The 66978-nt window shown below is 46.4% G+C and overlaps 1 protein-coding gene, 1 non-coding gene and 1 pseudogene across 2 annotated transcripts; 1 reads left to right on the top strand and 2 right to left on the bottom strand.

Annotated features, from left to right (window-relative positions):
* Nucleotides 1–12447: 12447 nt before the first annotated feature.
* On the bottom strand, nucleotides 12448–13836 carry LOC126011161 (dnaJ homolog subfamily A member 1-like; annotated as a pseudogene).
* Nucleotides 13837–29687: 15851 nt separating this feature from the next.
* On the top strand, nucleotides 29688–58053 carry SESN2 (sestrin 2). The gene is made up of 10 exons (XM_049774814.1): nucleotides 29688–30103; nucleotides 39163–39222; nucleotides 43653–43850; nucleotides 44228–44410; nucleotides 44494–44706; nucleotides 46484–46634; nucleotides 47505–47623; nucleotides 48374–48564; nucleotides 55449–55593; nucleotides 56307–58053. The coding sequence occupies exons 1-10, from the start codon at nucleotides 30011–30013 to the stop codon at nucleotides 56391–56393; spliced, it is 1440 nt and encodes a 479-aa protein (XP_049630771.1). The 5' UTR covers nucleotides 29688–30010; the 3' UTR covers nucleotides 56394–58053.
* Nucleotides 56001–56107, bottom strand: LOC126012363 (U6 spliceosomal RNA). The gene has a single exon (XR_007496868.1). It is a non-coding gene; the product is annotated as a U6 spliceosomal RNA (small nuclear RNA).
* Nucleotides 58054–66978: the final 8925 nt, after the last annotated feature.

Here is a 66978-nt window from a genome sequence, read left to right as displayed (position 1 = left end):
GAAGAACAAGAAAGGGTCTACCGTGGGAGGAAGGGGTGAAGACCAGGGTAATGAGACGGTGGGAAATGAACACATGAAGGGCTAGTTGTTGAAACATTGTACAAACAACTTAAACTGTCTCCCGTGATTTAATGAAAAACAAAAGAGTTCAGGGGTCAGAAAGATAATATAGTGAGCAGGGAGCTTACCTTGCGATGTGACTGACCAGAGTTCAATCCTTAACACGCCACATTGTACCCTGAGTCTTGCCAGGAGTGAGTCCTGAGGACACGCTACAGGAAGCCAGGGTTCAATCTATAGTACTGCATGTTCCTCCAGGAGAAACCCCTACACCCTGCCACGTTTGTACAACAAACCACCCCCACCCACCCAGCCACCCCCAAAAATGCAAGGCAATTCAAGGACAGAAATGGCTCAAGATTTTGAGAATATTTGCAGTTTGATCCCCAACGCCACATAGTACTTTAAGTGCTGCAGGGTGCAAATTCAGGATTCAAAAAGAGCGGGGATACGGATCAAATGGAGTATTTGCCTAGTGCACGCATGCTCACATACACACACAGTTTAGTGCTTGCTTTGCACATGTAAGTCGGGTCAATCCCTAGCACCACACGTGGTCCCCTGAACACCACCACATGTGATCCAAAACAACAGAAAAGCAAGTTATCATCACCTATATACTATCTGCATTTGTAAAATGGATTTGAGAACTACATATTAACCAATTCTACAGGTTGAAAGAACTAAAATTAGAAATTACCATCTGGGGGCCCGGAGAGATAGCACAGTGGCGTTTCCTTGCCAAGCAGCCGATCCAGGACCAAGGATGGTTGGAACGAATCCCCTGAATCCCCGCGTCCCATTTGGTCCCCCGTGCCTGCCAGGAGCTATTTCTGAGCAGACAGCCAGAGTAACCCCTGAGCACCGCCGGGTGTGGCCAAAAAAAAAAAAAGAAAAGAAAAGAAAAAAGAAATTGCCATCTGGGGCCAGAGAGATAGCATGGAGGTAAGGTGTTTGCCTTGCATGCTGAAAATCTATGGTTCAAATCCTGGCATCCCATATGGTCCCCCGAGCCTTCTAGGAGCGATTTCTGAGCATAGAGCCAGGAGTAACCCCTGAGCGCTGCCGGGTGTGACCCCAAAAAAACACAAAAATAAATAAATAAAAACTAAAAGAAATTACCATCTACAGTCACTTTGTATGTTGGAGTTGACACTTGGAATCCAGTTGGGTATTTTTGTTTGTTTTTTGTATTGTTTTTGGGCCATACCAGGCAGCGCGCAGGGGTTACTCCTCGGTCTATGCTCAGAAATCGCTCCTGGCAGGCCCAGGGAACCAGATGGGATGCTGGGGGTCTAACCTAGGTCAGTCCAGCTTCAGCTGTGTGTGTGCAAGGCAAACACCCTAGGGCTGTGCTATCACTCTGGCCCCATTTTTTTTTTTTAGTTTATAATCCCAAATTATTAACAAATCTTCTTAGGTTTTCTTTATTTTCTATTTTTTTTTTGGGGGGGGGGGGCACACCCAGTGACGTTCAATGTTACTTTTGGCTATGCACTCAGAAATCGCTCCTGACTTGGAGGACCGTATGGGATGCTAGGGGATCCAACTGCAATCCTAGGTTAGCATGTGCAAGGCTGACGCCCTACCACTTGCACCACCACTCTGGCATTTTTCACTTTGTCAGCTGTGTTGTTAGTCAAATTAAACATTGAGGGCTTTGTTTTGAATATGTAAACTAGTTATGTAACTTTTAAGCAAAAAAAAATTTCAAGTGACTTCTTTAAAAGATTAAATTGAATGAGTCAGGGAGAAAGTACAAGCAAGTAGGGAACTTGTCCTGGCTCATGCCTGACCCAGGTTCGTGGTCCTGAGGGCCCCACCAGGAGGGACCCATAGGCTCAGATCTAGGAGTCAATCCAGAGCACTGCCTGATGTGGCCCCAAAATAAAAACATTAGGTGTTTTTTGGAAGCAGCCTAGTATATGACAACTTGAACTGTGTAGAAATAACAACTCATGGTCTTGTCTTGTTGATAACATAATGAGGCAAACATTTCTTTTATGTTGTAATAAAAGAAATATTGGGGGCCAGAGATAGTACAGCAGGTAGGGTGTTCGCCTTGCATGTAACCAGCCTAATTTAATCCCCAACATTTCCCAAGTACACAGAAGTAATTCCTGAGTGCAGAGTCAGGAGTAAGCCCTGAGCATCACTGTGTGCCTCCCCCCAAAAAAGAAGAGTAGAAATATTGTCTGGGTCATTAGCATCACATTTTAGTTCACTAGTTATGTGGATTATTTTCTGATGAGTCATTTCTTAGAAGGCCATATTGTAACTAGAAGCCTTTAGGTCCTTGAGTGATAAATGCCTGGTCATGTCCTTGACTCTCTCCTTACAGACAAGATATTCAGGGCTGTGTCTGATACTCTGCTCCTGGATGCTGCTGATAGAAAGTTTATGGACACTTCTAAGTTGTGAGTGCTGAGACTATAAGTATTAGAAATGAAAAGACCTCAAAGGATGTGCAGGAGATTATTAAATGGAGTCTGAAGTCATGGGCTTTCCTTGTTATAGGAATCACACACAGCAGACCCAGGGTTCAGTGCCCCTCTGAATGATGCTTGACCCTGTCAGGACTTAATCCTGCCTCTGCACTTAGAGGCCACTCCTGGCACGGGATCATACGGGATGCTAGGGATTGAACCAGGGTCGGCCATGTGCAAGGTAAGCACCCTATCCACTGTTCTATAGCTCCAACCCTCGAAAATTTTTATATTAGTTGATGAACAAGCAAAAAAACATCCTTGACTTTGCATTTTGACTAGGAATTCAAATCTCATTTAGGTATAACATAGTGGTGACGGAGCTTGCCTCACGCACAGCCAACCCACATTTGATCTCAAGCATCTGCCAGGGTTCATCCCTGAATATAGAGAGAGGAGAAAGTCCTGAGCACCCCCGTGTGTGCCCCCCCAAAAAAAAAACAATACTGTTCAGGGGATCAGGTAGTACTGGGGATCTAAAACTGACATCCTGCATATAAAATATTTACTTGGCCCATTGAGCTGTTTCTCAAGCACAAAAACCTATGAGAACAGAGCTTAGTATAGCCCCTAGAGCATTTACTTTGTACTCAGTTTGATTCCTGGCATCCCAGATGTCCCCTGAGCACCACCAGGTATGACCCCTGAGCACAGACTGGTGTGACCCAAAAATAAACCAAAAAAGCCAACCCTGTTATATAATAGTGTTTATGCAACTCGTAATAAACAATTGTCATAGTAGAATAATCCTAAATTGATTCTTTACTAGGAGTGTACCATCTATTCATCATTTGGGGGACGGGAAGGGGCTTTTCAAGCAGTTCTCAGGAGGTCTTTGTGCCCCATCAGCAGTTCTTGCTCGATGAGGTCAGTGCTGCTCTGATTACGTGATGCTAGGGATTCCGAAGGCCATTCCAGTAGAGCTTAGGTGGCATCAATGTCACACCCCAGAAGGCTTAGGAAACTTGGGAATCTCCAGGGATGCACCTAGTGATGCTCATGATGCCACAAATCCAAATGGGGTCAGTCACCTACATGGTATGTGCCTTAACCTCTGTACTAGCTTCTCTAGCTTCTCATCATTTATTTAATTAATTAATTTATTTATAATAAATAAACAAATTTCTGGCACTTCTGGCAGGCTCAGGGACCATGTGGAGTGCCTGGGATCGAACCTGGGTCCATCCAGGATCAGCAGCATGCAAGGCAAATGCCCTACTGCTGTGCTATCACTTCGGCCCCTCATAATTTATTTTCAATAAAAATGAGTTTCAAAAGTCTGACCATGGGGCCGGAGTGGTGGTGCAGGGCATAAGGCATCTTCTGCCTTGCCTGCACTAGCCTAGGACGGACTGCGGTTTGATCCCCAGGTGTCCTATATGGTCCCCCAAGCTAGGAGCAATTTCTGAGTTCATAACTAGAAGTAACCCCTGAGCATCACCAGGTGTGGCCCAAAAATGAAAAAAGAAAAAAGTCTGAGCATATACATTGCATGAATGCAGAAGGCTCAGCATTGATCCTTAGCACCATATGGTCCCACAAGCACTACCAGGAGTGATCCCAAGAAGAATCAGAAGCAGATGCTGAGTAAAATCTAATCACAAAATTAAAAGGGAGATAGCTCAAAGTAAAGAAAATATGGTTAGCATATGCCAGGACCTGAATTCAATTCCCAGCACTGTAAACCTCCACCTCCAGTACCATTTAGTATGACCTTGGTAGCCCCCAAGCACCAAGCAGCCTGAATTAACACCATTGGAGAGACGCCTGTTTAAAAAGAGAAAAAGGGGGGATGGAAAGATAGCACGGAGGTAGGGTGTTTACCTTGCACGCAGAAGGACGGTGGTTCAAATCCCGGCATCCCATATGGTCCCCTGAGCCTGCCAGGAGCGATTTCTGAATGTAGAGCTAGGAATAACCCCTGAGTGGTGCCAGGTTTGACCCAAAAACCAAAAGAGAGACAGAGACAGAGACAGAGAGAGGAGAGAGAGGAGAGAGAGAGAGAGAGAGAGGAGAGAGAGATGAGAGAGAGAGAGAGAGAGAGGGAGAGAGAGAGAGAGAGAGAGAGAGAGAGAGAGAGAGAGAGAGAGGGCCAGAGTGATAGTACAGTGGGTAAGGGGGTCTTTTTTTTTTTTTTTGGTTTTTGGTTTTTGGGCCACACCCAGCGGTGCTCAGGGGTTACTCCTGGCTGTCTGCTCAGAAATAGCTCCTGGCAGGCACGGGGAACCATATGGGACACTGGATTCAAACCAACCACCTTTGGTCCTGGATCGGCTGCTTGCAAGGCAAACGCCGCTGTGCTATCTCTCCGGGCCCGGGTAAGGGGGTCTTGTCTGCACACAGACAAACTCTGTTCAATCCTTGGCATCCTATACGGTTCCCCAAACCCACCATAAGTGATCCCTGAGTGCAAAGCCAGGAGTAAATCTTGAACACCACCAATAAAACAAAAAAAGAAAAAGAAGAAAAAATATGTCTGTATCCTGGAGGTAGTACTAGATCTAAGGCACTTGATTTGTATGCTGCTAACCCCACTTCTTTTTTTTTTTCCTTTTGGTTTTTGGGTCACACCTGGCAGCGCTCAGGGGTTACTCCTGGCTCTATCCTCAGAAATTGCTCCTGGCAGGCTCAGGGGACCATATGGGATGCCGGGACTCGAACCGCTGACCTTCTGCATGCAAGGCAAACACCCTACCTCCGTGCTATCTCTCTGTCTCCCCCCCCCCTTTTCTCTTTTTATTTTTTTATTTATTTTTTATTTTTTTTGGTTTTTGGGCCACACCCGTTTGACGCTCAGGGGTTACTCCTGGCTATGTGCTCAGAAATCGCCCCTGGCTTGGGGGGACCATATGGGACGCCGGGGGATCGAACCGCGGTCCGTTCCTTGGTAGCGCTTACAAGGCAGACACCTTATCTCCAGCGCCACCTTCCCGGCCCCCTTTTCTCTTTTTAAACAGGAGTCTCTCCAGTGGTGTTGATTCAGGCTTCTTGGTGCTTGGGGGCTACCAAGGTCATACTAAATGGTACTGGAGGTGGAGGTTTACAGTGTTGTCTCTCTGGCCCCAAACCCACTTTTTTTTTTCCAGAGACTTCTAAATTTTATTATTTTATTCCCCCCATTTTAAAATTGTTTTATTAATATCTTCATTTAAACACCTTGATTACAAATACGGTTGTAGTTACTAACCCCACTTCTAATCCCAGCACTGAATATGATTGTCCAAACACTGTCAGGATTGACAGCAGGTGTGGCCCAAATACATATATTATTATATATAATAAATATATTTATGTATTTAATATATGATTATATGTGTTTTTTGGTTTTTGGTTTTTGGGCCACACTCGATGGTGCTCAGGGGTTACTCCTGGCTGTCTGCTCAGAAATAGCTCCTGGCAGGCACCGGGGACCATATGGGACACCAGGATTCGAACCAACCACCTTTGGTTCTGGATCTGCTGCTTGCAAGGCAAACGCCGCTGTGCTACCTCTCCGGGCCCAAGTGTTTTATGTTTAATATATTATGTAATATATGTGTTTTATATGCACATAAAACACTTATATAATTATATGTATTATACATTAAAAGTACTAAAATTTTCCAGGCTAGTAGGTAGAACACTAATTAGAATGCATGCTTAGGGCCCGGAGAGATAGCACAGCGGTGTTTGCCTTGCAAGCAGCTGATCCAGGACCAAAGGTGGTTGGTTCGAAGCCCGGTGTCCCATATGGTCCCCCGTGCCTGCCAGGAGCTATTTCTGAGCAGACAGCCAGGAGTAACCCCTGAGCACTGCTGGGTGTGGCCCAAAAACCAAAAAAAAAAAAAAAAAAAAAAAAAAGAATGCATGCTTAGCACGAACCCAATCTGGTTTAACTCCCTGAGCAGCTCGAGATTCTGCTCTGGAGACCCCTGAATATTGCTGAGTGTGGCCTTCGAGGCCCCCACCATGACCTGGGTAATCCTGGCACTGCAAGGGCCTGAGCAGCACTGCATCCTCTGACCCTTGCATTGAATCCTCAGCCCAGCTGGTTGTGAAGTGCTGGTAGGATCCTTGTTCTTCCTGGCCACCACTTAGGAATCCCGATCCTATTTATTTATTTATTTATTTATTTATTTATTTATTTATTTATGGTTTGGGGGCCACTCCTGGTGGCACTAAGGGGTTACTCCTGGCTCTGCACTCAGAAATTGCTCCTGGCAGGCTCAGGGGACCATATGGGATGCCATAGATCCTGGGCCAGCCTTGGGGAAGACAAACGCTCTACCGCTGTGTTATCACTCCAGCCACCCCCAAATTTAAAAGGAAAAAAATAAAGAATTTAAAATCTCAGGAGGGAGGTTGGGATATTACTCAGAAGACAAGCACTTGCCTCACATTTATGTAGCCATGGCACTGCTAAAAAAGAAAAGAAATGAAGTTTCAGGCTCCACCACAGACTACTAAAACTGTGATTAGGACATAGCATCTTGTTTAAATAATCCCCTCTAGGGGCCAACAATAAAGTGTTTGCTTTGCAAGAGGCAGGAGAGAGTACAACCATACAGAGTACTTGCTTTACAGGAGGCCAACCGGGTTTGATCCCCAGCACCCCATATATTCCCCCCCATACCAGAAGTGATCCTAGGGCAGAGTCAGGAATAAGCCCTGACCATTGCCAGGTGTGGCCCCACAACCAAACAAAATAAAGAGAAAATATGGGACATCAAGTGGCTAACTCAAAAGACAAGAATGCATGCTTTGAATGTAGGAACCATGCCACCCACCTAATGGGCTCCCTAGCACCAGCAAAAGTAACTGCTACTGAACACCACTGATGGAATAAATGAATCTTCTTTACAAAGTATATTACCACTTTATAATAAAGCATTCCATCAAATACAGTTTGGAAAATTCTATGTTACTTTTGGTATTAATTAAAACCCCTTTTGTTTACAAGTAGCTGAAGCCAAGAGTACTTGGTTGGAGGAGGAAATAAAAAGTCATTTACCAAAGGACAGAAAAAACAGGGCTATTGTCTCAGACTCTCAGGAAGAATTGAGCAGTCAGGAATAGATGATAGGAACCAAGAAATCTCTAAGACTGTGGGAAGTTTTTCTGGAAATCACATCTAGGATTTTTTTCTTTCGATTTTTTGGGAGCTACACTCTGGTATTCAGGGCTTACTGCTGGCTCTATGCTTTAGAGATCATTTCTGGCCAAGCTCAGAGAATTATATATGGTATTAGGGTCAGCAGCATGCAAAGAAAGGGCCTTCACCACTATACTACCTTCCCAACCTCTTAAGGTGTGTGTGTGTGTGTGTGTGTGTGTGTGTGTGTGTGTGTGTGTGTGTGTGTGTGTGTGCGCGCGCGCGCGCGCGCGCATGCCACGCGCTCAGAGGCCACTCCTGGCTCTGGAATCACTCTTAGCAGGCGGATGGATGGGGAACCATATAGGATGGTAAGAATTGAACCTTGATTGTTCGTTCTATACAAGGCAGGTGCCCTGTGCTTCACCTATTGTGCTATCTCTTTGGCCTAAGAGTTTTGGTTGATTGATTGGTTGGTTGGTTGATTGATTTTTGGTTTTGTTGAGTTGTTTTTTTTTCTTTTTTTGGCTACACCCAGTGGTGCTCAGGGATTATTCCTGATTCTGTGCCTAGAAATTACTCCTGGGGCCACTCTGATAGCACAGCGGGTAGGGTGTTTGCCTTGCACTCAGCCAACCTGGGTTCAGTCCCTGGCATCCCAAATGGTCCCTCAAGCATGCCAGGAATGATCATAAAATTTTACACAATGAAGGCATTTCATAATTGCACAATATTTTTTAAAAATAAAAAAATTGCACAATCAAGGGAGGGAGCACTTTGCCATCATTTTGCTCATTACCACTCATATTTCTAGAAAATAGATCCATATCATTGATAATGAAATTAACTGAAGCAGAAACTTGTTCAATGCCCGTCTGTAGGTCACACAACCAGATTAGTGCTGAGCAGGGACTCGACTTCCAACTCTTGCTCCACTGTCTCAAGTTGCATTGGAAGAAGAGTCTGGAACGTTGGGGGAGGGGCAGGCCTAGACATCCAATCAGGTGGGAAAAGCAAAGGCATATTGGTTGTTACTTGAACCTATCAACATGTCCAATCATGCCTATGGGATAAACACACCTTTGAATGTGAGCCCAGTGTAAGATTTTCTTTCTCTTTTTGGCTGTGCTCAGGGCTTACTCCTGGCTCTGCATTCCAGGATTACTCCTGGCAGTGTCAGGGGACTATATACGGTGCCAGGTATTTTGTTTTTTGGTTTTTTTTTTTTTTTTTTTTGGTTTTTGGGCCACACCCAGTGATGCTCAGGGGTTACTCCTGGCTATGCGCTCAGAAGTCGCTCCTGGCTTGGGGGACCATATGGGACACCGGGGGATCGAACCGCGGTCCGTCCAAGGCTAGTGCTGGCAAGGCAGGCACCTTACCTCTAGCGCCACCACCCGGCCCCGTATTTTGTTTTTTGTTTTTTGTTTTTGTTTGTTTTTGGTTTTGGTTTTTGGTGGCATTCCTGGCTCTGAGCTCAGAAATCGCTTCTGGCAGGCTCGGGGGACATTGTGGGATGCCAGGATCAAACCCGGGTCCATCTCAGGTCAGTCACGTACAAAGCAAACGCCCTACCTCTGTGCTATCTCTCCGGTCCCTGGTGCCAGGATTTGAACCTGGGTCAGCCATATGCAAAGCAAATGCCCCTTACATTTATACCATCACTCTTTACCCTAGTTTGAGATTTTCACATCAGTAAGTTTAAAAAGCCCAGGTTGACATTGAAATACCTCCACAGAGCTTTAAAATGAAGTCAGTGCTGTCAAGGAGATAGTTCAGTGGATTGAACTCATGCTTAGCATGCAGTAGGCCCAGCTTGAAGCATCTCCTGGAGGAATCTCTGAGCACAGAGCCAGAAATAGTCCCTAACTACTGCCACATGCTGCCCAAACTCCGAAGATAATAAAAAAGAGCAAAATAAATGAAATAGTAAAATAAAGCCAATGCTTCAGGACCAAATTTAAATCTGTGAGATGCAGGGGCCTGGGTATGAATATTTTTAAGCTCCAGCGTTCTTTTTCTTTTTCTTTTTTTTTTGGGGGGGGGAGTCACACCCAGAGGCACTCAGAGGTTACTCCTGGCTCTACACCCCGAAATCGCCCCTGGCAGGCTCGGGGGACCATATGGGATGCTGGGATTCGAACCACTGCCCTTCCACATACAAGGCAAATGCCTTACCTCCGTGCTATCTCTCCGGCCCCTCCAGCGGTTTTTTCAATCTGTGGTTAGAATTGAGACCCACTGGGGCCGGAGCGATAGCACAGTAGTAGGGCATTTGCCTTGCATGCAGCCTACCCAGGACAGACCTGGGTTTGATCCCTAGTGTCCCTTAGGGCCCCTGAGCCAGGAGTGATTTCTGAGCGCATAGCCAGGAATAACCCCTGAGAGTCACCAGGTGTGGCCCAACCCCCCCCCCCCAAATAATTGAGACCCACTGGTGTAAAGAAACCTCTCAAATCTGCCAGATGTATTCAGCACCTTGTTCATACTATAAGGTACCTAAGGGAAAGACTGAGACATTCTGGCCATGCTCTACTCATCAAGCAGCACCCGAGTGCAGGGACAGCTAAGATTCTGTGTGTGTGTGTGTGTGTGTGTGTGTGTGTTTTCTTTTTTAGCTTGGCTTGAGGGCCACATCCAGCAGTGTACTCAGGGGCTAGTCCCAACTCTGTGTTCAGGAGTGACCTTGGCAGTTCTTAGAAAAACTATATGTAGTGTTGAGATTTGAACCAGTGCTTCAGGATGCAATACAAAAGCTTAAACTCATGTACTATCTCTCCTACCCTTGTCTGAAAAAGACATCTCTTATCTCATTCCCATGAAGACCCTAGGTCATCGCATCATTTGAGAGTGAATAATTATACATATTACTATATATTCTATATATTACTGTATATATCTCATTTCCATAGTCTTTTTTTTTTTTTTTTTTGGTTTTTGGGTCACACCTGGCAGTGCTCAGGGGTTATTCCTGGCTCTATACTCAGAAATCCCCTCTGGCAGGCACAGGGGACCATATGGGATGCCGGGATTCGAACCATCGACCTTCTGCAGGAAAGGAAAACACCTTACCTCCATGCTATCTCTCAGGCCCCTCATTTCCATAGTCTTAAGATGTAGTCACAACTTGTATTTAGGTGATGAAAGAGATAGTACATGGATTAAGGCACTTGTCTTATATCCTACTACCTCAGTTCAAACACCAGAACCACTCAGCACTGCTAGGGGTCACTCCTGAACACAAAGCCGGGAATAGACCTTGAGAACTTCCAGGTGCGCCATCAACCCTCCCCAGCACCCACTCAGCCAGCAAACAAACAACAAACCTGTATTTAGGAGCTAGAGAGATGTCTCAAAGGAATGAAGCACTGCATGGGTGGGCCTTGGGTTCCATCCCCAACTTCATGTAGTTTCCCACACATCATGAGAGCAAACCACAAACACAGCCCAAAGAGACCCTAAGTATGACCAGATGTGCCCCCAAACATTTATATTACGGAGGTTGTTTTTGGAGAGGGATTTTGGACCACACCCAGTGGTGATGCTCAGGAGCTATGCCTAACTTTTTGCTGGGGTGGGGGGGGGTAGAAGAGTGGTCGTAGGGATCAAACCCCTGCCTCCTACCTGCAAAGCATATGCTCAACCTATTGTACAATAGTGCTGGCCTCACAAACATATTTAGTACCTATGACATTCTAAGGAACAAGAATACAACTATAAAATAATCATTACACTAATCCTGTCCTTCAGAAACCCACAGCTTGTTTGGAAAGACGAATGGAAACAACAACTGTACAAATTGTCCTAATAAGGGGTGAGTCCAGAATGCTGGGGGAGGACATTGGACAGGGTGTCCACCCAGACCTGGGGCTCAAAGGGACCTCCTGGTAGAAGAGACTTAGCAATAGCAACAACTAATAGGAGATAGCTCCACAGCTGGAGCATGGGCTTTGCATGCAGAAGATCAGGGTTCTATCCAGGCACCACCAAGAGTAATTTCTTTTTTTTTTTTTTTTTTTTTACTTTGTAATCAGTATATTAAGGAGACGTAAATACATTTCAATTGCTTAAATTCTGATCTCCAGATTTAAGCTTGTGAACATGACTTAAACATACAATTAAAGCTACTCAATCATAATTTGCTATATATACTACCAACATTACAGTAGTTATTTTGGAGCACATTTAAATGGTTTAAAGTAAGCCTGTAACAAATCTGAAAAATACCTTCCTATCTCATACATGCAATTACTTCTCCATATAAAGATCTTGTCACTCCAAGTTAATCCTGCACAAGTCACAAATGAGTCTTATCATGTAATAGAGGGGAAATGGAATGAGGTCTGCATTATATTGAAGAAAATAAAATGGCACAGCACAAGGGAATGCAATTCTACAAGTGCAGCCCTTAAGAAGCAGCACAGATGATAACCTCCTTCTTTAGAAAGGTATCTCTTCTGTCACTGATACCACAGGCTTAATTATGTATCATGCCATCAATTAACAGCTGAGGCAACAGGATAAATGCAGAGGCATCACAAGAATCCCATTTAACACAACTATACAATCCAACACTTTTCTACAAATTCTTTGTCTGATTGCCAGTTAAATACAGATTTTTTTTTTAAGTTTCATAGCTTAAACAAAAGGGTCATTATAGTGAGTCAATACATATACCCAGCTTTTCAATCTAAGCTACTCAATTTACACGGCTGAAATCATTACAATGTATGGCTGAACAAACTGCTTGGGCCATTTTTTTCTTTAGTTTTTACAGGTCTTAAACTTCATCTTGCACAGTTAAGTCATCATACATACAGGGCAAAGTCAGAGCTTTCATATTTGAGTTTATTCTTCATTTAACTTTTAAAACACTACTATAGTTGAATTTGAAAACAAAACAATTGCAAGTAGTGAGTATATCAGATAGTCCTTCACTCATTCACTACTGCACATAAAATGCCAGCAGTGTAACTCACTGGCCCCATTAAGAGGTCTGACACTGAACACCACCTCTGGGATGATGCTCATCATCTTCGTATGCTTCTCCATTGTAATGGCGCCGTCTTTCCTGATTTGGATCAAAGTCCACCAGTTCTACCTGGTCCATTTCATCAGTTTCTTCTACTTCCTTCCTTTCAGGAAGGAGTTTTTCCAGCAGAGAGAGTTTATCGGGAGAGAGAAAGCCATTCTCAGGAAAGTTTACCTTAAACTCAATGATTAGGCGACCCTTTTCATATGGTCTACGGTAAATTGGCATGCCTTCATTTAGCACACACTTGATATCTCCATGCTTCACAATCTGACCTGGATGAGAGGTGATTACTATAGTTCGGTTGTCAAGAGTAGATATTGGCTTCTGGAAGCCACACAATGCTTCAACCAACTGTATGTCCATGCACATGAAAAGGTCTTCTCCTCGCCTAGTAAAAACAGCATGATCCTTCTGATCTAAAACGATAATAATGTCTCCTGGCTCCAGTCCTGGTTCTTGGTCTCCTTCACCGTGGAATGTTATCTTCTGGCCATTTTTCATGCCTTTGTCAATATGAACTTCCAGAATCTTCTTCTCTCGGACTATCTTTCTTCCATTGCAGCTTTTACATCTGTCTTTAGGACTGATCCGTTCCCCGTGACCCTGGCATTCCATGCACACAGACTGAATTTGCTGAACCATCCCAGGTCCTATCTGATGAATTCTTATTTGCATTCCAGTACCTCGGCAATTGGGACAGCATTCTACTGCTCCTTTCTTACCACCTCGGCCTTCACATTTGTCACAGATCACATTCTTCTACAGAGCTAGCTTTCTTGTTGCACCATTACATAAATCTTCTAAGGTTACAGAGAGCTGATGCACAACATTTTTACCTCTTCTTTCTCTCTGCATCCTTCCTCCTCCTCCAAAAAACATATCAAAGATGTCCATGGGGGAGCCGAACCCGCCACCTGCTCCACCTTCTTTAATTGCCTGTTCGCCGCCTTTGTCATATAAATCCCTTTTCTTAGCATCAGAGAGCACTTCATAAGCTTGAGAAATCTGTTTAAACTTCTCTCCTTCATTTGGATTCTTATCCGGATGGTACTTCAAGGCTAGTTTCCGGTAAGCCTTTTTCAATTCTTCCTGGGTAGCATTGGGTTTGACCCCCAAAACATCTTAATAAGTGGTTTCTTTCACCATTTTCTACAGCCCGGGAGCCGGCGAGGCCGGTGCTGACGACCCACGGGCTCAGGAGCGGTGCGGCGTGGGCTGTGCGCAGCTCGAGCGAGCCGCTGCAGCTTCCCCTGAGCCTCTGAGGCGGGCGGGCGAGGCGGCGTTCTGGAAACTTCCCCGAGTAATTTCTTTAAACTCAGAGCCAAGCGTAGTCCCTGAGCACAATCAGGTCAGAACTTTATAGTGACAACTAATTTCAGACATTAATATGTTTAGATTCCTCCTTCCTTCCTTCCTTCCTTCCTTCCTTCCTTCCTTCCTTCCTTCCTTCCTTCCTTCCTTCCTTCCTTTCTTTCTTTCTTTCTTTCTTTCTTTCTTTCTTTCTTTCTTTCTTTCTTTCTTTCCTTCCTTCCTCTCTTTTATTTTTGGTTTTGAGCCACACCATTGCTGTTCAGGGGTTACTCCTTGCCCTACACTCAGAAATTACTCTTGACAGGCTCAGGAGACCATATGGAATAGCAAGGATTGAACCTGGGTTGACTGTCTGCAAGGCAAATACCCTCCTAGCTATGCTATCCCTCCAGCCCCCATATGTTCAGATTCTAACATCTAATTATTTTTTTATTTATACAATGTTAACTTCATACTGTAGAGTCATTCTGTTCTTCCTTATTTTGCAGGGGGTGATTATATAGCTCTATACACCTCTACCCAAAGCACAGTATCAGGCCTATTTTAAGCATGGTTATGAATGTGTTGAAACCCCTAACCCCCCAAAAATGATGATATATGGAGATGGTGGTCTCATTTAGGTCATATGCATGTTTGTAAGAGAAAATAAGAATTGGAGGCCTCGGAGCCGGAGAGATAGCACAGCGGTAAGGCGTTCGCCTTAGACACAAAAGGATGGTGACTTGAATCTCGGCATCCCATATGGTCCCCCGAGCCTGCCAGGAGTGATTTCTGAGCGTAGAGCCAGGAGGAACCCCTGAGCACTGCCAGGTGTGACCCCCCCCCCCAAAAATAATTGAAGGTTCGCAAGCTAGATGGCGTGCTTTGCATGATGGAGGCCCAGGTTCTATTTCTGACACCATATGGTCTTCAGAGCATTTTCAGGGGCAAACACTCAGCACAGAGACAGGAGTAGCTCCTTTGCACTGCTGGGCGTGGCTCCCCAAACAAATGAAAAAGAACAAATATCAAAGGGGCCCAGTAGGGAAGGTTTAGTAGTGTCTACCTTATATGTATAAGGCCTGGGAGGTTAAGAGTTCAATCCCTCCTTCCCTTCCTTCCCCCTCCTTCTCTTCTCCCTCCCTTTTCTCCCTTCCTTCTTCTCTCTCTCCCTCCCCTTTCCTCCTTCCATCCTCCTTTCCTTCATTCCCTCCTTCCACCATTCCTTCCCTCCCCTCCCTTTCTCTTTCTTTTCTCCCTCCATCCTTTCTTTCCTTCCCTCCCTCCTTTCTTCCTTCTTCCCTCCCTCCCTCCCTCTCCCCTTCCTTCCTTCCTTCTCCCTCCTTTCCACCCTTCCTTCCTTCCTTCCATAAAAAGAAAAAAAAAAAAGAAGAGTTCAATCCCTGAGGCCGGAGTGGTGGTGCAGCGGTAGGGCATTTGCCTTGCACACAGCTGACCTAGTACGGACTACGGTTCTATCCTCCTGCGTCCCATATGGTCCCCCAAGCCAGGAATGATATCTGAGCGCATAGCCAGGAGTAACCCCTGAGCATCACCGGGTGTGGCCCAAAAACCAAACAATAAAAAAAAAGTTCAATCTCCACCACCTCCCATGCACCCAAGCTCAAGTCTAGTAATTTTGCTGCTGGGATCCCAGCTTTATAACATAAAGTGTGCTATCTCCGGGTGCACTACCACCACATATGCAATCTCCACAAGTATTGTCACAAAGTTTGTGCAATCTGGGTCATGACAGATGCAAAACCAAAAACAAAGGGAAGAATAAAGTCAAGTTTAAAAAGAGAAGAGAGGGGCCGACGAGGTGGCTCTAGAGGTAAGGTGTCTGCCTTGCAAGCGCTAGCCAAGGAAGGACCGCGATTTGATCCCCCAGCGTCCCATATGGCCCCCCCCAAAGCCAGGGACGATTTCTGATTGCTTAGCCAGGAGTAACCCCTGAGCATCAAATGGGTGTGGCCCGAAAAACCAAAAAAAAAAATAAATAAATAAATAAATAAAATAAAATAAATATAAAGAGAAGAGAGACGGGGGCATGGAGGTAAGGTGTTTGTCTTGCATGCAGAAGGTTGATGGTTCAAATCCCAGCATCCCTTGTGGTCCCCCGAGCCTGCCAGGAGCGAATTCTGAGCGCAGAGCCAGGAGTAACCCCTGAGCGCTGCCAGGTGTGACCCAAAAAAACAAGAGAGAGAAAGAGAGAGACAGAGAGAGACAGAGAGAGAGACAAAGAGAGACAGAGAAGGGGGACTGGAGAGATAGTACAGAGGGAGGAGTGTTTGTCTTGCTTGCAGCCAACCATGATTTAATCCCCAGCATCTCATATAGTCCCCTGAGCATCCCCAGAAGTGATTCCTGAGTGCAGAATGAGGAGCAAGTACTGAATGCTGCTGGGTGTGCCTCTCCCCTCAAAGGGAAAAAACAAAAGAGGCACAGAGTGAGAAGAGGGGCTGAGGAGATGACTGACAAGCAGAGCACATATGTGAAACAGTGGGTTTGAACTTTGTCACCAGAAAAAGAAAAAAAGCAATAAAAAAAAACAAACCACAGTGAGCACCTACTTACTGCCAGTTAGCCTTGTGTGGGCACAGAAATAACAGAGTATCTGAAGGCAGCTAGGAAGACCCCCAGAACCTGACTGATTCGGGATCTTCCTCATAGTCTTCCAACCTCCAGGACTGTAACAATGCTTTGCATACTTAAGCTCCAGCACCTTATCTCAAGCAAATCTTTCAGCACCATTTGTCTAATCGTATAATGAATGTGTCTTTGTATCTGTGGGCCACATTCTGAAAATTCTCCTAATATTTCAAACCTTTTCATTATTACTCTGTTATGTGACCTTTTTCTTGATGGGATGCATTTTGGGCCACACCCAGCTGTGCTCAGGGCTTACTCCTGGCACTGTATAAAAAGCATGTACTCCGGGCTGGAGGAAGGAAGGGAGGGAGGAAGGGAGGAAGGAAGGAAAAAAGGGAGAAATTTAGGGAGGGAGGGAAGAGAGGGAGCGAGAGAGGGAGGGAGAAACAGGAATAATAGCACAGCAGGAAGGGCATTTGCCTTGCACAGCAGCTGAAGCTGACCCAGGGTTAGATCCCCAGCATCCCTTATGGTTCCCCAAGCCTGCCAGGAGTAATTTCTGACAGCAGAGCCAGGGATAGTTCCTGAGCACCACTGGGTGGCCCCACCCCCAAAAAAAGAAAAAAAAAAGCATATACATAGGACCGGAGTGATAATGCAATTGTAGGGCATTTGCCTTGCATGCAGCCAACCCAGGACGGACCTGGGTTCCATCCTCAGTGTCCCATATGGTCTCGCAAGCCAGGAGCGATTTTGGAGCACATAGCCAGGAGTAGCCCCTGGGCGTCAGTGAGTGTGAACCAACCCCCCAAAAAATCATATACTCAAACGAAGGGGGGGCGAGTGGTAGCACAAGCGTTAGGGCATTTGCCTTGCAAGCGCTGACCTAGGATGGACTGCGGTTCGATCCCCCAGCGTTCCATATGGTCCCCCAATCCAGGAGTGATTTCTGAGCGCATAGCCAGGAGTAACCCCTGAGCATCACCGAATGTACCCCAAAAACAAAAAACCACAAAAACAAACAAACAAAATAAAACAAAACAAAACACCATATACTCAACCTGTTACTTTAACTCAGATCTTTCTCTTTAAAGCCAAAGCTAAGGTGGCTGGAGCGACTTGCCAACACATGGCCAACACAAGACGGACACCTGTTTGAAACCCAGCATCCCATGTGACCCCTGGAGCCTGCCAGGAGCGACTTCTGAGCGTAGAGCCAGGAGTAACCCCTGAGCACCGCTGGGTGTGATCCAACCCCCCCCCCCCCCAAAATAAGATATGGGTCGTTTTGACAATGTAGTGGTGGTGGTGGGATGATAAAGGAGTTTTCTGACAGTGTTTCTTATGAGAAAAGTTATCAGTTAAGAATGAAGAACATTATGCCAAAGGCCTTCTTAATCAGGCCTGGGGGGGAGGTGCGGGACTTGGGTGATCCCAGCACCCCTCTACCGCCTGCCTTGCTCCAGATCTCCAGGGCTTCCCCTGGGCCACATGCCTGAGCAAGCCAGCGAGGTGGGTCCCTTGGAGGAGCTTGAAGGTTCCCCTTGGCTTTCCCCCATTCCCCACCCAGCTCCTTAGGGAGGGTGGGTGGGGGTTTTGAACTTTCGGCCTCCCAACTCTTGAAGGATCTCTTTCCTTCCGGGAGCCGGAGCCGGGAGTCTCTACCAGCATGGGGTTCGGCAGGCCTCTGCCATGCCAAAGGCCTTCTTAACCAGGCCTGGGGGGGAGGTGTGGGACTTGGGTGACCCCAGTACCCCTCTACCGCCTTGCTCCAGAACTTCTAGGTGTGGCCCCCAAACAGGCAAAATACTATTTCAGTGAACAGAATGATGAAAGGAGACAGAGTGATAGGGAGTTTGTCTGGCAAGTAGCCAACTCAGGTTCGACCCCTGGTATTCCATGTGGTTCCTCAATCCCAGCAGGAGTGATTCCTAAGCACAGAGCCAGGAATAACTCTTGAGCATGCTGGGTATGGCCCAGAAACAAAACAAACAAACAAACAAACAAAAAAACTAGAATGTTGAGAAAATTAAACAACCTTTTCGTGGACCTGGAGAAAGTTTTAGGTTTTAGTGGTTAGTAAGAAAGATCAAACCAGCCACATTTCCTTTCTTTTCATTTCTCTCTCTCTCTCTCTCTCTCTCTCTCTCTCTCTCTCTCTCTCTCTCTCTCTCTCTCTCTCTCTGTGTGTGTGTGTGTGTGTGTGTGTATGTGTGTGTGTGTGTGTGTGTGTGAGTGATACCCAGGTTCAAGGATCATGCTATGTTAGAATCAAACTTACATCTCTTACACATGAAGCATGTGCTCCAGGTTTTTAACCATCTCCCATTAACTTAAAAAATATGTTTTATGGGGCTGGAGAGATGCATAGAGGTAAGACGTTTGCCTTGCATGCAGAAGGATGGTGGTTCAAATCCCGGCATTCCATATGGTCCCCCGAGCCTGCCAGGAGTGATTTCTGAGCGTAGAGCCAAGAGGAACCCCAGAGTGCTGCTGGGTGTGACCCAAAAACCAATATATATATATATATATATATGTTTTATGTAAGGATATAGTGATTCATCAAGGGTTCTAAGCAAATTGCTCTGAAATACTGGAAGCCTTCAGCACTCCAGATGCAGTTGAGAATATTTGTGATTCAGGGGAGATGGTTAAATCATCGGCATTAACTGGAGTCTGGAAGTTAAGTACGATCTCCATGGATGAATCTTGAGGGATTCAAGATTCTGGGGAGGGGGTGGGGTGGGACTGGAGTAATAGTACAGCAGGAAAGGCACTTGTCTTGCATGTGGTTGACCTGAGTTCGATCCCCTGTATCCCTGGGCACCACAAGGTGTGGCCTCAAAACAAAAACAAAATGAAATAAGACTAGTGTATGGTCAGGGAAACAGTTCAAGAGTCTAGAGCACAAGCTTTAGGCTCTGGAGCCTGGGTTCACTGACCACACTACATGATCCCCAGCACCAAAGGGAGTGACTAGACCCCTGAGCACCTGCTGGAAATAGCCACGAGGGCACTAAGGAGTGTGGCCCTAAACAAAGGAAAGGCACACAGGAAGTATCTGCAGAAGTGATAAAAGTAGGAAGAGGGGGCCAGAGAGATAGCACAACTGCATTTGCCTTGCAAGCAGCTGACCCAGGACCTAAGGTGATTGGTTCAAATCCCTGCGTCCCATATGGTCCCCCGTGCCTGCCAGGAGCTATTTCTGAGCAGACAGCCAGGAGTAACCCCTGAGCACCGCCGGGTGTGGCCCAAAAACCAAAAAAAAAAAAAAAAAGGCCCGAGAGATAGCACAGAGGCGTTTGCCTTGCAAGCAGCCAATCCAGGACCGAAGGTGGTTGGTTCGAATCCCGGTGTCCCATATGGTCCTCCGTGCCTGCCAGGAGCTATTTCTGAGCAGACAGCCAGGAGTAACCCCTGAGCAATGCCAGGTGTGGCCCAAAAAAAAAAGTAGGAAGAGAATTAGACTTGAACTGCAGCCTTGGGCTAGAGAGCTCAAAGGGTCTTAACTATGAAGCACAAAAGCAAGAGTGTGCTTGCTTCAAAGGGCCAGCACCAGCAGCTGTGCCCCCAACACAAAAATAAGAGAGACAGACAGAAAGACACAGAGAGAGAGGAGTGGAACCTGAAGATGTACTGAACTACTCCACTCTCAGGATTAAGTTTGGTTTTGGGTTTTTGTTTGGGGCCATCTCTGGCAATGCTCAGGAGCTACTTCCAGCTAAGTGTTTACACCCTGCAGTGCTAAGGGAACTTTGTAGGTCTGGAGATCAAACACAGGGTTCCTACATGCGAAGCATATGCCTCAGCCCTTAGACCATGTTCCCTGTCTCCCACCACACACTTCTTACAGTTAAACAAAGAAAGTGGTTTTTTGAGATGGAATTTACTCCTCATGAAGTTACTAAGAACACTGTTGGAAGAAACACAAATGATTCAGAATACTGCATAAAGTTGGTTGGTAAAGCAAGCAGGAATAGGGTTTGTAAGAATTGACTCCATGGGGCTGGGCGGTGGCGCTAAAGGTAAGGTGCCTGCCTTGCCTGCGCTAGCCTTGGACGGACCGCGGTTCGATCCCCGGTGTCCCATATGGTCCCCCAAGCTAGGAGCAACTTCTGAGCACATAGCCAGGAGTAACCCCTGAGCATTACCGGGTGTGGCTCAAAAAAAAAAAAAAAAAAAGAATTGACTCCAGAAAAAGTTTGTGGGGTTAGAGAGATAGTAGAGTTTAAAGTGCTTGCCTTACACAAGATAAGTTGAATTTCCAGCATCCAATATAGTTCCCCGAGCCCCCCACTTCAATCCCCAGCACCACATATGGTCCTCAAGCATCACCATTAGGAAACCCTGAGCACAGAGTCAGGAATAATCCCTGAGCACAACCAGGTCTGGTGTGAAAAAACATTAAATAAATAAAAGAAAGTTCTACTGTGAACAAAATGCTATCAAACAGCATTATGCTACAAAAAAAAAAGTCTTTTGCAAAAGAAAGAAAAAGAGTCAATTGATACAGCATACATACTGTTGTTTTATTTTAAGAAATGACTTAGCCAGCCCAACCTTCAACCACACCCCTATCAGTCCGCAACTGATATTAGATTCCAGGCAAGAGCCTCCACAATTGGGAACGTTCAGTGTTAGTGATAAAATATTTTCCCTTTTATCCTCCCTCTAGTCACTAGTGTCTCTAGGGATGAACAGCGTTGTGCATAGGTAGCCGAGGTTCTTGCACATTCTGGCTGTAGAGGTCACAAGGGGGTTCTTGGATTGGTTACATATGTCCTTGTTGGAGGCCACACTCCTCTAGTTGGGGGTGTCAATATGTGACAACTGGAGTGCTGGCTTGCAGAGCTGCCTGAAACTGGTCCCTGCCTCACAGTGCAGGAGTTTTTAGCTAATTAACCATCATCTAAGGCCTCAGTTTTTGGGGTTTATTTTTTATTTTTATTTTGGTGGTGCAAGGCATCTTATACCTGGTTGGGCTGCATGCAAAGCAAGCTACCTCTACCCGCTGTGTGGCCCCAATTTTTATACAATTACTATGAATAAGTAAAGAAGGTAAAAAAATCTCTATTACCCCTACCCCAGAGGTAACTGGCAACTGTTGCATATTCTGTTGCCTCCACTTATTTAAGAAGTTACGGGCCGGAGAGATAGGGCGTTTGCCTTGCAAGCAGCCGATCCAGGACCAAAGGTGGTTGGTTCGAATCCCGGTGTCCCATATGGTCCCCCGTGCCTGCCAGGAGCTATTTCTGAGCAGACAACCAGGAGTAACCCCTGAGCACCGCCGGGTGTGGCCCAAAAACCAAAAAAAAAAAAAAAAAGAAGAAGTTACTTGTGACATCTTTCTAGATGGATCATTGTGCAGCTTCTGTTGTTATTTTACACTCCTATTAGATCCTGCGCTCCTTCTCATAAAGCCAGCAGGCCTACCCATTGAGCCTTTTTGCTACCTGGTGTTTCATTGTACAGAAGATCCTGTTTACTCCTTCAAAATCCGTTTCCTTGAAAGGATTTTTTTGGTCGCTTCGTTTTTCAAAAGCCTTTCCATCAAACGGAACAAGGAACCGGAGTTCCTTTAGTTCCCTTTAGCTCAGCTAAACAGAGGCAACCTGGAAAAAAAAAATGAAAACAAAACACGAGGCAGGGTGGGGTGTTTCACTTTATGGTTTTATTTTTTTTAATACACTTTTCGGGACTTTCCCCCAATTTCCACAATAAATAAAATAATAGTCATTGGGAAAGAAAAAAAAAGAAAAAAACCAAACCACTAAAAGGCAGGAAAGGAAAAGAGATTGGGGTGTGTGTAATAAACAGACGGATAGTGCCAACCCCAGTCGTGGAGGCGGGGGCAGAGGGTCTGTCGGCCACTCCTCCGGCCCGATGGGTTTTGCAGAGCCTGAAGAATTTGCAGACGGTCCCTGGCCCCGAAAATAGCCGCGGGGCTCAGCTTCCCGCCGCCGCCTGGAGACCGGCCTGGGCCTATCCTGCGAGCCGCTCCGGCCTGCCATTGGCTGCCCGGGAAGCCCGCCCCGCTCCCTGCTCGTTGGCTGCCCGAGGTTTACGTCAAAGTAGCCTGTTGCTGAGCGAAAACAAGTCAATGCTGCAGCTTGCGCTCCGGATAAGCGCTAGGCTGCGAACGTCCCCGGCGCCCTGGGGTCACAAAAGCAACCAGCCTAACCGCCGTTTGTTCCGTTCCTGCTCAATGCCAGTTTTTGTGTTCTGTTGCACCTCCTGATGATTAGTTTTCTTGAACACTCACTATCTGCTCCTTACTCTGGGCACTAGTTTAAAATAGCAGCGGTGCAAATAATTACAATGTACTGAGCACATCATCTGCATCCAGTCTTGTAAAGAAGGGTTTGTTTGCATGAGCTCTCATCCTCACACATTTCCTTCACTTTTGTTTATTATTATTGTTATTATTATTATTATTATTATTATTTTGCTTTTGGGCCACACCAGGATATGCTCAAAGCTTACTCCTGGCTCTGCACTTAGGGAACCACACCTGGCAGTGCTAAGGGGACCATATGAGGTGCCAAATTGGGCCCAATGGGTGCAAGGCAAGCATTCTAGCCGCTGTATTATCCAGATCACAGCCCCGTTTTGCACAACCAAAAATAGATTCAGTAAACAGTGAAATAATTTGGGCTTCATACACCTAGAAAGGCTTAAAATGGGAAAATCCCAGCCTGAGAGATAGTTTAATGTGCATGCTTTGTCTGCAAGAGACCGGGGTAGGAGGCCCTGGCTTCAATAGCTGGCACCCCATGGTCCCAGAACATTGCCAAGGAATGACCTGAAACTTATGGAAGCAGTTTGCTAGTGCCACTCCCCCCCCCCAAATGCCCCACTGAATTCATTGCCTTGGGGGTCCTTCCCTATCTGCCTGCCTGCCTGCCCATTTCAACCCTAAACTTGGAAACATAAACTCTTAATACTCTGCAAAGCCAACATTGATAGGGAGGGGTGTGTGTGTGTGTGTGTCTGTGTGTGTGTCTGTGTGTGATCATCCAGGAGGTGTGTGTGTGTGTGTGTGTGTGTGTGTGTGTGTGTGTGTGTGTGTGTGAGAGAGAGAGAGAGAGAGAGAGAGAGATCATCCAGGGGCAGAAGGGTAACACAGGTTGTTGACAAAAAGAGACATACACTATCTCTAGGAGTGGAGGCCCAGTGCCAAGGGAATGGAAATGTGGGGATCCTGGGACTTTCTGAAGGACTTAAGCTGATAACTGCTTTCTGGACCTCAGGTTTCCTGTCTGTAGATGAGAAATAAACCCAAGCAATGGGGGCTAGAAGGACTTTGGTGTGTCTTGCCCGTGTTAGCACATGATCTCTATGTAATTGTTGCCTGGTCTCTTCAGGAAATGACATGGGCTGTGGGCATGGAGGGAGTGCGTCAGGGAAGGGCACTGACAATTTCTGTCAACAATTCTAGGCGGTCCTCTCATCAGAACCCCTTTCTCCCCAGTCCATCCTGAGTTGGAGCAGGATTCTGCCTGCAGAGGGCGCCAAGGACTCACTTAGCCTATAAGGCCAACGCAGGATGACGACCCAACCAGCACCCATTAATGTTCCAGAATGTGTTTAAGAGGAAGGGGTGAGGTTTTCCGTACCTGAAGGTTTCCATGCTCCATACGTAATCGAAGATGCTTACCTACATCAACCCTTTCCACATTGCCCCCTCCTTATATCAATTCCTTTTTGTTACAAATAAGAAAACAAAAACTAAGCTTAAAGATTTCATTTGGGTTCATATTGTTAAAAATTATCCACATACCGTTTAGTTGCCCCATTTCTGTGAAAGAAGACGTCTTGGAGATAGCTGGCTCAGTTTCAGGGTGGCTCTAGCTAATCCTGACCTCTCTTGCACTTGTTTACCCTGGAAGACCTGGAGAACAATTTGTTTCTTTTGTTTGTCTGTCTGTTTGGTAATTTGTGTTTGGTCCACACCTGGCAATGCTAAGATGATACTCCTGGCTCTGCACTCAGGAATCACTTCCTCGTAGTACTGGAGGGACCATATGGGATGCCAGGGATAGAGCCCAGGACAGGAAATAGCAAGGCAAGGGCCTTACTCGCAGTACTATCTCTCCAACCCCAACCATTTCAGTTTTGACTGTATGGTGCTATACAGCTCCAGACTTGTCAGCAGCACGGACAGTGCTCACTTGCTGAACACGGTGATTAAATGAAAGGATGTGTGAAAGAGTCATCACCAAGAGTTAGCTCAGTCTTTATCAAACCAGTTGGAGTTGGTCTTCCTTCCGGGAAAGCTCCCCCAAGGCAGAACTTGTTTTTCTAAGATGGGAATGGAGAGTGGTTAGAACAATAGAGTTAGAGGAATTATAAGTGCAGTAAAAAATCACAGCTCTCCAAGTAGTGTCATGGCTACCATGATGAAATGGTTCCAGGCGCTGGGACTTTAAAATTCACTGAGAATGAAAAAGCTGATGAGAATCCCACTAGAGTTAAAAATTGTTGAAAGTATTTGAAGCTGATGAAACCTCAAGAAAACACTTCAAAGCCTATAGATCTAATCTAGATGTATCTTCAAGACTGGACCAGAATGTGATTGAGAAAGAAAAAAAAAAAAAAAAGCTTTGTCCAATCAGTGGCCTCGACATAGCTGATGCAAGAGTAGGGAGAGAATTGGCAACTGGAGGCGGAGAATTTAACTGAACTAAAATACTGAGTGTGGGGGGAGGGAGGTACTAACCCATCCAGTGTCACTGGGTCATGCCTCTCTGGACTTTGAAGCTTCACCTTTGTATTTCCAGAATCCAACAAAGTGCCTAATTCACATGAGATGGTCAGTAAGTGTTTACTGAGACAGGGAGGAAGCCAGGACCCTGACTAGCATGTTTGCTACATAGACACGGTTCAGTGATTCATATTTTCACTGGTTCTTGTCACTTTAATTTCAGCTGTCTTCGACCACTTTCAGATGCTTATGAGGCTTTGCACAGAGACCTTCCTATAAAAAGTGTGCTGGCCTATCATGATAGGTCACTTGACAATTATGTATCCTGTACTCAATTACTGTATTGGAATTCAGTTTATATATCAGTGCCTGTGCCAGCCTGCCTTTTTTTTTTTTTTTTTTTTTACATATTCAGGGCCTTTCTCATCAGTGGTACTGTGAAAATTCTGCTTTGGAATCATTTCTGTCTGGGTTTAAATCCTTATTAGACATATTATTAAGTTTTCTCACGTTGGCCAACACACCTCTCAAACCTCAGTTTCCTTTCCTTTGGGGGACACCTCAGCAGTGCTCAAGACTTACTCCTGGCTCTGTGCTCAGGGAGATAATATGGGGTTCTGAGGGTTGAACACAGGCCAGCCACATAAAAGGCAAGTGCCTTACCTTCTATGCTATAGTTCCAGCCTCTCAGTTTCTTTTTCTATCCAAAAGGCGCACAGGGCTGGGGATGTAGCTCAGTGGCAGAACACTTGTTTTGCATGTATAAAGTTCTGGGTTCAGATCTCCCAGATAGGGGTAATGGGGGTGTGAGGGAAAGGAATGATGAGCTCAATGCCTGCTTCACCAGGTTGTGGTGAGAATTACATGAGATGAGAGATGAAAACTGAATTGATGTTGGAAGTTGGAAAATGGCAGGACCTTTAACTCTTCCACTCCTTCTTTCCTTGGAGATTGAGTCCCAAACACACAATCTGCATAGCAAATTGAGTCCACTTTAGAATATCAGCATCTCTTCTGTTTCACAGAATTTCTTTCTTCTGTTTTACAAAATCAATAACAGTCGAGTCGAGCCTTGAGGAATGCTTTAGTTGCTTCCCTGAAGATTCTAAGGGTTATTTATAGAGTATCATTCCCCGATTCAAAAATGTTATCAAGTTGAATATAGGGACACATTAGACTAGTAGGCACAGTTCCTGCCTTAAAGGAGCTCTGACATAGCCTGGTGCCGTCAATAGAAGATATTGTACGACCTTGACATGAAGTTTTCCTTTTTTGAGCTCAAATTTCCTCATTTTGAAAAAGTTGTCATTAACATTTCTTTGTTAGTGGGAGTAAAGGAGTAAGATAGATGGACATGATAACAAGTTTGAAGACTCGTGATGTGAGAAACCAGAAATACGAGTAGAACCTTAAGGTTACTTTATTATTATTATTAATTTTTTTTATTTGGGGCCACATTCAGCAGTGCTCAGGACCTTTTCCTGGCTCTGTGCTCAGGGATCATTTCTCGGCATAGCTAAGGAGTCTCAAGAGTGCTATGAGATGCCAGGGATCAAACCTGTGTTAGTGGTGTCCTACCTGTTGGTATACTATCACTTTGGCCCCCTCAGGTTACTTTTAGATGAATTAAAGAAGTATTACTTTTTCTTTATGAAGTGGCATTTTGAAATCTTCAATAGTTCATAAATTCAATGAGGCACTGATTACTGGATTGCTTTTCAGAGGTCAAATGCTAAAGGGCTACTGTCAGAGGTTTTGGGGTGACCATGTGGTGCAGGGGGTCAACCCACCCACCCCTGTCTCTGTATGTAGTTCTTTGAGCTAGTACGCCATAGCTCTAGAGCAGGGGTATTTAAACTACAGCCCACAGGCCACACGTAGCCCACCAGGTATTTTTGCTCCTGTTGCCTGTCTTGCTCAGCAGCCAACTTGACAAAGCCCATAGTACACATGTGTGGAATATGCACTGCACTCTCCAACCTTCTTCCTTCTCTGTCTCTTGACTACTCCTCTCATTCTTGGGCAGGAGTCCTCAAACTATGGCCCACAGGCCACTATTGTTCATCTTCTTTTTTTAACTATAGTATGGCCCTCCAACGGTCCGAAGGACAGTAAACTGGACCCATGTTTAAAATTTTTGAGGACTCCTGCTTATAGTAAATGTCCTCCCACCCGTTTTGGGACAATTCCTGGTGGTGATCAGGGCTTACTCCTGGCTTTGTGCTCAGGGATCATTCTTGGTGGGGCTTGGGGGACCATATAGAGCTCAGAAGATTGATCTTAGGTTGGCTGTGTATAAGGCAAACTCCCTATCTGCTGTACTATCTCTCCAGCTACTCCCCCAGAAGTACTTTTTGTTTGTTTAGGGGCTACACCCAGAGATGCTCAGGGATTACTCCTGACTCTGCAATCAGAAATTATGCCTGGTGGTATTTGGGTGTCTATACAGAATGCCAGGAATTGAACATGGGTCAGCCTCATGCAAGGCAAGCACTCTACCAGCTATACTATTGCACTGACCACTTTAACAAACATTTTTGTTTTTGTTTTTGTTTTTGGGCCACACCCAGCGTTGCTTGGGGTTACTCCTGGCTGTCTGCTCAGAAATAGCTCCTGGCAGGCACGGGGGACCATATGGGACACCGGGATTCGAACCAACCACCTTTGGTCCTGGATCGGCTGCTTGCAAGGCAAACGCCACTGTGCTATCTCTCCGGGCCCTAACAAACATTTTTGTTTGGTTTTGGGGCCATTCCTGGCAATTCTCAGAAATTTCCTACTCTCAGAAATCATGTCTGATAGTGCTAGGGGGACCATATGAAATGCTGAAGCTTGAACCTGGATTGGCTACATGCAAGGCAAGCAACCTACATACTGTATTATTTCACTGTTCCCGGGCCCACATTTAAAAAATTTAACTAGATCTGATTTAAAGAGAGGAAATTTATTCAGAGGAAGTTTCAGTTACTAAGGACATATTATTGGCAGGACATTGTGTGCTAGATGGCATGGAGCTAAAAACAAGATGTCAAGATTGGACCCTGCCCTCAAGGAGCTTATAACCAAAAGAGGCAGATAAGACAAGTACACAGACAATTACAATACAAGGTAGAGTGTGATAATGTTATAATCCACTCTCAGCCCTATTGAGCCATGGAAATGTAGTAAAATGAAAGGGACTTTTAATCTCAGAAGGGGATTTTGGAGATCATCCTCAATCCAATCAGTATTCTCCAGCCAGAGAAAACAATGACTTTAAAACTGAAACTGTGCCAGAGAGATAGAGTAGGGGTTAAGGGGCTTGTCTTGCCAGAGGCTAACCCTTGCTTCCATTCCCAAAAAGGAATACAAGCATGGTCCTCAGAGAACCACCAAGAGCTGGCCAAGCACTGAGCCTGGAGTAGCAGGCCCCAGCACTGCAGGGTGTGTGGTCTGAAGACCCAAAATGACATAAATAAAATGTAAAAATTAATAATATTGGAACAAAAGTATTTGCAGATAAACTGGAAAGAAAGAGATGGAGAAGCTTGGGAAGGATAGAGAGAGAGGAATCCAGGTGCTGTTGGAAGTAAGTGGCTTTTATGTCCAAATGGAAGGTTGAAGGCCAGGAAATGGATGAGATCAGGGAGGTAGAGTACATGGTGAGGAATAAAAACAACTAGAAACCACTCCTCTGAAAAAGGACTCAAAGCAATGGTCAGAGAGGCGAGAAAAGACCAAGCAGAACACCTTGCCACCAAATTCCTAGAAGGGTGGCGACAGGATTAGGAGGACAACACGGGAGGCCCCATGGGAGCAAACGTGGAAAACTGCAGCCATAGGGACTGACGTTAGACCCGAGGTTACCAAGAACAGCCGTAGTCAAGAATGTTTCCAGAAACTCCTCCAATCAGGTGGATCCCTAGTATCTGCGGCGTTTAAAGGTGAACTCTTCCCGGAGGCCTGGAGAGAGTGGGGCTGTGCCCTTTCGATCCCACAGATCCGACCCTCTTCAATCAGCACCACCTCTCCAAACCCTCGCTCCAGGAACAGAAAAAAAAAAAAAAAAGGCTGGAGAACGTACGAGATTTTACACCTCTCTCTCTCTAGCCCAGCCCTGAGATGAAGTCCCGTTTCCTCACGTAGCTTTTAATGACTCTCTGGGCCGTCACACACCCCGGAGGGGGTGGATGTGCCAACCACCTCAAAACCCTTTTGCAAAAGTTTGCAGCATTCGTTCGCCTCCGGGACTACAACTCCCAGACTACAACTCCCAGACGCCCCGGAGGGAGCATCTCAAAGCTGATTGGCCGAGCCGCCGGCTCCGAAGGGAGGCGTTGTCCCCGCCCCCTCGAGAAACAAGCTTCTGATTGGCTGCGACGCTGGGGCTTTTGCGTCCCCGCCCTCCCCCGGGGAACCGCAGCGGGCTGAGCGGCGGCGGCGGTGTCAGAGCCGAGCGGACACGGGGCAGTGGCAGTTCCGCGCTGGGGATGCTGAGCGGCGTCGGGGGTGAAATCGAACCGGCCTCGCTTCGCCACTGCGGACTTGCGGGGTGCTTTGGGTGGTTAAGAACCCCTTAAGCCTGCTCCCGAAGCCGGACGCCGGGAGGAGAGACCGGCGCTCTTTGGAACCCAAGTGACAGCCCCGGAGCTCTAGAGCCTCCCCAGCGGGGTCCCCCGGTCTCGGCTGGTCCGTCTGTCTGTCCACTTGTCCGTCTGTCCGTCCGGACCCTTTTTTGGCTGCGCGGGTCTTCAGGGGAGCCGGGCTGGTTCCTTGCCCCCTTTTGCACCACCATGATCGTGGCGGATCCCGAGTGCCGCGCCGAGCTCCAGACCTACCTGCCCATCTCCCGTGGCGGCGGCGGCGGCGGCCCCCGGGCCGGAGAGGTAAGGCAAAGCCGGACGGAGCTCGCTCGCTGCTAGGGCTGTCCGCGCCCCCCGATTTCCACCCGGCTCGCCGAGGGGGTGCAGCCGTAATCCTTGGATGGGGTTGCATCAACTGGCAATCGCGCCTTGCTGCGCGCCCCCCCGCCCCCCTAGGACCCTGCGATCTCCCCCTCCCACCCCACCCCGGGCTCCGTCGGACTCCTGGCCAATGAGCGGGGCTCTCTCTTGGGGTTATCTGGGGTTCGGGCCCCAGTGGAGAGTCGTCATGTCCAGGCAAATCCCGGCCGCGGCTGCTCGGCGACCACTTCTCCCCGCCCCCTTCCGCACCGCAGAGTCCTTCGCTTGAGGCTGCTTGCTGGGCACTCACTGGACTCTTATGGGGGGGTCCGTCGCCCCTCTCCAGTTCCCCCCCAGTGTGGGCAGTGAGGCTCCTGGGACTGGGCCGGCCAAGCTGGGCTCGGATGCAGCCTCCACCTGCAACCCCGCATCCCCAGGGGTGCTGGCGATCGGGCCTGGGCCAGCTGCGGGGGGCCACGGCGGTCAGCAATTGGAGATGGGGGTAGGGGCGCGCGGGAACTGAGCCCTGGTGAAGGGGCGTGGGGTCCTGAAGTTTGTGGCTGCCGAATGTCCCGGTGCAGTGAGGCTGGGAGTGAGGCTCAGTCGGTCCTGTCCTTTGCTCGCTCCCTCCCTTCCTCCCCGTCCACCCGCTTGTCGCCGCCAGCCAGCCTTGTTTATCCGGCCTTTTGACTAAGCACCTACTAGACCCAGCTGAATCGGGAGCTTGCTCCAGGGCCTGGAAATGAAAGTAAGGAACCTATGGGAAACTTTGAAAATCTTAATGTAGAGATGAATTTCTTTATGGTTTTATTTCCCATAACTGTTTTGATTGTGGACTTGTTTTTATGACTACTTTTTGTTTGTTTGTTTTTGGGTCACATACGGCATTGCTCAGGGGTTACTCCTGTCTCCACGCTCAGAAATCACTCCTGGCAGGCTCGGGGGACCACATGGGATGCCCGGATTCGAACCACCCACCTTCAGCATGCAAGGCTGACGCCCTACCTCCATGCTATCTCTCCGGCCCCCTGGTTTTAAGACTACTTTTAAGGGTCCTTAGAGGCTACTCCAGCTCCCTTACTGGCTTTCCCATTGTAAAATAAGCATCTCTCCTACCCATTATACCTATATATATGCCTATGTACCTATATATACATATATATATATATATACACACACACACCTATATATATTATATCTATATATGCCCTGGATTGTTAACAATTTTTTTGTTTTGGGGCCACACCCAGTGGTACTCAGGGGGGGTTACTCCTGGCTCTCCGCTCAGAAATCACTCCTAGCAGGCTAAGGGACTATATGGGATGCCAGAAATCGAACCCTGGTCCACTCCGGGTCAGCCGCGTGCAAGGCAAACGCCCTTCCTCGGTGCTAAGCTCAGGCCCTGGCTAGCAATTTCTTGAGTGGAAGGGGGCCAGTTGTGGAAAACTTTGAAGAAACTTTGTTCTAATTAACTGGCTCTGGGTTTTGCCCTTTCTCTGAGACTTTTAGGACTAAGATTAAGATTAGCCTTTTCATTTGGTATGAATGTTGAGGTTCTGGAAGGTTTGTGAACTGACTTCCTCCTCCTACCCCTCAATCCCTGGGTAACACAGCTGGGATTTGGTTCATTATTTTAATTTCTAGGCCCTGGAGCAAGGTTGGGGGTTGTTGCATTGTTGGGGAAGGGAGTGAGACTAAGCTGTGTGACCCTGAGAAAACTGCTGTTTGAACTTCCCCTGGTTTCAGGAATCTTAACTCCCTTCCTTCATAGTTTGAGTTCCCTGGGTCCAAGATATTCTGTTGTTTACTCTTCCCACCATGGTTTAGGAGCCTCAGGTGGGGAGATGAAAACCCTTCTTTCAAAACCCTGTGTGACTTAAAAAAACAACTTTAATTGAATGCCTTTTTTTTTTTTTGGACCAAACACTGCCACCTGACAGGGCCCATCTATAACTTTCACCAAGAGACACTTACCCACCCGGTGTCTCAGAATCTATCAGCTTCTGAGTGGAGTAATGTTACAGAGAGGACTTGGGTACCAGAGCAGGTTGGCTGGGTGCCTGCCCACACCCTCCCACTCTCTGGTGGTGTCATTTTCACTGAGTGATCTCTTTTTTTGATCTGCAACTTCCTCCCCTGGGGATCTGATAGTATCTTTGAAGAGGGTAGTTTGGAGAATTAGCTGAGACCTATCAGAAGCTGAAGCCCCAGTGCCAGGGACAGATTCCCTAGGTCAGACCTGGAGAGTATGGTCATAACTCCTGTCTGTAACCCACACAGCCCCCCTGTATCTCACTAGAGGGGATCTGAGCCTTCTCACCTGCCAGAGGTGGTGAGAGTTGGCACCTCTCACTCTGGGACAGTGCCTGAGAAATGGTGTGGAGAGAAGAGTGTCTTTTTCTGGGTGTGCTTGGAGGGTGTGTCTTTTTAATGGAGGCCCCCTGTGGCAAGGAGCATAGATGATGTCCATAAAATCTCTCTTGAGAACCTTGGAATGATATTAGGCTTTAAGCAGAATCCTTGACAGTAGCATGGGCAACTTCTGGGGCCTGGTGCCCAAAATTGTAAGGGAGGGCTAGAGCCATAGTATAACAGGTAGGGGTTGCTTCCCTTGCATGTGACTGACCCTATTTGATCCATGGTATCCCCTTTTCTTTCAAGCACCACCTGGAATAATTTCAAAATGTTGAGCTAGGAGTGTAATCCCGGAACACTTCTGGGATATAATATATAATATAATAATAAATAAAGAAGGAAAGAAAGGGGGAGCAGAGTGGGTAGGGTGTTTGCCTTGTACACAGCTGATCCTGGCTCAATGATCACCAGCATCCATATGGTACCCCCAGCCTACAAGGAGTAACCCTTGAATGCCTGCTGGGTGTGGCCCCCCCAAAACAAAACAAAAAGAAACCGTAGGGGAGATCCAAAAGTCAAATGCTTCTCATTTCCCACTACTTCATATACATTTTCAGGGACTAGAGCCCTCAGAACTTTGCAATGATACTGGTAATAAGTTTTCCCAGCTCAGGACTTACAAAGTAAGTCACTTTCTCAAAAGTCACTTCCTCGGGGAGGTCCTTGCTAGCCTCTTCCAGGCCCCTGTCTCACCGTTGGGCTGGGACTTTTCCCCTATCATACAGGCAGCCCATGTGTAATTAGGTGTTTTTGTCTCTCCTTTGCTGGACTGGAAACACCCTGCAGGTCACATCCCCAGCATTGTTCTTAATGCCTAATGAGTGTTTGCTACCTGCTACATGTTGGCTTAGCTGACCCTGTGAACTGCAGGCTTTGAAGTCAGGTCTCAGCTAGAAAAGGAGTTCTCCTTTCCTCTCAGAAAGAGCCAAGATGACCTGTTTCCGAAGGAGAGATAATAACACCTATTTCCCTTGGGGTGATGGGGAGGGATTGGCCAGATCAGAAGTGTAAAGCTCAAGGTGAATGCTCACCCCTGCTTGGATTCCCCCCAGTTAGGAAACACTCATATCCCTTCCCCCTAAAGATTGTGGGGAGGAGAGTGGTGTGTCTGTTACTTATGCAGAGCTCCTTCTCAAGCTTAGACCCAAGCAAATATCTGAGGTCAGCAGACCACAGCTGACCTGGGGTGGGTGGGGGGAGGAGTCTGCCCTTTCAGCTGGCTGTGGGACTTGGCAGTTTCTAGGGAGAGCAAACTCGGGTTTGGGTACCAAGGATAAAGACTGGAGCTACTCCCAGAAGCTGATGTGGGTGGTGGGCAGAACCCTGGAGAACTGAAGGAGAGAATTCCAGGCTCAGGTTGACCCCGGTCAGCTGTGCTTAATGTTTGGAATCTTGATCTTTTCTTGTCTGCAAAATAGAGACACCCACCTCTCTAGAACAGTTTTGGGGTGAAATCACCTCAAAATTTATGATGAGATGGAAGCTATGTGCAAATGTTGAGCGAATATAAAAGCATTAGTGTTTCATAATCCTAAATTTGAGGCCAGGGAGATAGCTCAGAGGAGTTGCATGTTTTTTGCATATTTTTGTGGGAGGCCCTGAGTGATCCCCAGCACCCTGTTGTCACATGATAACTTCTCCCCCCCTTACACCATTTAGTTCCTCCAGTACTGCTGGGAGAGATTCCTTACCTGGGTAACCTCAGGAGTATCACTTTGTGTGATTTAACCCTCTCCCCAGCCCCCCATAAAGCTTTACAGTGTTTGTTCTCTTTTTACAACTTGCCTGAAGACTTCCTGTAGGATACCCAGCCTCAAGCCATCTGAGATCTGATCTCATTGTTCTTGCTGCCCATGTGACAAACCCCCCCCCTTTGGTGAAACTAGAGAAATGGCCACTTTTGGTATTCTGCCCCTTACTAGTTGTTTAACCTTGGTTAAGGTTACCTGTCCCTTCTGGATCTCCCTTCTTTATCTGTCCTGGGCATCTTGTCATTATCAGCCATGTCCTTACATGGTAGTCTCTAGCCACTTGTGTCAATTTTATTAAATTAAAACTTTAAATTTTGGGACTACACAAATGGCTCAAATGGTGTTTTCATTGTCCATCCCTAGAACCACCAGGAGTGACAGCCACAGTGATTAGAGACTGGACAGTTTTATCACTGCATATAGTTCTTTTTCTTTCATCAGGTCATACCCAGTGGGGCTCAGGATCATTTCTGGTAGTGCTTAGGGAATGAGGACCATGTGGTACCAGGAATTGAACCCAGGCCTCTTGCATGCTAAGCATGCACTCTAGACCCTTGTTTTATCTATATAGCCCATTCCATAGTTTTATCCTATGCTTTCTATCATAGGGGTTAGTTATATGTGTGTCCACAAGGGAAGAAACATCACAATATGGCAGGTATTGTGATTGAAGGTGGTAGAGCTTTTCATTTATAGTGAACTCTAGATGCAAAGCCTTGGCATGAAACCCATGTATTGCTTACTTCTCCTGAGTTCTGGGTGTCAGGGTCAGATTCATCTGGGATGTCAGCCCTGGATTTTATCCTGCTTGCTCTCTCAGGGCTATGTTTATACTTTCTGTTCCTTCTGTCTTGAATCTGTTCTCTAGTTCTCTCGTGGTCCTGCTGCCTTTCATAATTTAAGTGGCAACTCAAAGCTACTATATCTATATCTATATCTATCTATCTATCTATCTATCTATCTATCTATCTATCTATCTATCTATCTATCTATCTATAGGAGGCATAATGAGATAGTCTCATGGATTTGACTTTGTCTTTTTACTTCTGTCTGGGGTGGTGGGTGGTGGTTTGGGTCACATCTGGCTCACAGATCATTTCTTTTGGGGCTCAGGGCTTTTATGTGGGATGCCAGAGATCGAACCCAGGTTGGTCACATGCAAACCGAATGCCTTACTCACCAAAGTACCTCTCTGGTTATCTTTTTACTCTTACCTGCCAGGTCATCAATATCATCAGTATTATTTGAACAGATTAGTTTAATTCTCCCTGGACACACTTATCATTACCAGTGCTTTAGGTTTGAGAGACCAGTTACTATGCTGAACCATGGTCCATCTCCCTGCTGTACTTGTGCTGAGCCCACCTATCTCAATGGACTAATGTAGCACTATAGCTAGGAGACCTTGGCATTGGAATTCAATCGATTAGAACTTCACAACGGCATTCAGCCTAGGTAGAAAAGCCCTTGTTTGAAGTAACAATGAGGTAATGAGGGCTGTCTTTAGTGACAAGCTTGCTGCTGATAGAGGCTTTGCTAAGGTCAGTTCTGGAGGGACACTAGCTTATCAAATCCTTATGACCCCCTTGTGAAGTACCACACGAAGGTACCACCGTCACCATTATCTGGCGAGGAAACCCACATTGACATGCTTAGATAATTGGGGCCCAAGATACAGTACAGTGGTAGGGTGATGCCTTGTAAGCAGCTGGCTCTGGTTCAGTCCTGGGAACCTCATATGGGCCCTAGAGCCTCATCAGGAATGATCTCTGAGTACAAAGCCAGGAGTAAGTGGAGCACCAGTGGCTGTGATGCCAAAACTCAAAAAAGCATTCTTAGGTAGCAGCAGATGTCGGGCCTTCTTGGAGGCCTGGCAGTCTGGATTGTGTCTTTGATCCCTGCTGGTCTCTTGGGGTCAGCTCCCAGGGCTGACCTGAGAGTGGGGGCTCCTGGAGGTGGACTCAAGGATACCAGATCTCCCCAGCCCCCCACCCCCAGTTCACTCTGCCCATCCCCACCCCACCTGGTTGTGGTTTTCTCTTTATCCTCAGACGCCCTGAGGAGGAGCCCAGTTTGCAGAGTCAGCAATCGTTATCTCCAGACTGTGCTGTTAGCCTGCCTAGGGCAGCTGCCTGGGAGCACTTGGGGGTGCAGTGGTTTTTCTGCTAGATTCAACCAGGGACCAGCCTGGTGGCTCCAAGAGTGTGCAACCAGCACTTCGGAGGTCTGTTCACAACTAAGGCCCTAGAGTTCAGGTGACCTACTCCATTACAAATGGAGTTAGTGGCAGAAGTATGTGAGGGTTCCTGGAGTGCCGGCTTCCAGTGTCCTTGGCGTTCTTTTACTTAATGTGATTTTGGAGCTGTACTGGGTGGTGCTTAGGGACTACTTTTGGTTCAGTGAAGAGGGATTGAGCCAAGTCTCCCTGCATACAAAGCCTGGCCCCCATTGAACTCAAGCTCCTTGATGACTTGAGAGCCCCAGAGCACTGCCTCCCTGAAGGGTGGGGTGAGGACTCTTGGCCACCTGAGACCGAAGGTACCATTATAATCTAATCTCTACACGCCTGGGGAAAGGCGCCTGGATTTGAAGGAAGAATTGGGAAATGCTATGTTTCTGTCAAATAAGGTTTGGGTAAGGACAGTCCTGAGCCTTCCCTTTCCAAGAAATATAAAAATAAAAAAATAAAAAACAAAAAAAATCAAACCTTCTCTCTAAGCCCCTCTTATGGTCTAGAGTTGATTTGATGAGTAGGGGACTGTGGTTCCCCTGTACATAGTTGCAGCTGTTAGTCGTAAGCACCTGCCCCTGCCTCTGGGTGTTTTCACAGACCAAGATGAATGGCCCAGCCTACTCTGCAGCACAACAGAATCATCTGGCTGATGATATTTTTTGTATTTTTTTTTTTTTGGCTCCGTGATCAGAAGTTATTCCTGGCATCTCTCGTGACCATATGGAATGCCAGGGATCAAATCCGGTTGGCTTCATGCAAGGCAAAAACCCTACCCGCTGTGCTATATCACTCTGGCCCTCCAAGGCAGGCCTTTTGTGTCCATTTCCCTCCAGACCTCCTTTGGGCCACACCTGGCAGACCTCAAGGGCTACTCTCTGCACATTGCTTAAGGGAAATGGTCACTCAAAGGGGTCACACAAAGGTGTTCTTTGAGGACCGGGTAGTGCTAGGAATTGAATTCCTTCCTCCTACAAAGTGTGTCTAAGTCTGCTAGGCACTCTCCAGCCTTTGTCTGGTAACCACCAGTTAAGACTTACACCTCATCTTAATGGTAGGAGTCAGAGAGGATTTTAGATTTTATTGACTTAGTAGATGGCAAATGAGAGGATTCAGAGCTGTAGAGCAAGAAGGAGCCAGCCCATTGGTGCAGCAGTGGATAGGAGCCCAGATAAGGCACGATAGTAGTGTGAGGTGGTGACATAGGAGGGATGAAAAAATTTCTGTTAGAGAGATGCACCACAGGAATCTTGGGTCTTTGTCACTTGCTCTAGGATACACAAGGTAGGGGTTTCTGTACATGTTTTCCAGGGTGGCCAAAAAGGTAGCTCATGGATAGGTGACTGTATTGGTGCCTTTCTCCTTCCTGCTGCTCCTATCTCACTTATGCTGATGTTCTTTGGTCCTTCTGGGATCTGAAGAGAACTCAGCTTAGGATGGCAGGATGGCGGCCGGAGAGATAGCATGGAGGTAAGGCGTTTGCCTTTCATGCAGGAGGTCATCGGTTCGAATCCCGGCATCCCATATGGTCCCCCGTGCCTGCCAGGAGCAATTTCTGAGCCTGGAGCCAGGAATAACCCCTGAGCACTGCCGGGTGTGACCCAAAAACCACAAAAAAAAAAAAAAAAAAAAAAGGATGGCAGGATGGCACCTCCTTTCTCTGCCTACTGATACAGGTATATGTTATTCACCTGGCTCCTCCATGCAGGGTGAACAATTTTTTAAGTAACATGATCATATTTGGGTTACAGTCATAACCAGAACACCCCCCTTCATTATTTTTATTTTCTGAATACATTTTTTTTTAAAAAGGAATTACTGTGAGATACACAGTAACAAAGTTTGTTCATGATTGAGTTTCAGTCATACAATGTTCCAACAAAAACCTTAATGGTTTTAAAAGTTCTGCGGGAGTCCCGAGATAGCACAAAGAGCTGGGACAGGACCAGAGCCATAGGAAAGAAGCAGGCCTCTTGCTTTGCATGTGGCCAACTCCAGTTCAGATCCCCAGCACTGCATATGGTTCCTGAAATAATTCCAGAAGTAAACGCTGAGCACTTTTGGGTGTGTCCCAAAAATAAACCAAAAAACAACTAGTAAAAAAGTTTTGCATGCAGAGGGTTGATCCCCTCTGTTGGTTCCCCAGTGAATGATCCCCATAGCACATCTGGGTGATAAAAACAAACCAAAAAATATGGGGTTGGAAAGATAGTACAATAGGTAGTACACTTGCCATGTATGCAACCAACTTGAGTTTGATCCCTAACATCTGATATGATCCATTGAGCACCACCAGGAGAGGTTCCTGAGCCAAGAGTAAGCCTTTAAGCAACTGAGTATAGCACAAAAACAAACTAACAACAACAAAAAAACTCCAAAGCAGTAATGGTGGGAGCACATGCTTTTGCATGTAGTATGTCTGGATTCAGTCCTGGACACCACATGATCCCCAGGGCATATTCCTGAGAACAAGAGGGTTTGTCCCAAAACCAAGCAAACAAAAGTTCATGTTGTTCCTCCTGATAGGGAGGAGAAGCCTATTGAGTTACTGTTCTCCCTTCTTCCTTCTCCCTCTGATTAACCACAGTGTGTTTTCCTAGGAGCAGAGAGAGAGCCGTGCTCGTCGAGGCCCCCGGGGGCCTAGTGCCTTCATCCCTGTGGAGGAGGTAAGCTTGGAAGGGGACCTGACACATTGAGCAGTGGTGGGTAAAGGGCCTTTTCCTGACTCTTGAAGAAGTTCCTGAGAAATTAGCCTTTCCAGTTTTAGATTAATTTAATTCATGAAATGGCTGTTTGTTTTGGTTTTGTTTTTGGTGGTTCTCAAGGGTGACACCAGATTCTGCACTTAGGAGTCACTCCTGGTGGTGCTCATGGGACCATATGAGATGCTAGGGATGAACCTGCAAGGCAAGTGCCCTAGCTGCTCTACTATTGCTCCAGCCCCAATGAAACAGCTGTTTGAAGCAGATAGTTCAACCTCAATGCTTGGAAACAACTCAACGAGATTAAGTGATGTCAGAGCCAGGCAGTGAATCAATTTGATTCTTAGAATACTTCCTCTTTTATCTTAGAATGATAGAAATATCTGTGTTTCTCTTCTCACCTTGGATGATACAGTGCACATATTTTAAATATTTTTCCCCCTGGGATTGGAGAGATGACTCAAGGAGTTCTGGGGTGTACTTTTGAGTTCTTTCTTGGCACCATATGGTCTCCTGAACTCTTTTGAGTGTTGCCCTGGTGACCCCTAAGCACTTACCAAGTGTGAACTCTTAAAAAGTAAAGTTTTTAGGGGAGGGCAGAATGAAGGTAGGGCTCTTGCCTTGCATATGGCCAACTCAAGTTCAATCCCTATCATCACATGGTCTGCTGAGCCCCATCAGGAGTGATCCCTGAGTACAGATCCAGGAGTAAGTCTTGAGTACTGCTGGTCTAACCCCCAAACAAACAAAAATATCTTGGATCTGAGAGATAGTACAGCAGGGAAGGCACTTACCTTGCATGTGGCTGAACTGGGTCTGATATCTGACACCACATATGTCCTGAATCCCCCAACAAGTGATTCCTGAGCGCTGTTGGGTGTGGCCTCCCCCAAAAGAAGAGGTAAAAGTACATGCCTTATATGTGCAAGACCTTGGATTCACCCCCCCCCCCCCAGCATGGTTAAGAGTCTCTCCTCCATAAAAGAGTTCCAAAGTTGCAGGAAACTCTGCTCTCTTCTAATCCCAACACCCTTATCCAGTAGACATAATCACTGTTGCTTAACCATTTAATCCTGCTTTCCAGATGTTTTAATACAGAACTAAGGACATAGTTTATAATATCTTGGTGTTCTGGGATTCCCCCCCCCCCAGAACAAATTCAACAACAAAAAAATCTTTCATCTATTCAGGCAGTTCATTCATTTGTTTATTTAACAGATACCTATTGAATTATTAATCTACCCCAGGTATAGCAGTGAATAGCAGTGAATTAATCTAGGTCTGGGTGTAGCAGCGAACAGGAAAAGTGGTCTTGATGCTGTCATCAAGGGTCAGATGTTAGCAGAGGGATATCTTCTAAAAGGCACACATTACTTTTTTTTGGTTTTTGGGTCACACCTGGCAGCGCTCAGGGGTTACTCCTGGCTCCACGCTCAGAGATTGTTCCTGGCAGGCTCGGGGAACTATGTGGGATGCTGGGGTTCAAACCAATGACCTTCTGCATGCAAGGCAAATGGCTTGCCTCCATGCTATCTCTCCAGCCCCCAACATTATTTTTTTTAATAATTTATGTATTTGGGTTTTTTGTTTCTTTTGGGGGCATCCTTGGTGGTACTCAGCTTATTTTTGGCTTTGTATTCGAGGATCATTCCTAGGGAGCTACAGTGATAGCACAGCGTAGGTAGGGTGTTTGCCTTGCATAGGACTGACTCGGGTTCGATCCTTGGCATCCCATATGGTCCCCTAAGCCTGGCAGGAGAGATTTCTGAGTGCAGATCCAGGAGTAACTCCTGAGAGGTACTGGGTATGGCCCCAAAACCAAAATAAATAAATACATGTTAAAAAAAAAAGATCACTCTTAGTGGTTCTAGGGAGCCATATGGGACTCTGGGGATCTAACCTGGGTCAGCTATTGTGCAATGCAAGCTTCTACCCATTGAACTATTACTCCAGCCCCATTATGTGTTTGGGCGGTGGGATTAGGGTCCATACTGGAGTTGTATTTGGGGACTGTTCCCAGCCCTGCTACCCATTTCTGTGTGGGCATAGGAGGGCTGGAGATACCACTAGGAATGAGATGTGGTTCTTTATTTACATCAAGGATTTTTCCCTATTAAAAGGAAACAATATAATTTAAATTTATTTTTTTATTATTTTTGGTTTTGGGGCCACACCCAGAAGTGCTTGAGGGTTACTCCTGGCTCTGTGCTCAGAAATCGCTCCTGGCAGGCTGAGGGACCAAATGGGATGCCAGGGATCAAACCTGGGCCCGTCCTGGGTCAGCCGCATGCAAGGCAAATGTGCTATCCACTGTACTATTGCTCCAGCTCCCTGGATATAGGTTTTTTTTTTTTTTTTTTTTTTGGGTCACACCCGGCAGTGCTCAGGGGTTATTCCTGGCTCCAGGCTCAGAAATTGCCCCTGGCAGGCACAGGGGACCATATGGGATGCCGGGATTCGAACCGATGACCTCCTGCATGAAAGGCAAACGCCTTACCTCCATGCTATCTCTCCGGTCCCGGATATAGTTTTAAAAGTAAAATTTAGGGGCTGGAGTGATAGTACAACAGTAGGGCATTTGTCTTGCATGCACTGAGCTGGATTTGATTTCCAGCACATCCCAAATGGTCCCGGAGCCCTTTGGGAGTGATTCCTGAGTACAGAGCCAGGAGTAATCCTTGAGCACTGCTGAGTGTGGCCCCAAAACATGGGAGGAAGGGGGTGGACCATGTGCCAGATATTAAATAGGGGTCATTTACATGCAAGGCAAACCAGTACCTTAACCCTGTACTATCTTTCTTTAAATTGTTTAAATAATTGTATCTTTTTACTTGGCCTTCAATGAACAGAGACATATGTTTCTTTCTTTTTTTTTTTTTTTTGGTTTTTGGGCCATACCCGGTGGTGCTCAGAGGTTCCTCCTGGCTTTCTGCTCAGAAATAGCTCTTGGCAGGCACGGAGGACCATATGGGACGCCAGGATTGAAACCCAACGACCTTAGGTCCTGGATAGGCTGCTTGCAAGGCAAACGCTGCTGTGCTATCTCTCTGGCCCCAGACATATGTTTCTTTATCCTCTGGGTGCCAAGTAGTTAATGAGAAGTCAGCAACCCCCTCCTCCTCCTCAATACCCTCCACTCTTTGGTATGCAGTCAATCACCTTTTGATAAATTTAAAGCCATGATTGAGAGGATTTTTTTTTTCAATAGGCCATGCTGGGGGTGGCTATCAGGCTTTGATGGAAGGTGGGAAGGCTGGCAGCATTGTGATGCTGGGGATCTAACCCAAGGTCTCAAACATGTTAGGCATGTGCTCTATCACTTGTTCTATCTCCTGTGGTTCAGAATTTTGAGCTCAAGCATTGTTCTGTTTTGTTTGTTTTTGGACTACATTCAACTATGCTTGGGGTTTACTCCTGGCTCTGTGCTCAAGGATCACTACCGGCAGTGCTCAGAGGGCCATATGTGGGGATTGAACTGCTAAGTGTAAGGCACTTAATCTTACCTGCTATATTGTCTCTGACCATCAAGCATTGCTTCTGTAATTTTTTTTTGGTAGGTTATGATCATTCTATTCTAATAAAAGAAAGAAATAGAAACTGGAGTTAACCTGGATTTGAATCCTGGTTTTGCCATTTACTAGATCAGTCTCTTTTGAAAGACTGCAGGGCAGGTTGAATCAATGATGCAGGAAAAGTTACAACATGAAAGCAGGCCTGACAAAAGCCTAGGGAACTATGTATGGGCTAGTTTTGCACCACAGCCCATGATCATGCTATATGGATTTGTACTGGTAGATGCAACAAAAAAGCATGAGAAACTATGTCTTGATCTCTGTGCCAAGTTTCTGTTGTTGTTGGAGGGTGGGGTGTTGGTCACCCCCCCCCCAGCTGTTCTCAGGGTTTACTCCTGGCTCTGTGCTCAGGGATCATTCCTGGTGAAGCTTGGGGGGACCAAATTTGATGCTGGAGATTGAACCCAGGTTAGTTACATGCTAGACAAGCATCTTGTCAGCTGTATTATCTTTCTGGTTGCCAAATGTTACTCTGATTTCATTGTTGTTAGGATTGAATGAGCTAATAGAGGCCTTGAACAGAGTGTGGCATGTAGTAAACATTATGTCATTATTGGCTATTGTACAAATATCCAAAAGTCTAGTCAGTAAAATATCTTTTCCCCTTCCTTTTTTTTTTTGGGGGGGGGGCACAGGGCAAGGGTACTGGAGATGGACCCAGGCTTCAAGGCATAAAGGCAGGAGTTCTACAATTTGAGGCACTCCCCTGGCCCTTCCCTTCTTCCACCAACCTTTTGGCAGTAGAGTTTGGGTTTTTGTGTTGGAAATTCACCAGTGGTTTCATCATTCCTAATATATGTTCTCCTCACCTTTGCTGGGCAGGTTCTTCGGGAGGGGCCTGAGAGCCTCGAGCAGCACTTGGGACTGGATGTGCTAATGTCCTCAGGCCGGGTGGACAACCTGGCGGTGGTGATGGGTCTGCACCCCGACTACCTCAACTGCTTCTGGCGCCTGCATTACTTGCTGCTGCACACGGATGGGCCCCTGGCCAGCTCGTGGCGCCACTACATTGCCATCATGGTGAGCCAGCCTGGACCTAACTCTTGGGGGTGGAGGCCTTTCAGAGAGGGGTGCTTGGCATAGATGCTTCTCCTGTCCTCAGATCTCTTTATCAAGGCCTCCTGATTCCTTAGACCCAGAAGGGAAGCAGCTAAGAACAGACACTAAGGAAAAACTCTGGCTTCATAAAATCATGCACAGAACTTTAGATTTGGAGGTGAGAGGCATTGTTAGTGCCTGCTTTTACAGATTGGCAAGTTGAGGTGCCAGGAAGGCAGATGATCTGCTTATGAAAGAGCTGGGATCAGATTCTGCATTTCAGTGAGGCCTCTGGGGGTCCCACTGGGGTGCAAGCAGAGAAAGAGGAGATCAAGACATGGATGGGCCTTTCCCCACAGGCTGCCGCCCGCCACCAGTGTTCCTACCTGGTGGGATCCCACATGACTGAGTTTCTGCAGACTGGTGGGGACCCCGAGTGGCTGCTGGGCCTCCACCGGGCACCTGAGAAGCTGCGCAAGCTCAATGAGATCAACAAGCTGCTGGCACATCGCCCCTGGCTCATCACCAAGGAACACATACAGGTGTGGTGGGCATCGAGGGTGCTGGATTGGGGCAAGGAAGTCAGCCAGACCACCACTCAGGAATCTGCTTCTTTCCCCTCCAGGCCTTGCTGAAGACAGGGGAGCACAGCTGGTCTCTGGCAGAGCTCATCCAGGCCCTGGTCCTGCTTACCCACTGCCACTCACTTGCCTCCTTTGTATTCGGCTGTGGCATCCTCCCTGAGGGCGGCCCAGAGGGGAGTCCTGCCCCCCAGGCACCTTCGCCCCCCAGCGAGCAGAATAGCCCTCCCAGTAGGGATTCATTGAACAACTTTGGGGTAAGTCATGCCTCTTGGCCTAGGTGTGGGGGGTTGTGAGAGCGAACCAAGACACAGATTCTGATGTTCTGTCTTCCTATCTCCTTGCATATGCTTTGGAAAGGCTGTTGAGGGAAGAAACAGAGGGAGGTAGGAAGGAAAGAAAGAGGACATTTTGGTTGTAGGAAGCTGGGTTATTTTTATCTGTGAGATGAAGATAAAGACCCCTGACCTCACTACTTTAGAGCCAGTGCATGGACTCAGTGAACTCAGCCTGTGGCTGGCTTCCCACTATGTAGTCCTATAGTCTTAATGTCTGCTGGCTTTTTTTTTTATTTATTTATTTATTTATTTTTTTTTAGTTTTTGGGCTACACCCGGCGGTGCTCAGGGGTTACTCCCGGCTCTCTGCTCAGAAATAGCTCCTGGCAGTCACAGGAGACCATATGGGATGCCGGGATTCGAACCAACCACCTTAGGTCCTGGGTCGGCAGCTTGCAAGCAAACGCCACTGTGCTATCTCTCTGGCCCCGTCTGCTGGCTTTTTAAAGAGTTAGGAAGAAAAAAGGAGAAATATATAAAAAAATAAAAAGAGTTAAGATACTCTTAAACTTCTGTATTTGAAAATAGAGTATTTGCTACTTTATGTGGTGGCCTTGTTTTATTTTTATTTATTTATTTGATGTTGCTGGGAATCGAATCAGGCAAGACAAGTGCTGCACTGCTGAGTCACATCCCAGGCGTTTGTGTTTTAGTTTTAGTATTTTAAAGTGTTTTTATTTTTAATTAAGATACTGTGATTACAAAGTTATACATAGTTGAATTTTAGGCATACTGTGTTCCAGCACCAATTCCACCATCAGTCCCAGGTTCCCATTACCCCCTCTCTGACCTCCCCCTCAAGTTCCACCTCACCTGCTTCCTTAATAAGCTAATTTTTAAGTTTGTTTGCTGTGGTTTGGTGGATATCCTGCTTTCAGTTTGGTTAACTCTGTGGTACACCACCACTGTACCCGGGGCCCTTGACCCCTGCCCCCCCCTACGGCTGTTATTTCCCATCTGCTGCTGCTTACTAACTACCTCCCTTGATTTATTTCTTTTTGGGGGGTCCTCTCCAGTTGATTTACACCCAATTGGGCTGGTGGTTCTACATGAGGACCCAAGGCTTTTGTGCTATAAATGCCCTAAGATGGGTAATGATCACCCCAACCACTTTGGTTGTGCTTAGGGCCTTGGTTTTAGTTTTGGGTCAACACCCAGCAGTGCTCAGGGCTTACACCTGGCTTACTCAGGGGGATATACCGGTGCTGAGAATTATACCTGGAACCTCTCCATGCCAAGGCAAGCACCCTGTCCACTGTATTATCTCTTCGATCTCTTATTTGTTTTTGTGCCATACCTGGCTATGCCCAGGAGTTATCCCTGGTAGTGCATGGAAGACTATATGGAATAAAGGAATCCAACCTGCATTGCCCACAAGTAAGGCAAGCACCCTACTCACTGTACTATCTCTCTGGCCCATGTTTTTGCTTTTTTCTTTTCTTTTTTTGGCTTTTCGCCTGTACTCAGGGGTGCTTGGGGCTACCCTCTACTCAGTGCTTAGGGGACCATGTGGTGCTGGGGAGTGAACCCTGGTCCCTCATGGTAGCATCCTTTACAGCCGTTGACCATAATCACCACCTCCCTAGATACTGACTTGTGAGAGAAGTTGATGATTCAGGAAGGCCTCATGTCTAGGAAAGGTTACAGACTAAGTGAGGAGAAGAAGAAGAGGTAGTCACCCCAGGTTTTTGTTCTAGGGCTTTGAGGCTGCCCGGGATGTGGAAACTCTGATGGAGCGGATGCGGCAGCTGCAGGAGAGCCTGCTGAGGGATGAAGGTGCATCCCAGGAGGAGATGGAGAACCGCTTTGAGCTGGAGAAGTCAGAGAGCCTTCTGGTGACCCCCTCAGGTATAGAGTTGGATCCCAGGCATCCAGATTCCAGACATTGTCTCCTTAGACTATCTCTGCTGGACAGGAGGCTCTTATACACATTGCATCTCTAAAGAAACTACCACTTTTTTGGGGGGGTAGGGAGTGGGTTCTGGTTTTGGTTTGGGGCACCAGTTGGCAATGCTCAGGAGTTACTCCTGGATTCCTGTCAATGCATGAAGAGACCATCTGGGATGCTGGGGGTTTCTCTTCAAGATTGGCATCTAGGGTACATAGCAGAAGCAAAACTCATTTTTTGTTTGTTTGTTTGATTGGTTGGTTGGTTGGTTTTTGGGTCACACCCGGCAGTGCTCAGGGGTTACTCCTGGCTCTAGGCTCAGAAATCACCCCTGGCAGGCACAGGGGACCATATGGGATGCCGGGATTCAAACCACCGTCCTTCTGCATGAAAGACAAACGCCTTACCTCTCTCTCTGGCCTCAAAACTTCTTTTTTTCCCCCCCATTTCTTTTCCCTGTTGGGCTTAGTTCCTGGTTCTGCACTCAGGAATGATTTCTTGGTGGTACTCAGGAGACATGGGATGCTGGGGATTGAACTCAGGTCTGCCACATGCAAGGCAAGCACCCTATCTGTTATATTATCTCTGGCCATGCAGAAACAAAGAGCTCTTACTATGGAGCTGGATGTAGACTGAGCAGCTCCATAAATGGCTATTATTAATAGGGTCCTTGGGTCTGGATTAATTCACCCCTAGACCCAGCGTAAGATGACTTAAGTCTGCTCTCTGGAACTGGTACTTTCTCTGGTCTTGGACTCTGCAGTCCCTCAGTAGGAAGAGACCCTGTTTTCATCTGTGGCCTCACTGTCACCTCTTTCTCACCTCCTCAGCTGACATCCTGGAGCCCTCTCCACACCCAGATATACTTTGTTTTGTGGAGGATCCCACTTTTGGATATGAAGACTTCACTCGCCGAGGGACTCAGGCACCCCCTACCTTTCGTGCTCAGGTAGTGACTCCCCACTTGCACCTGTCCTGGTATTGTAGTATTATTCTAAGTTTGCAAACAAGTAGGGAGTGATATTTTGCATGCTTAGAGAGAAGTCTGGAAAATGGAGAGGGTACCCTTAGATCATGACCTGGGGTGGGGTGGGGTCTGTACTCTAACTTAGAGAATTTGTTTAGAGGGAACAAGTCATGCCTAAGAGACTTCTTCCTCTTTTGCTCGGGCCTGATGAAGCCACATGGGCTGGGCAGGATGGTTTTATGTTTTGTTTTGTTTTGTGGCTTTTGTTCTATACCTTGCAGCACTTTGGGGTTACTCCTGGCCTTGTGCTCAGAAATTGCTCCTGGCAGGCTCAGGGAACCATATGGGATGCTGGGAATCAAACCTAGGTCCATCCCGGGTCAGCTGCATGCAAGGCAAATGCCCTACTGCTGTGCTATCTCTTGGGCCCTGTTTTTATTTTTAATTTTGTTTTTTTGTTTTGTTTTGTTTTGGGGCCATACCCAATAGCACGCCAGAGCACCTGCCTCTGCTCTTAGAAATCACTCCTGGCAGGCACGAGGACCAGATGGGATGCTGGGACCAAACCTGGGTTGGCCATGTGCAAGGCAAATACCCCACCTGCTGTACTGTTGCTCTGGTCCCTGGGCAGGGATTTTTATTCTTGTGAGCCCAGGGTTGTTCTAGAGGTTGGGGCTTCAGGCCAGCCATGGCACCCCAAAATCTACTCACTAACCCTCCCTGTGTTCCTAGGATTATACCTGGGAAGACCATGGCTACTCCCTAATCCAGCGGCTCTACCCTGAGGGAGGGCAGCTGCTGGATGAAAAGTTCCAGGCAGCCTATAGCCTCACCTACAACACCATCGCCATGCACAGTGGGGTGGACACGTCCGTGCTCCGCAGGGCCATCTGGAACTACATCCACTGCGTCTTTGGCATCAGGTGATCTTGTGCCCTCTTGTTACTCTGATTCACAATTGTGCCATGGTTTTGTTTTGAGGCCACACCCTGCTAAAACTCAGGACTCTGTTTAAGTGGGGTCAGGGGACCAAATGGAGTGGAGTTTTAGGGATCGAACCTGGGTAGGCCTTATGCAAGGCAAATGCCCTTCTCACCACACTATCTCTCCAGAATAATGCCACTTTTTGTCTTTTCCTTTCTTCCTACCTATTCTGCTTTTCTAAGCCATTTGTTTCAGGGCCAGGGAGACAACTCAAAAAGGTCTGGAGCACCTGCTTTGCACCTGGGAGCCCTGAGTTCCATACCTGGCACCACATTGTCTTCCATGTACTTACAAGGCGTGTCCCAAAGCAAAACCAAATTTGTTTCTCTTGACAGGAATTAGGTTAGAGAGACAAGCTAAATAGAATGTAAAAATATAGATTAAATGTTGACATAGATGAGTTCCATTCGGGGCCGGGCGGTGGCGCTAAAGGTAAGGTGCCTGCCTTGCCTGCGCTAGCCTTGGACGGACCGTGGTTCGATCCCCCGGTGTCCCATATGGTCCCCCAAGCCAGGAGCAACTTCTGAGCACATAGCCAGGAGTAACCCCTGAGCGTTACCGGGTGTGGCCCAAAAACAAACAAAAAAAAAAAGATGAGTTCCATTCTAAATAGCAGTTACTCTCATAATAAGTCAATATGCTATAGACATGATGCGTCTCAGCAATTCTCGTGGGTCATAGTCCTTTTAAGAGAGGAAAACGGGTACACGAGCGGATGAATATGAAATATGAAATAATGATACCACATTATTATTATCATTATAATAATAATATTAGTATATGTGGGGCCAACACATTTTTGGCAGGAGTGCGACAAATTTAATCTTCAGGCAAGGGAGTATATAAAGGGTAAAGAGAGAATCATATCATGAAAGGAATGCCAACATTTGTTTCTTTCAAAGTACAGGAACTATCAATGTACATTGTTTGATTAGAAAACAAATACACATAGCTTTAGGTGATTTGTAACCTTAGAATAGAATAGGTTTCAGTTAGGAGTCAGAGGATAAAAGGAAGGCTAATTTCTTACATATCAAAGTAGATGCTGGTCCTAGGTGTCATTAGTGATGTAAATTAAGGGATGGCAGGAATTCTGGTTTTCTCCTAATAACAAATATCCTTAACCTGAGGGAAATAGTATTCTAGGTAGGGGCTAAGACCCACTTTCTATGATCTGGCAATAGAAAGAGATAAAATTTATGAAGGGTACAGAATTATACCTAGTGAAATAGCCTAATTCTACACTGGCCAGACCTGTTTGTAAGCGGGTATTCAAAGTGACCGGGAAAGTCCCTGAGGCAAAATCATTTGCTGTGGTGCTCTAAGGCAAGGAGAGAAGACCATAGTCTTGAAGGTGCTGTGTTTTTTTTTTTGTTTGTTTTTTTTTTTTTTGGGGGGGGGTTTTAGGTCTCACCCGGCAGTGCTCAGGAGTTACTCCTGGCTCCATGCTCAGAAGTCGCTCCTGGCGAGCACGGGGGACCATATGGGACGCCGGGATTCGAACCGATGACCTTTTGCATGAGAGGCAAACGCCTTACCTCCATGCTATCTCTCCGGCCCCAAGGTGCTGTGTTTTGACTTGGCCTTTGGAAGTAAATGGGCTGACAGAAAGAGAGGTAGCTGGCTGGACTTTGAGTTGCTAATATACTTAGCCAGCAGGGAACTTCTAGCAGCTTTTTTTGGGATTCTGAAATTCCTTTAGACTGCAAGGATAACTGAGGCTGAATTTCTGAATTTCTGTAGTTAGCAAAGGAGACAAAATCAAATAAGAGAAAGATAATGTCACATCCATGTCAGAAATATAGCTAGTAATCCTCGCAGGGGTTATGATTGACTTTTCCAATGGGCCTTCTGGCTGAAATATTTCTTGGGAGGAAAATTAGGCACTGCACCAGGAAAGCCAAAAGACACATCTGGAGTGTGCCTTTCTTGATAATGGAGACATGCATGCTGCATGCCTTGACATCAATATAAATCTGTCTATAGAGGGCTTCAGACTTTGGTGAAATATTTGCACTCTTAGAATTACAATAATGCTTTATTTATATTGCAAGGGAAAAATGTTTAGCTGTATTAAGAGAAAAGAAAACTGATTAACCAGAATCTTTTTGTGTTTCTTTGGGCCACACCCAGTGGTACTTAGGGCTTACTTTTGGCTCTGCACTCAGGGATCATTCCTAGTGGGCTTGTGGACTCTGTGGAGTGGTGGTGGGGGGTTGAGCCCAAATCACCCCCATTGCAAGGCAAGTTCCCTAATTGCTGTGCTTTTGCTGTGATCCCTAACCATTAGGGTTTTTTGGGGGCAGGAGTGGCTTGGGACATGCCTGGTGATGCTTAGGTGTTACTTCTGGCTCTGCTCTCAAGAATTATTCCTGATGGTGCTCAGGAAACCATATGGGATGCTGGGATTGAACCCAGGTTGGGCATGAGCAAGGCAAATACCCTGTCAACTGTACCTTTGTTCCAGCCCCTAACCAGAATCTTTTTATTCAAGAGTCCTCATGCTTGTAAAATATAGAAGGCAGTATACTACATGTCACATATTTCTGGTGTATGGTGAATTATAACTTCATCTTGTTACCAAAATATTTTCTGAAAAATTTTTAGGTAGGCTTTATAAAATAACTATCTTGCAATTTGCCTTTTTCATTTTTTTTAACCTATTGTGAATTGCCTTTTTTGTCAGGCTTAATATGCTTTTATGCTTTTTTTTTTTTTTTTTTTTTTTTTTGGTTTTTGGGTCACATCCAGCAGCGCTTAGGGGTTATTCCTGGCTCTATGCTCAGAGATCGCTCCTGGTAGGCTTGGGGGACCATATGGGATGTCAGGATTTGAAACACTGTCCTTCTGCATGCAATGCAAATACCCTACCTCCATGCTATCTGTTCGGCGTCATGCTTTCTTAAATTAATTTTAGGCCATATTTAGCTCTGTGCTCATGGACTTCTCCTGGCTCTGTGCTGGTGTTACTCCTAGTGGTTCTGGGAATTGTAGGTTAGGGATCAAAAGTGGACCCTCTAAATCAGGGTCTCAAACTCAAGTTACCTGGGGGCTGCAGGAGGCAAAGTTGTCGGGGTGATCATTGAGTGCAAAGTCAGTAGTACGCCTTGAACATTGGGGGGTGTGACCCAAACAACTAAAACAACAAAAGATTCCTCTAGGGCAGGGCCACAAAATGTTGTATGGAGGGCCGTTTGCGGCCTGCACACCCCGAGTTTGAGACCCCTGCTCTAAATGCAAAGCGTGTTCTCAGCTCATTTGAACTTTGTTTGGCCCATGATTATAATCTATATTTATTATTATTATTATTATTATTATTATTATTTTGTTTTGGGGGGCCATACTCAGCAGCTCTCGGGTTATTCCTGGCTCTATGCTCAGAAATCACTCCTGGCAGGCTCATGGGACCATATGGGATGCTGGGATCGAACCTGAGTTGGCCGCATGCAAGGCAAGGCAAAAGACTTAATCACTGTGCTATCGCTCCAGTCCCCCATGATTATATATATTTTGGGTTTCGGGTCACACCCGGCAGTGCTCAGGAGTTAATCCTGGCCCTACGCTCAGAAATCGCTCTTGGGGCCGGAGAGATAGCATGGAGGTGGTAAGGTGTTTTGCCTTGCAATCAGAAGGTTGGTGGTTCGAATCCCGGCATCCCATATGGTCCCTGAGCCTGCCAGGATCAATTTCTGAGCATAGAGCCAGGAGTAACCCCTGAGCGCTGCTGGATGTGGCCCAAAAACCAAAAAAAAAAAAAAAAAAAAACAAAAAAAAACAAAACCCAACAAAATAACAACAAAACAAACAAACAAACAAAAAAAACGGGGCTGGAGAGATAGCATAGAGGTAAGGTGTTTGCCTTTCATGCAGAAAGTCATTGGTTCGATTCCCAGTGTCCCATATGGTACCCCGAGCCTGCCAGGAGCAATTTCTGAGTGTAGAGCCAGGAGTGACCCCTGAGCACTGCCGGGTGTGACCCAAAAACCAAAAAAGAAAAAAAGAAAGAAACCACTCTTCGCAGGCTTGGGGGACCAGATGGGATGCTGGGACTCGAACCACCAACCTTCTGATTACAAGGCAAACGCCTTACCTTCATGCTATCTCTCCGGCCCCCCATGATTATATTTTTATTGGGAAAATATCCCAGATAACATTGTTAAATTCAGAGTCAAGGATACAAAAAATCAGTTTGTTAAATAATTTCTTATTACATCCATATTCTGTGACATTTAAAAAGTTTTCCTCCCAAACAGTGCTTAAGGGACTTAAAGGCCATTTCTGGTAATACCTGGCTAACCAACCAGACTCAGAAGAGTTCAGGGCTAGGGCCTGGCAGTGCGGTGGAGCGTGAGCCTGGTGTAGAAGCACTGGGGCATACAATGCCAGGGATTAAACCTATGGCCTATGCAAAGCATGTGCCCTGAATACTATACTCTGTGCTAGCTCCCCTTCCTAATTATTTTTCTATAGTTTTTCTTTTTGTTGTGATGACTTAGCCTCCCCTACTCTACTTGTGGTAGTGTTGTACTAGATACAGCACATAATTGTTGTGACATTATTAGGATCCTAGATACATTACCACCAGGATCATCTTAGGCATATGGGACACAGACAGGGACTAAACTCAAAGCCTCATGCCTGTGAAGCAAGCACTGTATCACTAAGATGCCCAACTGGGCTCCTGTAACATTTTCCTCCAATCTCCTCAATTGTCTTATTTTTTTTTGGCTTTCTTATTTTATGGTTTACATTCTCTCTCTCTTTCTCTCCCTTCTCTCTCTCTCTCTCTCTCCCTTCTCTCCCTTCTCTCTCTCTCTCTTCTCTCTCTCTTCTCTCTTCTCTCTCTCTCTCTCTCTCTCTCTCTCTCTCTCTCTCTCTCTCTCTCTCTCTCCCTCCCTCCCTTCCTCCCTCCCTCCCTTCCTCCCTCCCTCCCTTTTCCCTTCTCTCCCTCTCCCCCTCTCCCCCTCTCCCCCCATGCTCAGGGATTATTCCTAGCTCAGGAACCATATAGGATTCTGGAGATCAATCAGGTCAGCAGGTTTTTGCAAGGCAAGTGCCTTAGGAGCAGTTACCACTGTACTTGGGTTCCTGTTCCCATTGTTTTCAAAGGTACTTGTTGCTTGTTGAAATGTAAATCACATCTGCTTGATGGGGTTGATAAGTATTTACTCCTGCTGTCCTCTTGCTGGTTTGTGGCAGTTTTTCCAGGAAGGCCAAAGGCTGTTGGGCACCTGATTGGTGGCATGAGCTAGTTCCTACCCAACTTTGAGATATGTCTAGTTGCCATCCCTCAGGCTACCAGATTTGTGTATAGTTCACAACCAGTCATACCCATTCACAACCATATATAGATCACTGTAGCTTTATGGGACTACAGAGACTGGTAGCCTTTACTATATTGTGAAGGCCACAGCTGGCAGTGCCCAGGGAGCAACATAGGGTCAGGAATCAAACTCAACCTCTTTAGATAAGATAGTTTGTTTGGATCTTGTGCCACATCTGCCTGTGCTCAGGGCTTATGCCTTTATCTCTGCTCAGGGATCACCCCTGGAAAGGTTTAGAGATCATATGGAATGCTGAGGCTTAAAAGTGGGCCAAGGCCACATGCAAAGGCAATGGCCTCCTCTGACATGCTAGTTTTGTCTTTACCACCTGAGCTCCATTCCCTGTCCCACAGGTGGCCTTTAGGTCTGTCACCCACTTAACTGTTTGATTTTGAACAACTTTTTCCCTTCTCTAAGCCTGAGTTTACCCCTCTGTAAAGCAAGTATGGGTGGCTTTTGCCCTTTTTCCTTCTCCAGGTGGATAGTTGCACTCACTTATCCTGTCTTTCATAGCACTTACTGTCAGGTACTAACTAGAACTGGAAAAGAGCAGGGTTTGAAGCACTTTCTGAGCTAGAAGACCTCAGATACATCACTACATGTCTTGGAATCTCTGTTTCATTGATAAACTAGGGCTGGTGGAAATAGTCACTTTATAGTCATGTATGAAGATTGCATGTGTTATGTTCACATGCATAAGACTGGTATCCACTGAGGCTTTCTCATTCTCTCTCATTCTCATTCTCATGCCTAGGAGGGCTTCCCAGTGAGTCTGGTGACATGTGTCTATGGGTATTTTCTATAAGAAAAAATAGGGATCCGGAGGAATAGTACAGTGGATAGTGTGCTCAACCCAGGTTCCATCCCTGGATCTCCACATGGTTCCTGAAGCTCTGCCATGAGTAATCCTTGAGCTTAGCCAAAAGTCACTCCTGAGCACAGCCAGGAGTAAGCCCTAAGTATCACATATTATAACCCCAAAATGAGAAAAAGCAAGAGAGAAAATAGGTTTATCTCTCCTTTAGCTTTTTTGCCATATCCAGGGGTGCCTGAGTTCTGTGTTCAGGGGACTATTTGTGGGGCATGGGATTCAAACAGCTGTATCAGTGGGACACAAGGGAAGCAAGAGAAAACAGCCCTTTTCTATTTTTTTTTAACTTTATTGATTGATTGATCCTTTGGGCCACACCCAGTGGTGCTCAGGGGTCGCTCCTGACCCTTCACTCAGAAATCTCTCCTGGCAGGCTGAGGAACCACAGGAGATGCTGGGAATTGAACTGGGTCCCTTCCCAGGTCAGCCGCATGCTAGGCAAACACCTTACCACTGAGCCATCTCTCCAGCCCAAAACAACCCGTTCCTAAGAGGAAATAAGCTTCTAGCTACTTCCTACTATCTCTCTATTCTAATGCTCACTTCCCCCTTCCATAGCATGGGGAAGGGACTGGAGCACCTTTTGGGAGCAGAGACTGAGTGTTTTTCTTGGGATTTTCCCCTCCAGATATGATGATTATGACTATGGGGAGGTGAACCAGCTCCTGGAGCGGAACCTCAAGGTCTACATCAAGACAGTGGCCTGCCACCCCGAGAAGACCACTCGAAGAATGTACAATCTCTTCTGGAGGCACTTCCGCCATTCAGAGAAGGTATGGCCAGTGGAGGGTGGAGCAGGATGACAGAAGAGAATGGCCTGTGGTGGAAGGGAAGGGAAAAGGGGTAGAACCTTGGAGGTAGGTAGGCTGAGTTTTTTTCCCTCCCAGATAGAACTCTTGGGCAGTCATTTCCTGGGTTCAAATCCTGCTCCATGCAGATTTCAGGCTCCATTTGACTAACCTGTCAAACAGGAATGTGCTTCTTAGGATTCTTAGATGCTGGGAGGATGACAGGGTTCTAGTCATCACAGGGCCACTTAGCACTGTGACCTTGGGCAAGTCACTTTGCCTTTCTGCACTTTGGATCTTTACAATGGGACTAACTACTACCTACCTCTCAGGACTACTACTGGCTCTGCACCTGGATACAGGTTTATTGATAGCTCTTGGTTTTGGTTTTGGTGTTGGAGTGATCAGTCCCTAATTTTCATGTCATCCTTGCGCAGAGGCCATGCTAATAATCTCTGTATCTTCCCAATTTTAGAATATGTGCTACCAGAGCAAGCACTGGAGTGATTAGTCTCAGTCTTGATGGGGGAAGGATGTGCTTAAAATTTTCCAGTGGTCATTTCAAACTGCCAAGAGCCTTAGGAAATATGGGGTGTCTCTTTTAGAGAGTGGGGAGGAGGGCAGAGCTCCAGCTTAAACATTGTGTGAGAGTGTTGGTGAGGTGAGGAGGGACATCATTTGTATCTCCTGTTCCCCAGGTCCACGTGAACTTACTGCTCCTGGAGGCCCGTATGCAGGCCGCCCTGCTCTACGCCCTGCGTGCCATTACCCGCTATATGACCTGACTCGGGAGCAGACCTGGAGCTTCCTCCTCTCCCCAAGGACTTTTCTGTGTGGAGACAGCCCCCCTCCTCTCTTCCACACTCACCCCACCAAACTCTGGGGATTGGCTTGTGTGATATGCTGCCCCCCAAGCCACACCCTGCTTTTTCTCCCTGGAACAGACTGGACTGAATCATTATATGGAAAATGGGAGTTCAGCTCTGCCTGGGGGAGCTGGAGAAAGATTGGAAAGATCCCAAGAGATCAGACCCTTCCTGACCCCAAGGGCAGAAGGCACCAGGAGGAAAACGGACTGAAGTCATTGTTGGATGCCAGCAGCTAAACCCCAGATGCAACCAATACTGTTCCCTTCCGGGACCAGGATGTCTCTGGCAGGCCCCTAACAAGGAGCCACCTCTGGGGACTCACACACTCCATCAACTTTGCTTTTCTTCCTCCCACATTCCAGACTCCGTTAATCTCTCACCTGCCATTCACCCATCAATGTGAAAGTCAGGGGCACAGCTGGTCTGTGTGTCTGATTCCACCCCACCCCATCTCCCAGCACCAATTCTGCTGAACATCCTGTAGACCATTACTTCCTGGTTGCCCCAGTCCCAGTCAACTTTTCTCCCCTGCCCTCTGCCCCTCCTCTCCCATGCTTAGTAGTGGAAGGCCCCAGAGAAGACCAAGCACATCCAAGAAGATGATCTCAGCAGAATTTGAGCTCTTGATCATTTTGCCTTCCAAAGAGGGAGCATTATCCTTTGTATGTTGGTTCCTTATAGGTGAGGTTCTTCCAAGCCTCATTCTGTGCCATAGTCAATGCCTGAGAGGAGGATAGGGGAAGAAATCTCAGATCTCTACCTGCCTTGGGGAGCCTGGCTCCCCAATCTCCTTTTCTCACATCTCTGCCACATACACGTGCCAAAAAGTCAAACCTTTCTAGATGGCTCCATGGGAGAGGCAGGAGACCCTAAGCTTCCTGTTTAGGTCCTGCCACTGGCCTAGTGACCCCTGCCTCATTGCCAAACCTTTTTGACCTCATTTCCCCAATTGCAGTCTGGAGCCAGCCATTTTAAGTTTTTAGTGACATCTGTGGCTCGGTTTAGCTGATTCTTGGGCCATCCTGCCAACTATGACTGCATGTCTCATGAGACCTTGAAGGCCTCTGGGGAGCCTCCAGCTCTCTGTCAATCTCTCCTGACTACCTCTTAGGGACCCCTCCCCCCCACCTCCTTCCCATTTTCTCTTCCCTTCCTCAAGTGTAGGTGGATTTCTTGGAGGACAAGCACCCAAGGGCCCATCCCAGGCACTTTCTGTAGCAAACAAGCTGTGAATTATGACTCCTTTGACCTCCTAACAGCAGTCTGCTCCTCACAGCCTGGTTTGGAGGAGACTTCTGCAAGGCAAGGGTTAATCTGCTCCTCTGACCCTCCTTGGGCTGGGGCAGAAGAGGAGCCTGGTCAGTTTGCCACATTTCGTACCCATGCAGGCATGGGGAAGTGACTGGCCATCCCTGCAGAGAAGCTGGACAGGCGGAAGAGGCCCCGGCCCTCAGTTTTAGACTAGAGTAAGGAGACAGGAGGTCTTGTCTGTGTTCCCTGGAGGATGGGCAGGGTATCCAGTGTTCAAATACAAAAGTCTCTGTCTTTGCTATCAGCTATATATGAAGACAAATAAAAGTTCGCCAAGGTTTTGTTTTGTACTTGTTGTTAATGTTTTTGTATTTCCTGGGGGTCATGGTTCACTTTCTGGCTTGAGCAGGAGATTGTGATTGCGTCATGGACTTGACTTGCTAGCTTTCCCCTGCCAGCATGTGCCCAGGAACTGCAGAGATGGTTGTGTTGGCGTTGAAAGACTACTTCTGGGGGCCAAAGTGATAGAATGGTAGGGCCTCTGCCTTGCATGCAGCCAACCTAGGACAGAATCTGGTTTGATTCCCGGCAAACCATATGTTCCTCCGAGCCTGCCAGGAGCAATTTCACAGAGCCAGGAGTAACCCCTGAGCACCACTGGGTGTGACCCAAAAGCAAACAAAAATAAGTCTACTTCTGGCCCTTGTGTATTGCACCATGCCACAGACCCAGTATTATAGAATTTAAAAAATAGTTTTAATTCTGGGCCGAAGAGATAGCACAGCAATAGGGTGTTTGCCTTAGACACAGAAGGACAGTGGTTCAAATCCCAGCATCCCATATGGTCCCCTGAGCCTGCCAGGAGTGATTTCTGAGCTTAGAACCAGGAGTAAACCCCTGTGCACTGCCGGATGTGACCCCAAAAAACAACAAAAACATAGTTCTAATTCTGCATCCAGATAATTGAGATGCTGAGGTAAAGTGGTATGGCAGAGACCAATGTCACTAGCAACTGGAACCTAAAATCTGGTGGTGTCACTACCTCAAGTACCAGTGACCCTTCACAGCTAGCCAGGGGAAGTCAGGATTCCAGCTGGGCTCTACTTGGCCTTAAGCTGGAATTCTTGCTGTTTTTATGTTTTCTTGTGTCAAGGGGAGTCTATTGGAAGAATGTCTAAGAGGGGTCTCAGCTTCCTGCCTTACTGTTTCAGGCTTACTTGCTTCTCATCCTTCCTAACACCCAAGTGATAGCCAGCCTACAGAAATTTATGTATGTCACTCTGAAGTTATTCTAGTTTTCGTTAGTGGCTGTTTGACCTTAGTTAAACTTAGCAGCTTCTCTGGGCAATAGAAACTCAAGTAAGCTGGTTCAAAAAAATTTTAAAAACCACATCATGACTAAGCTAAGACCTGCTGGCTTGCCACTTCCTTTAAATGCTGCTGTCATAAAATGAAAATAGGGGCTCCTCCAGGAATTTCCCTGATTGCCTCCTTTTCTTTCCCTTTACCCTCCTTCACTTTCTCAGTATTCCTGAGCTTTTATTCTCCCTTCTGAGCTCATGTGAGCAAGAGTACGTGAGGCCTGGAGAGTAGAACTTGGATTCTGGTCCAGCCTTAGTCGTTGATTATCTCGAAGGGTTTGGTTCATTACATTGCTGTGTTTACTCTGCCATAAAAAGGGGCCAAATGCTTTCAGATCTTTTTCAGGTAGCTTTGGGAGTGACAGTCAGCTCTTTTCAAAATTTGATAGCTCGATTCTCCATAATCTGTGAGAAAGAGGTGATGTTCCCATTCTACAGGTATGGGAGAGGAACCCCAAATGATAGAGTAAGGAACATGTTCTAGCTGGGAAGACCGGCCCTGACCTTTTATGTCTGCCAGACCATAAACAAATTACTTCACTTCTCCCTCATTTCCTTCTCTATGCCATGGAATTCGTACCTGAGGTCATAGGAGGGTTATGTGGGTTAAATGAAAACCAGCCAGCACAGCTCAGAAACTAGACACTACCACCGCCCCTACCCCCCTGGGATTTGTTGTCTAGTGGGAGGAGGAGACACATCATTGCCCAGTGTTTTAAATAATCACCATGATGGGCACCTCTGAGGAGAATGAGGATGTGCTGCTGGGCATTTACATCCTAGCAACAGAGCCAGCTCTGTCAGCTAAATAAGTGCACTTTGAGAGAAGCAAAAACACTTCCTAGAAGAGCTGCTTCCCACCCATGGAAGCACCTTCTGGAAATGAGAAACAGAGTCCGGAAAATCACCTCCATTACTCTGTAAGGGGTGTTGTGAACAGTCTGGACTGTGTGATGGCTTCTCCCACACAGCTTCACCCTGGGTGGTAGGTTGAAGGCTCACAACTGAGTCCTTCTCAGGGAACAGGTTCTGGGTTGACAGAGCTCCTTGGCCTCTTTTTAGCTCCCTTCAGGCATCTCTGTTCAGTGGGAGAGAATGTACAGAGACAGTCCCTTGTGTTGTGAAAGATGATGCAGCAATTGTGATAACACCTTCAGGTCAACCTAGGCCTGCCCTGGAGACCAGTCCTGCTGCACATGAGATGGCCCAAGATACTGAGCACCAATACTCTGCAGCCCCGGGATGCTGAGCCTCAGTACTTTCCAGCCGAGAGTGCTGAGGGAAGCTGACTAGACACTATCCTGTCATACATGGTGAAAATAAAAGGCAAAGAGCAGAAATGACTGGCTTGAGGTCTCAAAGCCTAGATCTTTCGGTTTGTTCTGGGTTCTACAACTTCCTGTGTTGGCTGTCTCTTCCTGAGGTTGGAGGCAACAGCTGCAATGCTGAAAGGGCCGAAATAGATTCTCAACCCCATGTCCGGAGACCTTGGGCAAGTCACTTCCCTTCTCTGGGGAGAAGATTAAGGCACACCCTTGAGAGCTCCATTTTCTCTCAAGTCTGCCAGTCAAAATACCCAGGTTGTGTGTGTGAGAAAAATCAACTTCCAGCTGGTCATAGAAACAGAAATTCTTGGGGAGCTGGAAAGATAGCATGGAGGTAAGGCGTTTGCCTTTCGTGCAGAAGGACGGTGGTTCGAATCCCAGCACCCATATGGTCCCCCGTGCCTGCCAGGGGCGATTTCTGCGCATAGAGCCAGGAGTAACCCCTGAGCGCTGCCAGGTGTGACCCAAAAACCAAAAACAAAACAAAAAAAAAAAGAAACAAATTCTTTCCCCTAGTATCTGAACCACTTTGTACCTCACAGGACGGACTCTGGTTTGATTCCCAGCATCCTATATGGTCCCCAAGCCTGCCAGGAACGATTTCACAGAACCAGGAGTAACCCCTGAGCACCACTGGGTGTGACCCAAAAACAAAAAGTCTACTGGCCCTTGGATATTGAGCCCTACCACACTTCTGTCACAGACCCAGTATTAAAGAATTTAAAAAGTAATTTAATGTTGTATCCAGATAATTGGGATGCTGAGGTAAAGTGATATGGCAGAACCAATGTCACTAGCAACTGGATAGGATTCTTGCTGTTTTTAAGTTCTCTTGTGTCAAGGGGAGGCTATTGGAAGAATGTCTGAGGGGGGGGGTGTCTCAGTTTCCTGCCCTGCTGTATGCTTACCTGCTTCTCTTCTTTCCATAACACTCAAGAGATAGCCAGCTTTTCTCCCCAATTCCAATCACTGCTGGGCACTGGCCTCAGGTTTCTTCTCTCTCCTGGCTAGTTGTCAAATTTTGTCACCAGTTCTCAAATATTCAGTGTCAGTTGCATGCCTGGGGAAGTGGACTTTGGAACCAGATAAATGAAGCTTCTATCTGAGCATAGGTCCATCTGGAATGAGGCAGAATATAAGTAAATAGAACTCAGTGCCTATATGATGTTTGGTAACAATACCCTTTAATTTCTTCATCTATAACATGGAAATCATCTTCTATGCCAAAAAAACTTTTACTTGTAGGATCAAATGAGGAAATGCTTAGAAAATGGGCTTGAGCAATAATAGTACAGTGGTCAGGCAGTGTGCTTGCCTTGCACCCAGACGAGTGGGTTCAATCCCAGGAATCCATGTGGCCCCACAACCCTCCAAAAGAGATTCTTGAGGGCCGGAGAGATAGCATGGAGGTAAGGCGTTTGCCTCTCATGCAGGAGGTCATCGGTTCGAATCCCGGCGTCCCATATATGGTCCTCCCGTGCCTGCCAGGAGCAATTTCTGAGCCTGGAGCCAGGAATAACCCCTGAGCACTGCCGGGTGTGACCCAAAAACCACAAAAAAAAAAAAAAAAAAAGAGATTCTTGAGGATTAATGAGTGTGACAAAAACAAGCTTACAAGGTGATTTTTGTTTTGAGATCCTATTTAGCAGTGCTTAAGACTTGTTCCTGGCTCTGTGCTCAGGAATCACTCCTGGTGAGGCTCAGAGAGACCATATGTGGTGCCAGGAGTGAAACTATAGAGTTGGTCTCATGCAAGGCAAGAGTTCTATGTGTTGTACTCTCTCTGACTATGCGATGATGTTTGCATTCGATTCCTCCCTTCGGCAGAAGACATTTTGGTCAGTGTCGTGTGTGTGTGTGTGTGTGTGTGTGTGTGTGTGTGTGTGTCTGTGTGTGTGTCTGTGTGTGTGTGTGTCTGTGTTTGTATTTTCTGAGTCTCACCCAGAGGTATTCAGAACTTACTCCTGGTACTGTGCTGAGGGATCCTCCTGGTACCCATATGGTTGTGTGCAAAGCAAGTACCATTCCTGCTATACTTTGCCAGCCCCATCAGTGTCATGTTTTCTGTTGTTTTTAACTTTTGGGGAGCTCCTCAGCAATGCTGGGGGCCATCAGAGCTACATCCTATGGTCTGGTGATGCCTGGGGGCTATCAAGGATAAAATCAAAGATAAAATCACGGTACTGTGTATGCCAGGCATGTTTTCTATTCTTGAAACCATTGCCCTTGCACTCCATTTTTGGGTAAAGAGGGAGGCAAGAAATGAGGCTCTATCCAGTGATGCTCAAATGCTATTCCTAGCTCTATGCTCAGGAGTGCTTGGGCAGTGCTTGGGGGACCATATGGAGAGCCAGGGATTTGAATAGATTTGAACCATGATTGGCCACTTGCAAATCAAATTCTTTACTCTGACCCTTCAATGCCATTTTCTTAGACTCATAGCCTCAGCTTCCTCTTTTTTTTTGTGAAATGCAAGATACTAATTAATACTATCTGGAATGTTTTTCCCAGTTCTTGGCTGGTCTGTTTCCTCCTTTTAGTTATTCTACCATAAAACTTTGGTTTCTAAAATGTTTAAATAATTAATTTGCATAAAGCCTCTTCCCCATTTGTTTTCTCTCCCCTCTATTTCTCCACAGGTACTCTTTTTTTTTTTTTTTTTTTTTTTGGTTTTTGGGCCACACCCTGTGACGCTCAGGGGATACTCCTGGCTATGCGCTCAGAAGTTGCTCCTGGCTTCTTGGGGGACCATATGGGACGCCGGGGGATCGAACCGCGGTCCGTCCTAGGCTAGCGCAGGCAAGGCAGGCACCTTACCTCCAGCGCCACCGCCCGGCCCCTCCACAGGTACTCTTATTTCATCAATGTCCACTGGGTTGTCTTTTAAGTTATTTTGTCTATTTTTCTTTTTTTTAAATATATTTTTTATTTAAATAACATGATCATAGTTGGGTTACAGTCATAACCAGAACACTCCCCCATCACCAGTGTAACATTACCCCCCTTCCCATCTACTATAGTTATTTGTTTTTAAGTTCAGTAAGTTGTATTTTTTTTTCTTAAAGGATAAGAGTAAAAAATATATAGTATTTTGTCTATTTTTCTATTGCACACAAATGTATACCCATCTTTTGGGACCAAAGAGATAATACAGTGAATAGGTCAGGTGCATGCCTTGTATTCGGCTGATCAAGGTTCAATTCCCGGCACCTTATAAGGTCCCCCAAGCTTCCAGGAGTGATCCTCGAGTTCAGAACTGAAGAGTAAGTCCTAAGTATTGCTGGGATGTCCTCCAAACAAAGCAGCATGAAAAAAAATTGTGTTTAAATCCATGTACAGGTTGAGTACATAGTTTTAAGGCAGGAGGCCTGAGTTTAATTTCTGGCATCACCCTGTACCCTTAGCACTGCTGGGAGAACCTCCAGAAGTAGGATCAGGAGTAGCTTTTGAACACAGTGCAATGTGGCTCCAAACCAAAACAAACAAATGCATCTCTTCTTGAAAGATGTGTTTCCTTGTAGACAGCATGATTCTCCTCTACATGTTTTTTTTTTGTTTGCTTGTTTGTTTGTTTGTTTTATGGGCCACATTTGGCAGTGCTCAGGGCTTACTCCTGGCTCTGAGTTCAGGGATCACACCTGGTAGGTTTGGGGACCATATCATGATAGTAATCTAGCCTGGGTCTGCTGCATGCAATAAATGCCCTACATACTGTATTATCATTCGTTCCTGTCCTTCAGTGCCTTTTAATTAGTAAATTTGTGTGGGAGGGGTGGAAGAAGTAGTTGGGACCACACCTAGAGGTGCTAGGGCTGAGAGGATATTCCTAGATCTGCTCAGGAATGATCCTTAGTGCTCAGAAGACCATATAATGTGTCAGGGATTGAACCGGGTCAACAGCATGTAAGGCAAGCACCTGTCCAGTCTCTCCAGACTCTGGTTGCTTTATTTTTTTTAAATGTTTTTCTTTTGTAAATTTGTTTTTATGGGTTCCTGAGTTCTATATTTGTGACCTATTAGGCAGAGTTTACTTCCATTTTAGTGGGTCACAATTTGACTTTTCTTTCCCCTCTTCTCTGCATTGTCTAATGCTATTTATTTTGTTGTTGTTGTTTTGTTTTTTGTTTTTGGGCCACACCCAGTGATGTTCAGGGGTTACTCCTGGCTATGCACTCAGAAATCACTCCTGGCTTGGGGGACCATATGGGATGCCAGGGATCGAACCGAGGTCCATCCTGGATCAGCTGCATGCAAGGCAATATCGCGCCGGCCCTACCTAATGCTATTTCTCTGTGAAATTGCCTTTCATTTTTACAAGAGGCCCTTTACTATTCCTTTTAAGACTCGTTTGGTGGGTTTTATGGTGATGAATTGCTTAATTTTTGCTTATCTATAAAACTCTATCCTCCCTTCTCCCCTAAATGATAATCTGACAAGCAGTCTAGTTCCTTCTTAATCTTCAATCTTATCAGAGCTCTGATCTGATGCCATTCTCCCTGCCTCCCAGTTTCTCTTCTCTGTAAGTTACTTGCCTGTTCCTAGTGCTCTGTTCCATATCCAGTATCTAAATGGTCACTAAACATTTCTATTTGTATTAACTAGTTATTGATCACTTATTTGCCAGTCAGGCAATCATGACAACGGTTTTTGGAAAGGGATAAGTTAGGAATCATACAGCTGTGGAAGCTGAAGTCTAGCAATATATTTGTATTGCATTGGTATTTCCCAAGCCAGTTAGCAGTTCTAGACTGACCAATGCTGTATTCTTTTTCGTTGTTGTTGTTGTTGTTGTTGTTGTTTGTTTTGGGGCCACACCCGGCATTGCTCAGGGGTTACTTGTGGCTATCTGCTCAAAAATAGCTCCTGGCAGGCACGGAGGACTATATGGGATGCCGGGATTTGAACCAACCACCTTAGGTCCTGGATCGGCTGCTTACAAGGCAAACGCCACTGTGCTATCTCTCCAGCCCCAAGTATTCTTCTTGGGGAAGAAGCTTTTGATGGCCAAGTACCAGTTAGGTTCTATTCTAATGCAAGTCTGTAAGATGCAGGCAAATTACTTCCCCAACCTTAGTTTTTTCATCTCTGGAATGAAAAATCCTTGTGCAGACTGTCGGTTAAAGTGAGAGTCAGCTGAGCTAATAAATAGACAGAAAGCATTTAATAAACTGTAAAGCAGTTCATTTGTTTAAGGTGGATTTTTTTATATTAATGTGCAGAATAAACATTGACTTCAAAGATAAATTACTGTGGGCTGGGAAAGTCAAGATAGGCCTTAAATATAGTTGAATTTTGGGGGAGGGCCAGAGAGGGCTCAAAAGACTGGAAAATGCTTTGCCTGCAAGAACTTTGGGTTTGATCCCTGGCATAGGGACTGCCAGATGTTGTTCAAATAAAACAAAGCAAAACAAAACAAAGGATTTGGGGTAAGTAAAATCCAGAGCCCAAATCCCACACTAATCAAAGAAGAACTCTCAGCTTCTGAGTTCCCCCACTTTACCAGGTTGATTTGCCTGCTGGTTTGTATTTCCCTACCTCATGTGCTTTTCTCTTTAAATCAAACTTACTTTTTTGTATGGATAAAATGCACAACTTGGCAGCATTGTTTTGATTTTTGTTTGGGAGTTGCTCCTGCAGTGCTCAGTGGAACCAAGAGCTACAGAAAATCAATCCAAGTCACTGACCCTCAGCCTGTTGTTCTCTTTGGTCCTGCCCCTGATAGTTACATTAAAATTTTTTATTTATTAATTTTTTGTTTATTTGAGGGCCACACTCCATGGTGCTCAGGTGCTTGGTACTCAGAGATCACTCTGTGTGGTGCTTAATGGGCCATGCAGTGCTAGGGATCAAATCCAGGCCTCCTTCACACAGCACATACTCTCACCCTTTGAACTATTTTCTTCAACCAGGATATTAAAATTTTTAGTTTATCATTTACTATTTTATTATATTTTTTTCTTTGTAAGAGAATGTCATTCCTCCGTGGAGTCAGATAGCTAAACAAATAAATAAAGTCTATTGATTGCAGAAAAAAATTGGAAAATACTTAAAAAACAAGACACACACTCCCTAAAAAACAAAAGCAAGGGCCCGGAGAGATAGCACAGTGGCATTTGCCTTGCAAGCAGCCGATCCAGGACCAAAGGTGGTTGGTTCGAATCCCGGTGTCCCATATGGTCCCCCGTGCCTGCCAGGAGCTATTTCTGAGCAGACAGCCAGGAGTAACCCCTGAGCACCGCCGGGTGTGGCCCAAAAACCAAAAAAAAAAAAAAAAAAAAAAAAGCAAGATCCAGAGGTGCGACTCAGTGATAGAGCAATTGCATGTATGAAGCCCTAGGTTTGATTCGCAGCACTACTACAAATTACGATTAAGAATCTGAGCCGGGGCCGGAGAGATAGCATGGAGGTAAGGCGTTTGCCCTTCATGCAGGAGGTCATCGGTTCAAATCCCGGTGCCCCATATGGTCCCCCGTGCCTGCCAGGAGCAATTTCTGAGCCTGGAGCCAGGAATAACCCCTGAGCACTGCCGGGTGTGACCCCCCAAAAAAAATTAAAAAAAAAAAA

The sequence above is a fragment of the Suncus etruscus genome, chromosome 6 (genome assembly GCF_024139225.1).
Source record: "Suncus etruscus isolate mSunEtr1 chromosome 6, mSunEtr1.pri.cur, whole genome shotgun sequence".
Taxonomy (NCBI): domain Eukaryota; kingdom Metazoa; phylum Chordata; class Mammalia; order Eulipotyphla; family Soricidae; genus Suncus; species Suncus etruscus.
This window is presented reverse-complemented; position numbering and strand designations above follow the sequence as displayed.

Coding starts and splice junctions, on each gene's coding strand:
- SESN2 (XM_049774814.1), top strand. CDS start 30,011: ATGATCGTGGCGGATCCCGAGTGCCGCGCCGAGCTCCAGACCTACCTG. Junction 39,223..43,652: donor CCTTCATCCCTGTGGAGGAG/GTAAGCTTGGAA, acceptor TTTGCTGGGCAG/GTTCTTCGGGAGGGGCCTGA. Junction 43,851..44,227: donor GCCACTACATTGCCATCATG/GTGAGCCAGCCT, acceptor CTTTCCCCACAG/GCTGCCGCCCGCCACCAGTG.